The sequence below is a fragment of the Octopus bimaculoides genome, chromosome 12 (genome assembly GCF_046866305.1).
Source record: "Octopus bimaculoides isolate indiv1 chromosome 12, ASM4686630v1, whole genome shotgun sequence".
NCBI lineage: Eukaryota > Metazoa > Mollusca > Cephalopoda > Octopoda > Octopodidae > Octopus > Octopus bimaculoides.
Window position 1 is genome coordinate 38,020,082 of NC_142939.1, and position 72,089 is coordinate 38,092,170.

A 72,089-nucleotide genomic window follows, 5' to 3' on the forward strand; every position below is an offset into this window, starting at 1 on the left:
TCGAGCGAGATCGTTGCCAGTGCTCCTGGACTGGCTCATGTGCAGGCGACACATGAAATCTTTCAAGCGAGATCGTTGCCAGTGCCCCTGAACTGGCTCTTGTGCGGGTGACACATGAGGTTTTTCGAGCGAGATGAGCGTGGCCGTTGCCAGTAACGCCTGACTGGCCTTTGTGCGGGTGACACGTAAAAGCACCCACTACACCCTCTGAGTGGTTGGTGTTAGGAAGGGCATCCAGCTGTAGAAACTCTGCCAAATCAGATTGGAGCCTGATGTAGCCATCTGGTTTCACCAGTCCTCAGTCAAATCGTCCAACCCATGCTAGCATGGAAAGCGGACGTTAAACGATGACGACGACGACGATATATATATATATATTTATGTATATATTAATATTATCTTGGTTGAAAAACTTTGATAATGCAAATATGTTTATAGTTACCAGGGTAGCAAAAATCACACAAAAACTGGGATATTATACCTGGTTAAGGGGGTAAAAATTTCATATTAAAGTGATTTATTTTGAGTTGATATAAAGAATAATAATAAATGGAGCAAAGCACATATAATCAATAAGTTCCTTTAATTCCTACATATGTTTCAAAAATTACATGCACTCTACTCCAAAGAAGTAAGAGATGCTGATATATCCATATAATTTTATCATTGGGGAACCATATTACAAATGCAAGACTTGTGCTGAATGCTAAGCTTATATGGGAGGAATAACACTATATAGCTAAGTTAAATGACTGTTAGAAACAAGAATGCTAGTTTACAGGGAACTGTTTAGGGAGAGAGGCTATGAATGCTATACTAAGAGTTTAAATTAAAAGAAGACAATGAACCGCAGAAAATTCTTAAAGTTAATAATGATGGTAATAAAAATTTTATGTAATTGGAAGAATGGGAGAGAATCCAGTGAATTTGTGTAAAGAGTAAATTTTTTTATATACGACTAATTATGTAAATAAACGTTGAGAAGGAAGGAAAATTAAAGATGGACTGTAAATATAATTAACCATTAATGTTGTATCATATTAAGTTACGGTAATTAACCTAAATAAATAGCAATACAAGGTACAAAACTATAAAGTAATGAAATAATAAGAATAAACATACTTACGATAACAAAATCAATAGTATATACGTAAAAATACTTAAAACTCTACGAATATAACTTTATGGGGGTTAAGCTTGCTGTACTGACTAGAGAAGGAGAAAGAATGTGAACAACTGGCATTGGAGTTAGATATAAATGTTATTTTAGATAATACTATAATGTTATTATTCTCATTGTTGTTATTATAAATATAAAAATATAAAAAATAAATTTATTATTATTACTATTATTGTTATTAATAAATATTAAGGAGATGGATATGCTATAATAAAATATGTATTACTATTAAGAAATAAGTAAAATGAATGAATAAACAATTTAAAAATTTTTTTAAATAATAGAAAAACCTATGTAGATAGGTAGTGGGAGCAGTATGAGGGACAAATTAAAAGAGATATTGATGTCACTGAAAAATTGCTATTAAAGTTATGTTCCAGTGTGTACGATGCAGGGACACTGTATTAACATATCTGGTTACAAAGGTGGGAAACAAAAATAACAAAGTTATAATTAACTAAAATATATTTAAGTAATTTTAAATCCAATGGATAAAAAACTATAAAGAGAGTTGATAAAAATAATAATAATATTAAGAGGACCATCAAGCAATAAGGAAAAGTTGTAGGGATGAACCAAATGGATAAATGGAGGTAACTAGATGAGATTTATTGTCTAAAGTTTAATAAAAATAAATACAAAGAGGGGTGATAGTTCATACCACATGTAAAGTGGCTGTTAACTAGTGAGTATGTAGGTAGGTGAAGAAAATAATAACTAAAATTAGTAAAAAGGGTGAAATTAGTGAAACGAGCTGAAGGTGTGTTTCCTCCAATGCTGGCATCTGTATGCTCTCTGTGTTATCTGGTCCACTAAATTATTCTTGGAGAACAGAATGTGGAATAGCTCCAAGTTACAGAGGACAAAAATCTTTACCTTTGTTGTAGGGTATTGAGGTAGTCAGTATTGACCATTCTAAAGAGAATTGTTTATTGGAGTCCTTAAATTTCCAGATTAACTTACAAAGACCGGTACTATTATTTTTATTCCTATCCCTCAAGGTTGAGTAATGGTTAGAGATTCTCCTAGAGACCTGTGACGAAGAGCAACCTATGTAATGCAAGACTTCTGTGTTAGTCGTTACCTTACATTGATAAACCACATTTTTGGTCCTAGCAATTCACACTCAAAAACTTGATTCTATTACAATTAGATTCCGAGATACTAATCTTATTGTTTTGAGAGTTATTGTTATATTTGCTAATGTACTTATTACCTATATTTTTATCTAAATAACTATTGCTACCATAGGAGTGTGTTGTATTAGCCCCCTATTATTTACCATAGTCCTCCAGGCAATCACAGAGGAGTTCAAGACAGGTTGCCCCTGGGAGCTCCTCTATGCTGATGACCTTGCCCTAATTGCGGAGTCACTATCAGAACTAGAGGAGAAGTTTCAGGTGTGGAAGCAAGGTCTAGAATTGAAGGGCCTTAGAGTCAACCTAGCTAAAACCAAAATCCTAATAAGTAGGAAGGTAGATAAAACACAAACCCCTTCAGGTAGATGGCCCTGCTCAGTATGTAGAAAAGGAGTAGGTAGTAACTCTATAAGATGTACCCGGTGCAAGCTATGGACACATAAGAGGTGCAGCAACATCAAAGGCAGGTTAACTAGCAAGTTAGTTTTTGTTTGTGGCAGATGTTCAGGTGCAATAAAGACTGCAAACAAACAGGAAACAACTTCTATCTCATTCCAGGGTGAAAAACTAGAGGTAGTCGATAGCTTCCGCTATCTGGGCGACCAAGTTAGTAGTGGGGGTGGGTGCGCTGAAAGTGTAGCTGCTAGAATAAGAATAGCCTGGGCAAAGTTTAGAGAGCTCTTACCCCTGCTGGCGACAAAGGGACTCTCACTCAGAGTAAAAGGCAGACTGTATGATGCATGCGTACGAACAACCATGCTACATGGCAGTGAAACATGGGCTGTAACTGCTGAGGACATACGTAAGCTCGCAAGGAATGAAGCCAGTATGCTCCGTTGGATGTGTAATGTCAATGTGAATACCCGTCAGAGTGTAAGTATCTTGAGAGAAAAGCTGAACATTAGAAGCATCAGTTGTGGCGTGCAAGAGAGACGATTGCGCTGGTATGGACATGTGGTGAGAATGGAGGAGGATAGCTGCGTGAAAAAGTGCCACACCCTAACAGTTGAGGGAACCCGTGGAAGACCTGGGCTGAGGTGGTGAGGCAAGACCTTCGTACATTGGGCCTCACCGAGGCGATGACTACGGACCGAGACCTTTGGAAATGGGCTGTGCGTGAGAAGACCCGGCAAGCCAAGTAAGATCGTTGCCAGTGCCCCTGGACTGGTTCTTGTGCGGGTGGCACATGAGATGCACCATTTTGAGCGTGGCCGTTGCCAGTACCGCCTGACTGGCTCCTGTAGGATTTTCGAGCGAGATCGTTGCCAGTGCCCCTGGACTGGCTTGTGCGGGTGGCACATAAAAGACACCATTTCGAGCGTGGCCGTTTTCGTGCGGGTGACACGTAAAAGCACCCACTACACTCTCTGAGTGGTTGGCGTTAGGAAGGGCATCCAGCTGTAGAAACTCTGCCAAATCAGACTGGAGCCTGGTGTTGCCATCCGGTTTCACCAGTCCTCAGTCAAATCGTCCAACCCATGCTAGCATGGAAAGCGGACGTTAAACGATGATGATGATGATTATCATTACTATTATTATCATCATAATTGGTTTGGCTGTCTAGAAGTGAATCTAAAAGTCTTAAATTATGGGAAGAAATTATTTGTAACATATTTTCTGTATTAGAAAACCCAAATCTAACCTTGTGTGTGTTGATGATTGGGTAATAGTGAGAACCCCTAGGAAAGTTCCTATTCACTGCGTTGCGGAAGTGCAAAATCAAATTAAATTTAACTTGTTTCCCAAATGGGACGATGAACCAGATGTTGTCATCAGATCTAGGTGCAGTGTTGGTATTGTTAAATAAATTAAGTTTTTTGTTTTTATTAAGGTGTTTAGAGCCGGTTAAGCCTCCTCTTTTATGTGAACGATTAAAAGTAATTGCCTCTTTCTCAGTTAAGTAAGAAGAAGGGGAAGAAATAGAATTGAGTTTATCCTGCTGCACAAATGATGAAAGATCGCTAAATGAATTGATGTATCTTACCTTGTCTTTGTAACCTGCCTTTCTCCTTCCAATTACAATAAATTTTTATTACCATTATTATTAACTTTAAGAATTTTCTGCAGTTCATTATGTCTTTTACTTTAAACTCTTAGTATAGCGTTCATAGCCTCTCTCCCTAAACAGCTCCCTGTAAACTAGCGTTCTTGTTTCTAACGGTCATTTAACTTAGCTATATAGTGTTATTCCTCCCACGTAACCTTAGCATTCAGCACAAGTCTTGCATTTGTAATATGGTTCCCCAATGATAAAATTATATGAGTATACTAGCATCTCTTCTTTGGAGTAGAGTGCATATAATTTTTGAAACATATGTAGGAATTAAAGGAACCTATTGATTATATGCGTTTTGCTTCATTTATTATTATTCTTTATATATATATATATATATATATATATATATATATACGTACATATAAAGGTTATGGAGGGTAATGTAGTCAACCACACCCAAATGATACAGGTATTACCGAGTAAGTGCTGTATACCAACTAGTTTTGCCCTAGATGTGGTTGTAACATGAATGGGGAATATAACATGGGTCGTGTATTAGCCTGTGTACATATAAAAAAAGAACAAGATAAAGAGACCAATGTCATAAATAAATTTATATTTTATGTAGAATGTCTTACAGCTGTTTCAGGGAAAATTCAATGTATTCCTTCATCGGAGACGGTCATAGTAGAAAATAAGGTTTATTACATCTGTATGAGAAGATATGCAGTAAGAAATGAGAGTGATGCAGAGAAGAAAAAACAAAGAAGAAAAAGTAATTGGAGTATATTTCCATTCCAAAAGTAAATATCCACGTATAGAATCCGTGAAATAGAAATAGAAACTAATGCTATGGAGAGCATCCAGCAAATAGCTAACTCCATCCACCAGAGTATTAGGGTCACAATAGACTACCCTACTAAACACCCTGACCATAGACTACCAGTACTAGATACAGAACTCTGGCTGGAAACTGAGAATAATAAAACCTGAATCCTTCATTCACACTATGCCAAATCTATGGCCTCCAAATACCTGATCCACTGGAACTCAGCTATCGCGAACAATGCCAAATTCAATATATTGATGGCAGACCTCATCAGAGTAATGCGAAATGTGTCCTGCATGTGCAACCCTACAGAGACATATACAACATTTCGTTCACAGGTTACAGCCATAAAGAAAGGATCAGAGTATACAAAGGAGCTATGAGGAAATTTAAAACCATCAAACGTAACGATAGGAATGAGATTTGCCCACTTTATAGGAGCAAATCATGGAACACCATTGAAAGGATTAAGAAGAAAATAGGGAAGGCCAACTCATGGTATGATAGCCACAAATACCAGAGTGTCATGTTCATCGACACCAACCCTAGAGGCGAAATGGCGTACCGCTTCAGAAGAGCCCTAGACAAACTTAAGCTAAGAATTAAGGTTGTTGAAAGGTCAGGCAACCCTATCAAATCCCTTATCGGTAGAACCTACCCTTTTAGGAGAATCCCCTGTACTGATACTAATTGTACTGTATGCAGATTTAGCCTACAAACAAACTGTAAAGCCAGAAATGTGGTCTATAGTATAAGATGTACAGAGGGACGATGCAGTAACAAGACGACGTACGTAGGGGAAACAGCACGGAGCATAGGAGAGCAGGTAAATGAACATTGGAGGGAACTTAAGGAAGAGACGAGCTCATCAGTTCTGTACCAGCACGCTGAGCAGGAACACGGAGGCTCACTCAACAACATAGAAATTAAAATCTTGTCCACACATAGAACAGATGCAGCACTTAGACAAATTACAGAAGCTACACACATAATAAAAGATAAACCTAGCCTGAATAGGAAACTGGAATGGAACACTAGCACACACCCCCAACAAACCACAACATATGACAATACAATCCCCATAAACTGATAACAATATAAACAAAATATAATATAATACATAGATAAACAAATGGAATTAACTACTACATACGTTAACAAAATTAAAATAAAATTAAATACAAAAAAGAAAAAACAAAAAACAAAACAAAAACAAAAAGTAGGTATAAACACATGAACAAATAAATAAATAAAAACAAAATAAACGAACATGTATTAACAGAAGATAGAGATAATACAGGCATCCCATACACACACATGCACTTACTAAACATAGACAAATATAGACACACATAGAGGGATACGCATGCGCAAATGAAGACACATGCAATAGGAATACAAAATACAAAATGGCTGATCGTTAGCAAGGAGGGACACACATATTAGAAAGAAGAAAGCAAAGGACCACTGATGAGTTCACAGAAGTGTGACGAAAGAACTCTGGCCGAAATATGATTAATGCAATGTAATGTAATATAAAACTGAAGCAAATTAACACCAAATATACAGTGCGTGTGTTTTTATTGGCTAAACTGGCAACATGACCATCCCCAAATACAACAATATATATATATATATATATATATCAGTACCGCCTGACTGGCCTTCGTGAGGGTGACACATAAAAGCACCCACTACACTCTCTGAGTGGTTGGCGTTAGGAAGGGCATCCAGCTGTAGAAATTCTGCCAAATCAGATTGGAGCCTGGTGTAGCCATCTGGTTTCACCAGTCCTCAGTCAAATCGTCCAACCCATGCTAGCATGGAAAGCGGACGTTAAACGATGATGATGATGATATATATGGATATATATATATATCATCATCGTTTAACGTCCGCTTTCCATGCAAGCATGGGATGGACGATTTGACTGAGGACTGGTGAAACCAGATGGCAACACCAGGCTCCAATATATATATATATATATATATATATCATCATCATCATCATCGTTTAACGTCCGCTTTCCATGCTAGCATGGATTGGATGATTTGACTGAGGACTGGTGAAACCAGATGGCAACACTAGGCTCCAATCTGAATTGGCAGAGTTTCTACAGCTGGATGCCCTTCCTAACGCCAACCACTCAGAGTGTGTAGTGGGTGCTTTTACGTGTCACCCGCACAAAGGCCACGCTCAAAATGGTGTATTTCATGTGCCACCCACACAAGAACCAGTCCAGGGGCACTGGCAACGATGTCGCTCAAAAATACTTACACATGTCACGGGCACAAGTGCCAGGAAGGCGACACTGGGCTATCCCGATTCCGCTATTCGCTTGCCCCAATAAATCTGAGAATTCTCACTATAATTTTCATTTAACTTTTATTACAACGACCACTTAGCTCTGATTCTCTTTTAAAAATAGAAACCATTACGAACCACCCCCTTCTTTTCACTATCGTTTCGTTTCTTTTCTTCGCTTTATCTCTACAACTCTTTGAATTACAAATCCCATTTAGAATTACGAATTTTCATTTTTCGTTTTCCTACACATCTTTGTTACCTGCTCCCACTCTTTTTCATAAGTACCGCTTCCTCTCTCTCTCTCCCTTTATCTCTTTACACCTACCTGTCTTCCATATCTTACTCTTTTTCTCATCTCCCTCCCTCTTCTTTCCATATCTCACTCCTTTTTCTCATCTCTCTCCTTCGCTTTCATATCTTCCTCTTTTCTCAGTTCTCTGCCCTTTCCATCGTATCTCACAACACCTTCCTCTCCTTCTGTCACCTCACCCTCTCCCTCATACACTTTTCATTTTCCCCCTCTTCTCAGTCCGTGTCTCCCTTCCTCTCACATCTTTCATCCTTTCTTGTTTCTTCCTCTTTCCCTCCTCTCCTTCACTCTCTTTCTCTCCCCTTCCTCTACCTCCCTCTGTCTCTCTAACACCCCACACTCCCTCTCATCACTCTCTCTTTTTCCTTCATATCTCACTCTCTTTCCTTCACATCTCCCTCTCTCTTTCCCTAATCCCCCCCTTCTTTTGTACCTCCCGCTATCTTTCACTTCCTCTCTATCCTCTACTCCCCTTCTGGGCTTAAAAAACGAAGATGGCACCAAAGTGGGAAAAGAAAGAGTTAGATCTTCTGTTGCGAGTATGGATGATTGCTAGTGGCGATCCTCCAAACAACATCATCACTGCTGCACTGAAGAATAATGGCTTTCACAGAACCACTGATCAGATAGAGCGGAAGAAGAATGAATTCCTCCGCTCGTATGCACTCATCAGACCACACATGGACACCCTAGATGTCATAATCGAAAACTATTGTGGAAAGGAGGATAAGGATGGAGAGGAGGAAAAGGAAAAAACACCCGGATGTCTCTCTGACCCAGTGGCTCCTCCAAAGAATGGATCACCCACTCCTGTGAACGACCAAGCAGAAAAGGATAGAGGAGCCAAAGAAGCAGCAAATAGAAGCCCCTCTGTGCCAGTGGTCCTACAAAGGAAAGGAGCCCTCACCCCAATAGATAACCAGAGGAAAACAGTACCCACAAGAAAAGGAAGAACGGAACACAGGTATAAAGAGGTAAAAACCGAAACCCCATTCCACCAAACAAAAAGTACAAAATCCCAAGGTGGATCCAATGCCATCCAAGACCCTACAGGAAAGATGAAAATTTGGAAGGCACCCAAGAACTTGCAAATTTTACCTGCAAGGCAAATGTTGGCATGGGGAAGACGGCAAAAACTGCCGGTTTGCCCACCCGACACCCCACCAAAACTACAAAGGTTTAAAGGATAAAAACTTCCAAGAGGAAAGACGACAGATGTCCCCAAGGAGAAAATTCACCAAAGACGTGCGCTCTTCAGAGATCATACGCAACGCAGCAGCTGAGCAAGAGTCTTTGTTGTGCATGGCACAAATGATTGTGCAGCGGCTGACGTGGCTACACCAAGCACGGACGAGGAACCTTGCCCACCACTGCGCAAGACCACCAGTCAACAGACATAGGATGGCCTCCCCTAACGCCTGCACAGGCATCACGCCAATACTTTTACTAAATATTTGGGGCCTGTTGCATTATAACAATAAAAGCAAAATTTATTTCCTGAGAGACTTTGCTGCATGCAATCAAGCCCTATGCATAGCACTCATGGAAACTCTCCTCAGCCAGGGCTGAGGTGAGTTTCCAGGACGCAGAAGTACACGTACCAAAATATGCCATACTGCGAACAGACAGAAGGGAAAGGAGCCATGGTGGAGTTGCTGTATACATCCGTGACGACCTCACACCCCAGGTCTTACTGTCATACACAAATTCAGTATGAGACACCCTAATTGTATACACAAGACAGCATAATATAGTCATATGCAATACATATTGCCCACCGGATGCTCCAAATTTAAGGATTGCCTCACTAGAATTAAAGAAATCCTCATGAAACTGGAACACCATGTGACCATATTTCATATGGGTGATTTCAACTTCCCCAACATCAAATGGCCCGAAGGTCTCATACTCTCAGGAATGACTTATCGCAAGCAAGCACAGGTGGAATGCCTGCTCAACCTCACCAATGCCCTATTCATGGAGCAAACTGTTCTCAGACCAACTAGAGCGAATAACATTCTAGATCTGTGCTTCACGAACAATACAGACATCATTCATGATGTGAAAGTGACGCCAACATTAGTTTCGGATCACAACATAATAGAGCTGTCTATGTTTGGGCCAAAAGAAACCAGAGACATACAGCCTAAAGGAAGCACCCAAAATCTCTCCAATCTGAACTTCCACAAAGCGGACTGGAAATCGATTCAGAAAGAGATCCCCAGAGAGGATTGGCCAAAATGTCTCTCCACACCAGACATTAAATGAAACTAGAATGTTTCATGTCTACTGTGCAAGCCATAAGCCAGAAATATGTCCCAGAGCAAAAGGCCAAAACAAATAGGAACAAGATTCCAATGGAGAGGAAGATCCTCATGAGACGACGGACAAAAGTTGCAAATCGACTCAACCAGCATCCCAAGAATGGCCAAAGGTCCCGCCTAAAAACGACACTGATGGAGATCGAAAAAAGGCTGCAACAATCCTATGTGAAGGAGAGAGCAGACAAAGAAGCCTGGGTTATAAAAAACATTAAGTCAAAGCCAAAGGCCTTCTTTCATTACGCAAAAGAAACAGCCTCAGTACGCTGCAAGATTGGACCCCTCTTCGAAAAGGATGGCTCCCTCACAGACAGTCCAACTAGGATCAGTGAGGTACTGAATGAGCAATTCAAAAGTGTCTTCACCACTCCATTGGAGCACAGACAAGTAAACAAACCAGTAGACTTCTTTGCTACCTCCCCTATAACCAGTGAGGCAGTTACGATGGAATACATCAACATTAGCAAAGAAGATGTACTACTAGCTATAGATGAAGTGGACACAAACTGCTGGCCCTGATGGTTTCCCAGCAATCCTCCTTAAATCGTGTAAGCATGCCGACAAAACCCCTCCAGATCCTCTTCCAGAGCTTTCTCGCAAACGGAAGACTGCCAAGCAAGCTGAAGGAGGGAATAATATGCCCAATCCATAAATGGGGAAGCAGAGCAGATGCCAAAAACTATAGGCCTATCTCTCTGACTTCACACATCAGCAAAGTCATAGAAAGGATAATCAGAGGAAAACTAATCGCATTCCTTGAAGAAAATAAATTGCTGAGTGATACCCAACATGGCTTTCGACCAGGTAGGAGCTGCCTGACCCAGCTCTTACAACATTACGACTGGGTGTTGAGGCAGTTACTCAACAACTCAAATGTGGACGTAATATACCTTGATTCTGCAAAAGCTTTTGACAAAGTGGATCATGGTGTGATATGCCACAAACTGCGTGATCTTGGCATAGCTGGAAAATTTGGAGAGTGGTTACATGACTTTCTGAAAGATAGAAGTCAGGCAGTCGTGGCTAATGGAGCCACCTCTATGAAAACACAAATAATGAGCGGTGTTCCACAGGGCACTGTCTTGGGATCATTGCTTTTTATAGTCGCTCTCTCAGATATGCCTTCAAGTGCCCGGATAGCCACTCTTGCAAGCTACGCAAACAATACAAAAGTCTCGCAGAAAATACAGAACTCCAGTGATGTTGCACACCTGCAGCAGGAATTGGACTCAGTTTATAGATGGGCTGAGGACAATAATATGCAGTTTAATGCTGAAGAATTCCAAGCCCTGCGCTACCAACGTCCAAAACTAAATATGAAACTTACAGAGTACACTGGTCCACAGGGAATTTCAATCCCAGAGCCTAAATCAGTGAGAGACCTGGGTATCGACATGAGTGATGATACCTCTTTCCAAGTGCACATTACCAGAATGGCAACAAAGTGCAGATGATTGGCTGGATGGATCCTGAGAACATTCAGAACCAGAGATATGGAAACCATGATCCTCTGGAGGACATTCGTCCTCAGCCGCCTGGATTACTGCTCACAGCTGTGGTCACCCAGCAGTGTGAAATTAAAAGCAGACCTTGAAGCAATCCAGAGGAGATTCACAAAGAAGATTGTCTCTTTGCAACTGCTCAGCTACTGGGAAAGGCTGAAACAGCTAAGACTCTACTCCCTGTAGAGAAGGCGGGAGAGGTATGCAGTAATATACATCTGGAAGATCTTGGAAGGAATTGTGCCAAATTTTGGCATTGAAAGCTACACCAATGCCAGAACGGGACGACACTGCATAGTGCCAAAGATCCCAGCAATGCCATCGCGCTTCAGGACCAGTTACTGCAACAGCTTGGGATTCAGGGGCCCACAGCTTTTTAATATTCTCCCAAAGAGCCTGAGGAATCTGCACAAAGTAGATGTAGGAGTTTTTAAATCAAAGCTGGACCTCTTCCTATCGAGGGTCCCAGATGAACCTACCACGCAGCAGGAGGTGCAAATGAGGGTTTCTTAATCAAACTCCATTCTTCACCAAGTGCCACATATTGTAAGAGGCTCCCTGTAATAATAGTGTAGCAACACGGTGGTGCATCAGCATGGCCGCAGCTCTAAGCTGAAACTTTAAAAAAAATATATATATATATATACATAAATATATTTAAACGTATATAAACATACATATATGAACATATATATATAAACATATATAGATATACATATAAACATACATACATATCTAAACATATATATATATATAAACATACACGCACACATATATATATATACATATATATATACATATGCACACATATTCTCCCAAGGCAGTGGTTGTAGACGTTTCCAAATCAAAACTGCTCTGCCGGTCAAAAATCCCAGATGAACCTACCTGCCACCAAGAGATGCGAATCACGGCAGTGACAGCAAACTCTCTTATTCACCAAATACCATATATTGGAGGACGCTCTCAATAACTGAGTAGCAAAACGGCGGTGCCCCAGGATAGCTGCAACTCTGAGCTGAAACTACCAATAAACAACAAGAAAAAAAAAATGAACAATATACATGCATACACACACATATATATATACGAAAATGCTATTCATGGAATAGATCATTGTCTCCAACCAGGCACATAAATATCCTTGACCTCTGTTTTACAAACTAGGCAGAAATTATCCAGAATGTAAATATATCACCAACAGTATAGGCTATATGGTAAGTAGCTTGCTTACCAACCACATAGTTCTGGGTTCAGTTCCACTGCATGGCACCTTGGGTAAGAGTCTTCTACTACAGCCTCGGGCTGACCAGTCTTGAGTGGATTTGGTAGATGGAAACTGAAAGCCCATCATATATACATATATGTGTATGTCCTCCCAACTTCGCTTGACAACCAAGGCTGGTGTGTTTATATCCCCGGAACTTGGCGGTTCAGCAAAATGAGACCGATAGAATAAGTACTAGGCTTACAAACAATAAGTCCTGAGGTCGATTTGCTCGACTAAAAGAACGCCCCAGCATGGCCGCAGTCAAATGATTGAAACAAGTAAAAGAGTATTCTCAGACCATAACACGATAGAACTGACAATGTATGGTCCATAATTAACTAAAGACACTCCACACAGATGGCTCTCAAACCCTATCTAGCCTAAACTTTTGTAACGCTGACTGGAAGTCACATGAAAAGCAGATACTCCAGCAAGATTTCGTATCAGGAAAACTTTACCTTAATGAGAGTGTAAAATCCCACACGACAGAAAAATAAACTCAAAATCTCCCAGAGAAGAGAAACCTGGGCAGCTAAGTTAAAAATAAATCCTAAAGCCTTCTACACGGCAAAAGAGTCTGCCTCAGTACGCTGTAAGATAGGGCCACTATTTGGTAAAAACGGCTAACTGCAGACCTGGAGAAGATAGGTGGAGCACTAAAACAATTCCATAGTGTTTTCACTTCTCCACTGGAAAATAGACAAGCCAAAGGAGTTTTTCAAGGTAATGAATCTATTTGGAAAAGAGGGAACCATCAATTACATGTAAAAAGGCTCTTGCAAAGCCACTGCAGGTACTTTGAGTTTCCTTCCATGTGTAAACTTCCCAACCTGCTAAAAAGGGTATGACATGCACTGACCATAAAGGAAGGAGCAGGGCAGATCCTAAAACCAACAGGCCCATCTGTCTGACTTCACATAGAACACATTGTTAGAAAAAGGCTGATCATGTTCCTAGTAGAAACATGGCTCCTGTCCAGGGAGGAGCTGCCTCACACAGTTGCTGCAGCACTTTAGCTGGGCACTGAAGCAACAGCTAAACCAATCAGCTGTAGACATGATATACCTTGACTTTTTCAATGCCTTTGACAAGGTTGATCAAGGCATGGTATGTCACAAGCTGCCCAACCTTCGTGCTACCAGGCAAGTGGCATGTTTTTCTGAAGGGAAGGGGTTGGACAGTTGTAACCAATGATGCTCACTCTGAAGAGACACCAATTCTCAGCAGACCCACAGGAAACTGTACTGGGGCCACTACTATTTGTGGTGGCTCTCTCAGACGTGCCCTCTGCAGTACTGTCAGCCAATCTGACCAGTTATGTACAGACACACACACACACACACGTGGAGGAACAATGGCCCAGTGGTTAGGGCAGCAGACTTGCAGTTGTAGGATCAGGGTTTCAAATCCTAAACTGGGTGTTGAGTGTTTATTGAACAAAAACCCAAAACTCCATGAGGCTTCGGCAGGGGGTGGTGGTGAACCCTGCTGTACTCTTTCACCATAACTTTCTTGTCTTTTTACCTGTGTAAGAGCCAGCCTTGTCACACTGAATCTACCCAAGAACTATGTTAAGGGTACAAGTGTCTGTGGAGTGCTCAGCCACTTACACATTAATTTCACGAGCAGGCTGTCCTGTTGATCGGATCAACTGGAACCCTTGTCATCGTAACCGATGGATTGCCACAACATACATACGCATGGATTCTTTAAAATTTTGGAACTAGGGATCAGATGAGAATGTTCCTCTCGAGGACACTTGTCTTAATCTGCTTTAAGTATTGCTCCTAGCTATGGTCACCAACCAGTGTAAAATTAATTGCAGTCCAATGAAGCTACACAGCCTCTATGGTACTGGGCAAGACTGAAGAGATTTAGATTATCTGGAAGATCCTAGATGGACTTATACTAAACTTTGGCATTGAGAGCTACACCAATACTATAAAAAGGCTCCACTGCATAGTGCCAAGGACTAACTTTGCTATCAAGACATAAGACAAAATATTGCAAGTCTGGTTTTTAAAAGCCCACAGCACTTAATCTTCCCGAAGGACCCGAGAGCTCTACATGGGGTGAAGAAGTCTTCAAAACGAAACTAAACCTCTTACTGCCAAGCATCCCAGATGAACCAACTTCACCACAAGAAGTGCAGATGAGGACAGCAGCATCAAACTCCCTCCTGCACCAAATGTCAATTTCTAAAAAGAATTAGGGAAATAAAATCGTAGCAACACCAAATTGCAGTGCCCCAGCATGGCCACAGATCAGGAGCTGAAACTAGATGAAATCAAACCCTAGATATACATACATCCATGCACATATTCTCTTACTAGTTTCAGTCTGACTGCAGCTATGCTGGAGCACTTAGTTGAACAAATTGACCCTAGTACTTATTCTATCAGACTCTTGCCAAACAGCTGTTAAGGGGGCATAAACACACCAACAGCAGTCGTCAAGCAATGGCAAGAGGGGGGGGGGGAGACAGACACAATGGCCTTTTTCCATCTACCAAATCCACTCACACTTTTCGTCGGCCCAAGGGTACAGAATACACTTGCCCAAGGTGCCACACAGTAGAACTGATCCCAGAACCATTTGGTTGAGTAGCCATCCTCTTACCACACAGCTACTCCTGCACCTATATAATTTATGTTTAATCTATACATGGACAGTGTGGTGAGAGAGGTTAATGGTAGGAGAAAATGGCGAGTGTGTTGTTTTTTTGCTAATGATACAGCACTTGTGGCAGTCTCAGAAGAGCAACTTAGAAGACTGGTAGATTTAGGATGAGTGCGTGAGAGGAAACTAAACATGAATGTAGCTAAGAGTAAAGTGATGCAATGCTAGAGAGATGGATGTGAGTGTTCTTAAGTATCTAGGATCATGCGACAGTGGATGGGAGGGCTGAGGAAGTGGGATATAGAGTGAGGGAGGGGATTAAGATACTTGTAGTTGTGGAAAGTGTGCTAAGAGATAAAAGGTTGAGTATGAAAGCGAAAAAGTGTATGAGGGCATGATTGTGCTGACAGTGTTATTTGGTGCAGACGTGGGGGCTGAAAGCGGCGAGAAGGCGACTAGTGATTGAAATGAGGTTTTTGAGGGCTATGGTTGGTGTGACACAAAAGGACAGACTGAGGAGCTGCAAAGGTGAGCAGGAATGAGAGAAGATCTAACAACCAAAATGGATAGACAAACATTGAGGTAGTTTGGCCACATGGATGGGATGGATGAGGAGTGGATGATAAGAGTGATGAAGGCAGAAGTGGTAGGAAGTAGAACCAGAGGCAGATCTAGACTTGTGTGGATGGATGGAGTGAGGAAAGCTTTGGTGGTTGGAAGTGTTGGAGTGAGATTATGATAGAAAAGCTTGGAGAGTTTGTGGTTGGATAAGTGAATTTGATGTTGTTCAAAGTGGTATGTAACCAGCATATGCTATCAGGCCCTGCTGCTGCGGCTCACCTCTGAGCTGAGAAATGAATGGTGTTTGTCTTGTGGCTACCCCCTCCTAAAAAAGAAAATTGGGAATAAGCCTGGGTAATGTGTATAAATATATATGCATACATATATGTACATATACACACACACACACACAGGGTTGGCCAAAAGTCACCCAACAGCAAATCAAAATTCCATAATTAATATTCAATTGTATTCATTCCAATTATGAATGTTTAATAATTGAATGCTGTGAGTTAAAATCAGTTATTTTTCTTTTTCAACATTTGTCTATAAATGAAGTTGCATCAAATAATTCCTTTGATATTGGAATTAAACTGGTTTGAATTACTGTCAGGTGACTTTTGGCCAACCCTGTCTATATAGAGTTGATTAAAGAAATTTCTGTTCTTAATATTTTACAATATTCTATATATATTCATTGAATAATTATCTCAATTCTTAATATATTAAACCAGTGTATCATGGATGAATATCCCTTTAAAAGGTTTAAATATCCTGATTGTAACTATATATATATATATATATACACACACACACAAACATATGCTAAACAGACATATCATATACACACAGTTTAACACCTTTCCAATTAAACACAAAATGTGATTAAAATATTACCACAATAAGCTTAAGATTTTTTAAAACTCATCTTTCATAAATAAAATGTGACATGTAGGATAAGGGAAATGTTTGAGCAAAGCTTTATATAATTTCTCAAGTTTTATTTAAAATTATTATGTTCAGTAAAATCTAATGTAGCATTGCTACCACCCAATCCAGAGATTGAATTTTAGTGAAAAAAATGAAAACCCTACTTCAGGAGCATTAATACCAACACCTGGTTGAAGCAAATCTAAAGGAACGTTTCCACTAGCACATTGTACTGTACCAATCCTTCAATTTATAACAGCTATTACAAGTTTCCAAGAAGCCAATTATTTGTCAACTGACTCCCAATAGTGAGTGACAAGTTTCACAACTTGGTCCAAATCAATACAAGGTATTTGGTTTGACTAATACAGGTTTGTTAGCAATTTTCAATATACACAAAACATATGCAAATCTGTCTTCCAAATTTCACTCAAAGTATTAGGTATTCTGTGGTTATAGAAGAACTTGTCAAAGTTGCATGACAGAACTGAACCTAAATTACAGTTACAAAGTTAATTCAACCACAGCCACATTTGTATCAGCCTTATTTTAGTATTCTCGCAAAAACTGAAGTTATTTTGGTCACAAGAACATGGTGAATAATCAACATCAGCTTTGGAATTCCTATTACTTTCAAACCAGCCCCTGAATATTAAGTAACTTTTACAGATACAGGTATTTTGCATGTTCAGCTATCTCATTACACTCCTTTCATTATACTAACTTGAAAATGCTATTAGAAATTTTGATAAGTGGGAACCACAAAATTTAGAAATTTGTCAACAGTAGAATAAAACTTGTATGATTCAATATCACTTAACATTTTAGTATTTCACAGAATATAGGCAATTTCCAATTCTTAACTAAATTTCACATTTAGTAAATATCAACTAAAAACAGACCATTATAATTCTTTTATTTACAAAATATCAAAGCCTCTCATATGAAGCTGCTGGTTCACCAGTTCAGCTTAAAAGAAATGTAGATTTTTCTTAAAAGACTGATCAAGTTCCCTTCTGAGAAAGCAGTTCACAACTTCAAGTATTCTCATAACCTGACTGGGCCATAGAGGATAACAAGGCAATCATGACAAAACAAGTCCAACAAATATAGCAATCATGCAAACTGTAAAACAGTCTTGAAGACATTTCCAGAATAATTTAGCTCTGCACAGTCAAACCAGTTCCATTGGTCAACTGTCAAAGATCAGATCCATTAGAATCCTAAGACAACAGATCACAAAGGAGAAAAAAAAAAAAATAGAGCTAAGTTCAAAATAAATTGATTCAACAAACTAAATCTTATAGACTTAAAAAGCAAGGTATAAAACTGCACTCCTTAATTCTTGATAATTTTCCTCAAAAGCTTCATGTAAAAACAAAATTTGCTAAGGATTAATTTTCAGACAATGCTTTAAAACCTTAATATTTCAACACTTAAATAGGTGTTTTAAAGATGATTGATGAAAGTTGAAATTGAAAAATATAATTTGAGAAAGATTAAGTTAAAATTTACATTTAGTGAGAAAAATAGATTTTAAAAAATTTGGTTTACTTTAGATGGGTAGGGGGAGTAAAAATAATGGTGGTGAGGTTTTCTTTCAAAAAGGAAAAACTCCACAAGTTCTTATCTGTCAATGAGCAAGAGTCCTATAGCTATAGACATCAAGCCTGCTATGAGCAACATTTGGTTTCTATGTCTCACATTTGAAACAACAAGCATTTGGCACAGAGCAGCAATGCTGATTTAAAAGCTTGTTGAAAGAAATGTTTATGCCTAATCAAAAAATTAAACATTAAAAAAAAAAACTATTTGCAGTTAAAATAAACACTAATTTGATAAATTATATCTAAATTTTACAAATGAGCAGACTAAAATCAATTCCTATTTACTTGAACATTAATTTGATTCAAGACAATGGTTAATTTAGATATCTAGAAACGACAAGAATTAGAGAAACCAGAAACTTGGTTGTATTTCAGAAACAAACACAAGCCATGTTGCTCAAGATGGATCTTTATTTCATAACGTAGCCTTACATCTCCCTGATAAAGTTGAACAGACTTTAAGGGCAGGGGCTATTAAAAGACAGGTGTTGGAGAATAAAGCAGGCAGCCCTCAGACAAAAATGTCTGCCAACCCAGTCAACTTGATGTTGAACAATGGGAGTTATCTGGATGGTCTTTCCTACAAGAAAAAAAAAAAAGCTGGTTGACATGACATTCATTCAACTTTATAAAAGGGAAATGGAGCATTTTACTAAATTAAAGTGATCTTACTAACACTGGAATCTTTCTTCCATTTTACTGTAGCTACGCAAGCTGTACTAAAAAAGACATGTCTAGGCAGCAGCCTGAGAGGCAGCTGGAGTTACCTCTGCACTTGAAGAGGGAGGCCCAGACATGCTGTCTTCAGATTTGTTAGGAGGAACACTGTCTTCTGCCTTCTGGTTACCACTTTCATTAATTCCTGGTTCACCTTCAGACAGCTCCCTCTGACCTGAACGTCCTCCCCGAGAACTCCATCTACCTCGCCTAAAGCTGCCACCACCTCTGGTACGTCTGGGTCGTCTCCGGAAAGCTTGGGGAACAGATTGGCCACTATCATCTTCATGTTCATTATCCCTTGGAGGGCCACCATGGGGATAGCGATGCATGGGAGGACGATAGTATCTACGGAAGAAGGGACGTCGCCGACGGAAAGGGGGAGGGCCATGCATCCTTGAATCTCCTTCACCAGCTGATCCATGCTCATCCTGAGGAACACTTCTAGACGGCATACCTCGTCTTGGCCCACGGAAGAAACGCTTTCTCCTCCAGTATGGCCTGCGCCTGGTTGGAGGCCTGTTCCTTTCTTCACTACCACCACCATCTCCACTTTCACCTTCGACTTCTTCTTTAGCTTCCTCACCCTCCTAGAAGAAAAAGAATTCAACTATAATTACATAAGAAACATTTTACTGCAAATTACTGCATTATCATTAAAAATTCACAAGAATTCAAAGCCTCTTAAACGCTACACCATTAATTTAAAACATTTGACAACGTAAAAAACAAAAACCCCACTTGCCTTCACTTCCCTGGCAGCACCTCGCCTCCTCCTGTTCCACCATCCCCGTCGAAATCTGCGTCGATCAGCAGCATATTTGCTGCCTTGCACATGATTTCCACCAGGTCCAGTGACATTGGCAGCTTCATTTCCCTACAATAAAGCAACTTCATTTAGATCTTTGAACAACCATGGGAGTATGAAGTTACAAGTTACTGGTTAAAAAAAGTATTCAAATTATACAGCTTACTTTTTCTCCTTCGACGACATCAAACTCGACTTTCTCACCATCCCCAACGCTCCTCAGATATTTACGAGGATTGTTCTTTATTATTGCTGTCTGTAAAAGGACGAAAAGTTACCTTGTTAAATTCGAGTATGATACTTTCTAGTTACAGGCTACTTGGAAATAATCGTAGCTTTAAAGTTAGTCAGATTCAAATCAGCTTCTAATCTATACTTTTCTATTGTGACTTAATACATGACAATTACCTTTCAAAAGCAGCAGGAAATTAAAGTCTAAGACCTTTAGAAATCGTTCAACATAACCATATAACAGTGTATAGTAACAACTTTAAATGAATATTATTGTAATGCGTTATGCAAAGAAAAAAAAATCTAAAAATATTTTTGACCTGAAGATGCAACCACAATTAAGTGTTTAAATGAACTTTCACAAGTTACATTACATGAGCAAATTATAATATTTTCAAACTGACAAAATGCCGACCTATAATTACTGTTGGAAGAAAGGTGAGTGTGTGAGAAAGGGGTCTTTCCAGATGGGTTCCAATATAATTTACATTCGAGTACAGCATTTTAAAATATCTTGACCAACTATATTGTCATTTTCTTGCTATAAATTAATATGAAAAAGTCGGCTAAGAAAATTATAGGCAAGTGTGTAGATGTAAACAAGAGTAAAATGACATCTAAAACTGTCTAAAAATGAATGCCCTCAATTTCAAAAATACTTCCATTCTATACATTTCATAATCTCATTAAAAACATTAGATAAACTTCAATTTCCAATGAGTACTAACATTCTACGCAACTGTACGACCTACTAGAAATAACTAAATCTCCATATCACACGGACTTAAAGAAAGTACATGGGATAAATGTACCGACTGAAAAAAAGAAAAAAAGAAAACGAGAATGATCGGGAATTACCCATAAATCTGTTACAGGTAGGAGGCTAAACAATTTCAAAATACAAATCCCAACGTTACGGATAAAACTTGTACACAAGTTATTAACTATATTTCAGTTGACATGTTTCGAGGTGTCAAACTGTTGAATGCATACCAACAAAGCATTTTAAACGGGATCTTTTTTTTTTTTAATCAAAAATTAAGCACTACCAATTTATTTTTTGTTTGCAATAAATTTTCCATAGTTTGCTTAAACATTCATGAAAGTTCAAAATTTTACGAAATATTTCAAAAATAAAAGGTTTCAGAACACCGCGACCCCACAAATAGTTCAAACTCACCTGATGTACAAAAACATCCTCCTTCGTATCTTCCCTACAAACGGAAAAAAAAAAAAAAAAAAAAAAAAAAAAGCAAATTTTAATTCTTGCGATGGTATTATGATCACATACAATTTATCAAGTGCAATTTACCCAGTGCTTAACAACGACAATTTAATATGCCTATATTGCAAATAGTGTAGAGATTCATTTAGAGCTGAAAAAAAAAAAAAAAAAAAAAAAAAGACTACCACTAACTAGTCGTCAACCATTTAGCGACATACACTGTCAGTACAACTCGGGAACAGACATCTAACTAAATCTCACTTGTTGACCTAGATACCAGTTTTCTTCCAGTAAGAGCTAACCTTGACGAAAATTCTGCAAACTTAGGATCTCAAAGAGAGAGTAACACGGAGTGAGAGATCTAAGGATAAATTTAGAAATAAACTAGATGCGCTTTAAATTTAGTCTATTTATAGGTGATATTGAGGACAATGTGAGACATCAGTAGCAATGTAGGTTAATTCACAGCCACTACAAAAAAATAAAAAATAGTCTAAAGCAAATATCTTAACTGCATCACTATTATCGATATCTTTTGAAAAAAAGTAATATGACGTCGAAAGCGACGAGAAGTACAATGGCCGTCAGAGTGAGCCAGAGTTGCGTTAGTGGCAGACATTAAATACGAGCAGTTAACACATTTCAAAATAGAGACTTCCTAATGTAATATATATTAAATGTGCAAAATATATGAGAAAGAAGGGGGGGGGGGGGCTCCAGGAAAATACCTCCAAATAAGGAGGCTAACAACGATAGATGGGAGTACTGCACATTCAATGTGAACTACATAAAACTGAATGTGCGTCATCAGAGTGAAGAAAGTTAATAACGAATATTTATCAAAAGTACAACGCAGTAGAAATTATCAAAAGCTAAATAATATTCAAAGTTTGATTTTAATGCTACATTTCAAGAAGAGTGAATCCCGTTTAATTTTTAAAATTACAAAAATTTTCCTAAAAATGCAGTTAAAAGGGTAACGGTAACGATTGCAGAGACGCCATCCCAAAAAATTTAAATTACAACATTTAAAACAAATTCCTTAAATCATGTTACAAAATATACAAATTTTTATATTAATTAGAGTTACAAAGAGGAAAAGGAAGTGAAGAACGATAGGGAATCAGTAGACTTTGTAAGGAGCACAAATTAAGAGAACACCAAAAAAGGTAGTAGTAGCCTGATCTATTGAAGAGAGACCACGTGTTTGTAACTAAAATACTATGAGCGAAGCACATCGATGATTCTAGTTGATAGGACAAACCTGAAATGGCACAGGCAGTCCTCCGCCTAGTTTAAAGGGTTGAAAGAGTCGAGGCAAACCAGGTGAAGCCAATAGAAAACGAAAATGCTTCGAAAGAGATTTAATCTGCCACGTGTCAATAAAACCATCTATCTAGGTAGGAAACTAATCTAACAAAAATACGTTGACTCCACATGAAGGTGTACAGCAAAAAAAAAAAAAAAATTTTAGGTAAATTCACAGCAAGTGAATATAAAAGGCAGCCATATATAAACATTACTGAACCCCACTAGCTCCAACTAAAAATAAAGGACTTCGTTGAAAAATAGGTCTTCTACAGGTCTAAATCGATTTCTATTAACATCTCGATTTCGCAACAAAACAATCAGCTCAATCTACGATCCAAAAGCACTCCTACACACCGACGCTTCAGCCAAGATGCCAGTTATTTTACCTAATGGCAAACTAAAAGCAGACATTCCACAGTGGAATGGCGTGAACCTGCAGGATGTAGGGGAGGGGTACAAAATACCACACATTCTACACTTTAAGATTGTTGCTGGAACCGAGCCTTACACACATTTTTTCCTTTCACAAAGAAACGATAGAAGTATTTTATTTACTAACCGGTTAATAAAGCCATATCCACTTTTTACGTTAAACCATTTAACCGTGCCGGATACTTTGGAAGCTGAAAAAGAAACAAACGAAAACTGAAGAGCAGCAGATTGTTCAAAATATGCACAAAACACATTTTGTTTTGCTTTTTTAAGTGGGCATTTTGTTTTTGTTTAAAACGGGGTTCGAAAGGTTTCTATGTGCGTATAAATATGCGTGTCTATTATATGTATGCATCTAGAAGATACAGGCATATAATCGTGTAATCACATTAGTGAAGTGGGGAAGGCACGAATATTCCTTTTCGTTTGTTCTGTTTATATCCGAAAAGGAGGGAAAGATAACGAAAAAGTAGTACCTTTACAGTTCACTTGAAAAATTATTTAAGCACTAAAAGTTCGAAACAGAGCGTCTACATTAAGACATTTCCGATGATACGAGAAGGTAAATCGTATCAGAAATAATGGCAGCAAAACAGGCACAATATATTAGTTGAAAACCACGAGGTGACTTTTTCTTCTGTCTTTTTTTTTTTTTTTAATAAGAGAAATATTTTATAAAACAATCACGAAATTATAATGTATAATTTTACACAATAGCTACTGACTGAATTAAATAGCCTCTTTATAGCCACGCACTGGAACCATGGCGAAGCGTTAACAAATGACGTCCAAATAAGTAAAATGTCTACCTATAATCTTTTTTCCACTTGCAGCAGGTCTTTCTGTAGCTTCCACTTCCCCCTCTGGTTGTTTCTCAGAGTCGGACATGGCTGTTGATGGTACACTTCAGATGTTAAACACACGACCCTGCGGTCACTGGACACTCACAATCTCTCTCTCTCCCTCTTTCGTTCTTTGTTCACCTCTACTCATGATGACGACTGCGAGAATTTATATGTGTGACGCCGGTTGCTACGAGCAGTTTTATTGGATAATTTTAAAGAAAAAATTAAAAGAATTCTTTTGATTGGTTAATATTTTCTCTAAGTAATTCCAAAATTAGAAAATTCGGTGAGCGTTTTTATTTATTTTAAATATTTCTTTCTAAAGAACGCAACTTTAAAAAAATTGTAGTAATTCTTTAAAACCAGTTTTTTTTATGATTTCTATTTTTATTTTTAATCTTATTACAGAAAACCAAACAAAGCAAATTGAAACAACAGAATAAAAGAAAAAAACTGACTGTTGAAATTAATGATAAAATAATTGTTCAGAAATAAATAATGATTTCACAAGTATTATTGATATCAATGATAAAGTAACTATAGACTTCATAATGAGTTGAGGAAAATTTGATGTTGAAATAAATAGCGTAGCTGAGGGAGCAATGGGGACCGACCGTCCCGAGCAGTACTTTTATGGTTGACACTTTCGTTTTTGATATATAACCCTATATTGGTCGTTGGGGGCGGTAAATGAAAGAGCTACCTTGGTTATCACTGGCTACGTCACTGATATAGAATTACTTTTTGCTGATACTATATAAACTTTTAGGAAAATAGTTCTGAAAAGTTATTTATTCCTTATTTACTTAAATTTACAATACTTACAGTTTGTATGTAACTTCATTTGGTCATTTTCACACCTACAAGATATTCCAGACATTAATGTTCTTAGGCACAGTAAAACGTTTAGGGAAAATAAATTAGATTGTATGATGCCCAACCTGCCTGTATAGCATTAAAGGCCTGAGAAAAATCACTTGATTCTTGCAGTAAATCTCCACATCAGATTTTTAATATTGGAAGCAACATGTATATATTTCTCAGCTGAAGATTTTTGTCAACCAAATATTTTCTTGTGACACTGGTGACCCTGTCTCACAAACACTATGTAGTTTTTCATCAATATATCAAGCAACTTCAAATAACAACTTTGATATCAACATATGTCATTTGAAATACTGCCTGCAATATCACCAACACTAACCCAAAGCATTCATGTCCCTGAGAGTCTCAACATGCTGGATATGTGATCCAACTGTGTGGTTGATATACTTAGATGCACACTTCTACATACCCCGTCCAGATAACACCTGCATTTCATTTGTGAACAGCCTCCTTCTGCCAGACATCCTGCCATAGATCTAAAATTTGATAATATTTCTGTCTGGCATTGTCTCTTATGAAACTCTCAAGTGAAAAATATGTCAAAATCACAGCAGCATCAGTTGACCAGTTGCTTATCACTGAATAGATGAATAACGTTTCTCTTTGTCTCCTTAATGACATGGCTGATTGTTGATGTATGCATCCAGAATAGCTAGGAACCCCCAGTTTTTGGTCTGTAGATATTATATTAATCTTTTGGTAATAATGGACCAAAAAATCTTTCCCCCAACATCTAACAGGGAGATCTTTCAAAATTAATCAAGCCCTGAATTCTGCTATGTTGAAAGGTGTGTGGAGTTCGAGTTTTGGAAGTGCAAAGGAAGAATTTGTCAATGGAATATTTCTTCTAGGGTTCCCATGTACTGCCACTACTTTGCTTTTCATCTCTTTTCTGGAACACATCAGCCTTCCGCTTTTTGGTTTGCTGAGGAGATCAGTTGCAAACTTGAAGGGGTTATTAAAAAAAAAAACCTCTCTCTGTGCTTTTTCCAGAGTGACTCTGCCCTGCAAAACGGAGTAGATTTCTTCATGACTCTGAGCTAAGGTGATTTAAGCCCACTTTTCCTTTATCATCTTCTTTATACTTTTTCTTCAGTTGTCATACTTCTTGCCTCAATTCTGCTTTCTGACACTGCCTGTCACTGGTATCATGCTTCTTGTTGGTTTTTTCTTTCCTTTATACCAAAGGCATCTTGGCATGTCAGTTATACCACTTGAACCATGGTTTTTACCTTCTTGTTCAAGTCCCTGTCCAACTATGCTTATCTCAGATCTGCTGCTGGTGGCAAATTCAACCATAGTTTCTTCTTGGAATCCTCAGGAATTCCAGATTTATCCACTCTTCTTGTGCACTACCTTGGGTACTGTTGTTTGCCTTCTGGCCTTGGTCCTTTTCTGATAGACAAGCAGTGCTATTACTCCCAGAACTAGGCCTCTGAGTAATATTAGATGGGTTGTGTTACTGTAGTACTTTGATCTGCCTTGACAAATCATCATGCCTTGTTTGCTCTTCAATACTCCACCACAGGTATTGTATTTCCTTCCTGTTTCACCCCATTGCCTTACCGTTGTTCGGTCTTGTAGTCTGACAACTCTTATGTGAGTCATTAACCCTGTGTTTTTAACAGATTATCCTCCCACTCCTTAGTCTACTTGGGAGTCTTCCCTCTGTTTCATGCTTGTAGCTTGCTGCCATCTTTCTAAGCTGTTGTCCATTTTGTTCACAAATGTCAGTGGGTCTTTCCTCATCACCAATGGGCCATTCTCCATAGTCATAACATTACGTGTGAAATAAACTTTGGTGATGCTTAGATCCACATGGAAACTACAGGAGCTACTCAGGAATATTTCAAGCTTCTCTTCTGAATCCATCACATTCTCAGAAGCTTTTCTATATCATCAGCAAGTATCTCAAGCTCACAAGTATTTCACCCCTTAGCTCATACACGTTGCTTGAGTGAGAACAGCAAGGATTGAATGAGTTTTATCTGTCTATAGTAGAGTTTGAACTCAGAGAATAAACAACTGAAGTCAATAATGTAATATATCTATTCTACAGGGTAGACTAGAGGAGGAATTTCAACCATGTTTCGTGGTCTGCTACCACAACAGCTCCTTTATAGGATCCAGTTAGCTCAAGACATCATCAGGAGGAACCATGTCTGGTTTCGGCCCCTACTCCTTTACCGTTTTGACGTGGCGGGGCTCCTCCTTTCGGAGGTGTCTTCAGCTCTAGTGTTGGGTGCATGTCTTCTTTCACTGTTTGTGACTGTTCTAATTCAACTGTGGAATGTCCCTCGCTATGGTTATTTTCCAGGAGGTTCTGGCCACACGTCTTACGGCTCATCAACCCGCGTTGTTGAATTACTTTCTTCTGACATACCTTCCCTTGGTGGATTAGGATCCAGTTAGCTCAAGATATCATCAGGAGGAACCACGTCCGGTTTCGGCCCCTACTCCTCTACCGTTTTGACTAACAGCATCAGCAACCTGAGCACTCATCCAGAGTATCACATGCAGTGCCATGTCATGTGTTTGGGACATTTAAAATAAAAAGAGAAAATTAGAAAAAATAAATGCCTTATTCTTCTTTTTAAAAAAATGTAATAAGAACTTCATTCCTACATTTGCAGTCTGTACTCTTTGTGGAATTTTAAAAAGAAATTATTATTATAATGCTTGTATATTCATATTGAGATGCAGTCAGTAAGGTGAGGGTTGGCAATGAGTATGGTGATTTATTCAGAGTACAAGTAAGGGTTCACCAAGGATCAATCCTCAGTCCCTTCCCTGTTCATCATAGTCCTCCAGGCAATAACAGAGGAATTTATGACAGGCTTCCCCCTGGGAGCTCCTCTATGCTGATAACCTTTTTCTTATAGCTGAATCAATACCAGAACTAGCAAAGAAATTTCAGGTGTAGAAGCAAGGTCTGGAATCAAAGGGCCTTAGAATTAACCTTGCAAAAACCAAAGTCTTAGTAAGTAAGAAGGCAGACAAATCACAGATGCCTTCAAACAGGTGGCCCTGCTCAATCAGTAGAAAAGGCATAGGTAGAAATTCCATAAAATGTACCCAGGGTAAGCTATAGACAGGTAAGAGGTGCAGCAATACCAGAGGAAGGTTAACTAGGAAAATACTTTTTGTGTGTGGAAGGTACACAGGTACAATAAACACTAAAAATGTATGGAAAATAAACGCCATCGAATGCTAGGGGTGGGGAGCTAGAGGTTGTTGATAACTTCCATTATCTAGGTGACCAAAGTCAGTAGTGGAGGTGGATGCTCTGAGAGCATAGCTGCAAGAATACGAATAGGTTGGGCAAAATTCAGAGAGCTCCTACCTCTGTTGGCAACAAAGGTCCTCTCTCTCAAAGTGAAAGGCAGACTGTATGATGCTTGTGTGCAAACAACTATGCTACATAGCAATGAAACATGGGCTGTGACCATTGAGGACATGCATAGGCTTGAAAGAAATGAAACTAGCATGCTTCGCTAGATGTGAAATGTCAGTGTGCAAGTTTAACAGAGTCTAAGTGTCCTGAGAGACTTCTTTACAAGTAGAACACAGAACCAGATATGATGGAGGTGACTTCAATTGAAACTGATTCTTGTCAAAAGATAATATGTAAGTGAACACTATTTCAGAAATGTAGTATGTGAATGACAATATTTTATTGTATCATAACAAAATCCACCTCCAGCACTTGCCCAAGATGTCGCATAGTAGGACTGAACTTGTATAGTTGGGAAGTAAACTTCTTACCAAACAGCCATACCTGCTTTTTAAAAAGATTTGACCCATGGAGAGTATTCTTAATCCCTTCTTAAGACCTGAATTCAGTCATGTGACCTCAGGGTTTTCTTCTTGACTAGTACACACTTGGAGTGAAAAGAAGCAACCAGCAACATTTATTTATTTTTTTTACTAAAAAGTAAAATTTTCATTCATTTATCAATACCAATGCTTTAAAATTCAATTTTAAATATTTAAAATTATTTTAAAAGGTTAGGTAAGAAAAGTAAACTAGCACCTAAATTTTTTTTTGTTAGAATAAGGCTTCAGGATGACTAAAGAGTCAATTGTCTCCACTTTCTCAACTTTTGCAACAAGAAGCTTCACAGATAAGAAGAATATTATCATGCTTGGAAAAGAAAAGCCAAAGCTTGAAATGAAAATCAAAACCAAAGTGGGCAGCAAGGAATTTCAACGCTATTTTGTGTGGTGTTTATGGTGTTATGGGCTATGTGGTGTTGATGGAGAGGTTTGAAGATGAGGTAAACGGAAGTGAAGACTGCAGGGGCCGGCGGAAGAGCCACGGGGGCATGCGTGGGCACAAAGCACGTGGGGCAGTTCGATGAATGATGGCGAGTGTGGAAGGACGTGTTTTTCATCTTGACAGTGATTGCTCATCCCACCTTGGTCAACAGGTAAGGTCTCTGTATTTCTTTCTCCCTTTTGCTTCTTTTTCTGTTTTCTTTTTCCTCCATCACACTATATTTTGATTCCAAGTATTATAAACTGTATGAGTGAATGACAGGATATCCCATTCTGAACAAATTTTTCTGTGTCCCATGTCTGTTATTTTGTCAGCATAAGAACACATGGACAACAACTGGCTACAGTGATTTACACAATTTGATTACAGCTTTGACAAAACACAAAAATCTCAGAACCATATGAATTCCCTAATTGCTCTGAAAACATTGACTGACAACAAATTGATACAGTAATTGATCACTGAAAGAACTTTCAATTCAGTTCCATTATAGATCAGTTGAGAAAAATCACAATATATTGAAAAGGTTAATTCATTGTATTGAAATTTGGGCCTATCAAGAATTACCACTTGGAGGACATGGTGAAACAGAAGAATCAAACAATAAGGGTAATTTTCTGGCTATATGTGAAGCAGTAGTGGAATGCAATGATTGTTTAAGATCGCACTTAGATTTCATGAAGAAAAATGCCAACTGCACATTTTCTGGACTTTCATATTTTGTGGGGGGGGGGGGGGTCTAAGCTAGTTCTATTTACTGAGCTTTCTGCAATCAGTGAGGACAAGGAACTTAGTTCTTAATTTTCTTTCTTTTTTCTCGTTCCATTTTTTGCACCAACCTGCTTCATGTTTTTTCCATGTCTTTTCTTATTTTCTTACTGTCCAGCATCATTGTTTTTAAGAAATATCTGTAATGCATAAACAGAGCCTGAATGATTGCTTTACTACACATGGCATATTTTATAAATATGCCTGTTGAAGCATCATAATAACATGAAACTATTAGTAACTCTTTTGGTTGTGTATTTAATTTGATATATATATTTGTATGTCATCATCATCATCATCATAATTGTTTAACGATCGTTTTCCATGCTGGCATGGGTTGAACAGTTTGACTGAGGTCTGGAGAGCCAGCGACTGCACCAGGCTCCAATCTGATCTGGCAATGTTTCTACAGCTGGATGCCCTTCCTAATGCCAACCACTTCAAGAGTGTAGTGGGTACTTTTTACATGCTACTGGCACAGGGGCCAGTCAGACAGACCTGGCATCGACCACATTCAGATGGTGCTTATTACGTTCTACTGGCACAGGAGCCAGTCAGGGGGCACTGGCCACAGCTATGATATTGGTTTTACTTGATTCAACAGGTCTTCTCAAACATATCATATTGCACAATACATCAGGGGTACTCTTAATTGGGCTGGACATGCATGGCTGTGATCTCACTTTAGTTGCTGGGTCTTCTCAATCACAGCATATCTCCAAAGGTCTCAGTCTCCTGTCATTGCCTCTGTGAAGCCTAATGTCTGAAGGTCATGCTTCACCACCTCATCCTATGTTTTCCTGGGTTTACTTCTTCCACAGTTAGGGAGTGGAACTTCCTCATGCAGCTGTCCTCATCCATACACAATACATGACCATACCAGCGCAGTTGTCTCTCTCACATTTGATGCTTCTTATGCCCAACCTTTCTCTCAATTACACATCCAGTGGATCATACTAGCTTCATTTCTTTCAAGCCTGCGCATGTCCTTAGCAGTCATGGCTTGTTTCACTGCTGTGTAGCATGGCAATTCGCACACATGCATCATACAGTCTACCTCTCATCCTGAGCGAGAGGCCCTTAGTTGCCAGCAGAAGTAGGAGCTCCCTGAACTTTGCCCAGGCTGTTCTTATTCTTGCCACTACACTCTCAGAGCAACCACCTCCACTAAAGTCTTGGTTGCCTAGGAAGCGGAAGCTATTAACTTTTAGTTTCTCCCCCTGGTATGTGATGGAATCTGTTTTCTGCACATCTTCAGTGTTTATTGCCCATGTGCATCTGCCACTCACAAAAACTATTTTCCTGATCAACCTTCCTTTGATATTGTTGCACCTTTTATGTGTCCAAAGCTTACACCAGGTACATTGTACTGAGTTTCTACCCACACCTTTTCTACAGATTGAAGGGGATTGTGGTTTGACAGCCTTCCTATTTACTAAGACTTCGGTTTTTGCTAGGTTGTCCCTAGGCCCTTTGATTCTAGACCCTAAACTTGTCTCCAGTTCTGGCAGTGACTCAGCTATTAGGGCAAGGTCATCAGCACAGAGGAGCTTCCATGGGCAGCTTGTACTGAATTCCTCTGTTATTGCCTGGAGGACTATAATGAATAAGAGGGTGCTGAGGATTGATCCTTGGTGAACCCCTACTTCTACTTGAAATTCTTCACTATACTCGTTGCCAACCCTCATCTTACTGACAGCATCCCTGTACAGGGCTTGTACAGCTCTTACCAACCACTCATCTATCCCCAGTTTCCGCATTGACCACCAGATATATATATATATATATATATATATATATATACACACACACACATATATATATATATATATATACACACACACACACACACACACACATATATATATATATATATATATATATATATATATATATATACAGGGTGCAGTGAATAAACTGTCGTCTAAATTATGCAAAAATGAAAATAACACAAACATCTTATTTTAACAGCTATATTTACCAAAATTACATAAAAATATCTTGACATACTAAAGAGTAAATTTATTCAATAAAATTCCCATTGGCTTCAACCACAGCCTCCAGACGACTTTAGAATCTTCTGCAACTCTTTTGGATGGTCTCCTTGTTTAAGTTGGTCAATGCTGCCATAATCTTTGCCTTCAGTCCATCTTTGGTGTTACAAGGTGTTTTGTTGGACTCTCGCTCAACTGCACTCCACACATAACAATCAAGGGGGTTGTAGTCTGGGGAGTTAGGTGGCCAGATGTTAGGGGTGATGTGGTCGCAGAAATTGTCTGACAGCCATGACTGGGTTCTCCTGCTTGTGTGGCATGGTGCAGAATTCTGTTGCCAGACATAGGGTCTTCCAGTAGCCACCTTCTTGACCCAGACCAGCAATACCTCCTCCAGGCACTTGATGTAGACCTCCATGTTGAGTCTGAGGCTGTGTGGGAAGATGAATGGAGATATAACATTACCATCACTAGTGATCACTTCAAACACCATATTGACTGGATGTTTGATCTTTATCACTTTCAGTACATGTCCTCAGACTGACACCCAAACACTCTGAAATGTTCATACTGGAGCTTCTAATGTGAATGCCAAGCAGTACAGTATGTTGTTCCCAAAGTTCTGGAAGTGTGAATTGTGTCATGGTGCTGTTTTTCTCACAGACGGTGCCCAATTGACCCTACTATACTGTGTAGTCAACAAAATCAAAAACAAGCAATTTGCATGAATGAAATTAAAAATATAAAATGTCGGCAATTTAACCATCGAACCCTGTATGTATATATATATATATATATATATATATATATATATATATACATACACCTATATATATATCAATATTAATCATAGGGCAGCAAAATAAATTTTAGAAATTTAATTTACCACCAGTGGTCCAGCGAGAATAAAAAATTAGTCAATAGACTACATATATATTATTCATTTAAAATATAGAGATGCCTATAATAGGACATCTACCCGCTAGAAAGAGTAGCAAAAAACTCTATACCACAAAAGTAGGGGTAATTTCGAAAGAGAATGAAAAATAAAAACATTTTTACCAGTCTAAACTCTGTACCATGGTTTCAAGCTATTTAGCTAGATAAAATTATATCTAACTCCGGGGCTTTCATCAGCAGAGATCCGGATTAGCATGTAAACACGAGCCAAGGAAATAACCTGACTCTGCTGACGAAAGCCCTGGAGTTAGATATAATTTTATCTAGCTAAATAGCTTGAAACCATGGTACAGAGTATAGACTGGTAAAAATGTTTTTATTTTTCATTCTCTTTCGAAATTACCCCTACTTTTGTGGTATAGAGTTTTTTGCTACTCTTTCTAGCGGGTAGATGTCCTATTATAGGCATCTCTATATTTTAAATGAATAATATACACCTATATATATGTATATATCATCATCATCATCATCATCAACATCATCCTCTAATGTCCATTTTCCATGCTGGCATGGGTTGGTTGGTTTGATCGACTGGAACTGGCAAGCTGGAGAGCTGTACTAAGTTCCAGTCTGATTTGGCTAAATGCCAACCACTTTACAGTGTGTGCTGGGTGCTTTTAACATGGTACCACATCAGCGCTTCTACATGGCACTGGCACAAATGCTTTTTACGCAGAGCTGGCACAGGACTCTTGCAGGCCAATCTTCCTCACAAGGGGTGGTGGCCTTAACATTTCTGTTGTGAAGGATAGGTGTTCTTGAGTGCAGCAAGGTACCAGGTATCTTGGTCCTTATGTTATCTCATCTGAAAGGTTCAGGATCTTGAGGTCATCTTTCAGTACTTCGTGGGCCTCACTCTTCCACATATTCCATCTACTTTGAGAGATTGGTACTTATTTATGGAGCTGTCAGTATCCATCCACATCACATGACCAAACCAGTGTAGTCTTCTCTTTTGCTCATCGTCTCTAATTCTGCTTATGCCTAACTTTTCTCTCAATACACTAGTGCTCTGTCAAACATGTACACTTACGTTACACATCCAGCAGAGCATACTAGGCTCATTCCTCTCTAGCCTTTGCATGTCCTCTGTATTCAAGGCCCATGTTTCACTGCCATGTAGAACTGCTGTTTGTATACATGCATCATACAATCTTCTTTTCACTTGGAGAGAGAAACCTTTGGTTACCAACAGAGTTAAAAGCTCTCTGAATTTTCTCCATCTTACTCTTATTCTAGCTATTACACTCGCTGTACATCTTCCCCCACTACTAATTTTATCCCGTATGTAGCAGGAAACATTCAGTACCTCTAATGACCCTCTGGAGCATTTAAGAAAGTTAATTCCCCAAGTATCTGCAATTCTTGTGGCTCTTGTGCATCCTCCACATACAAACACTACTTTCTCTGATAACCTTCCTATTAATCCACTGCACCTCTTGTATGTCCATAGCTTACACTGGATACACCATATGAAATTCCTACCTATACCTTTCTTTACAGATCAAGCAGGGCCACTTACCAGAAGAGGGTGAGATCCTTCCTATTTTCTTGCTTACTAAGACTTTAGTTTTTGCTAGGTTAACTTTAAGGCCCTTCAGTTCCAGGTTTTGCTTTCTAGCTCTGGTATAGTCTGCTACGAGGGCAAGATCATTAGATCATTATCATCATCATCATCATCATCATTTAATGTTTTCCATGCTGGCATAGGTTGGACAGTTTGACAGGAGCTGGTCAACAAGGGAGCTATCCAAACTCCTGTCTGTTGTGGCATGGTTTCTATGGCTGGATGCTTTTCGTAAAGCCTATTATCGGTATATAGTATTTCCCAGGGGCTACAAGTTTTTGATTCCAATCTTATGGCCTGGATGACAATAATGAAAAGGAAGAGACTGAGGACTGACTCTTGATGAATGCCTACTTGTACACCAAATTATCTGGCGTACTTGTTGTTAACTCTCACCTTACTGACAGCATCTCTGTGCATGGCCTGCACAGCTTTCACAAATCACTCATCTACCCCTAGTCTCCTCAGAGTCAATTTCTTCACTGGTTAAGCCTTTGCTATACTTCTTTAAAAGAGTTGTGAGGTTTTCCATTATTTCTTATTTTTTTATAGTGGGTTGCTTTTTCATAGAAGTTGTCCTCTGGCATTGTGAATGCTAGATCATTATAGTAACTAGTGTAAATGACAAACAGTGCTTCCTTTATCGGTTTCTTTGATAGTTATATCCATATTTTCTTGTAAGTCCAGTAGGTTCTTCCATTAATGCTTTGTAAAGTTTGAGTTAATGTTTCTATGTTCAATTTTTTCAAAGAGGAAGTTCATAATGTATTCGTAATAGAAGTCCAGTACTTTATTTAACCCTTTATTTGGGCAAAAATTGCTTTTGCTTCTGGCTAGTGATTCGTCCTCATCATTAGAGTTGTTGGTGGAGTATTCGGCCAGCCTAAGTTTTCAGCAGAATTCTGCAATGTCATTTTTCAGTACGGGGAAGTTTGGTCTTTGTGGTGTGGGTGTAAACGTCAGTCCCTTACTTAGAATTTCTATTTAGGTGTCAGTTAATGGTTTTTTGAAAGGGTAATTACCTTTGGTTTCTCATGTAGCAAATGTCCTGGTATTTCTATCCTTGTGCTAAAAAAAAGAATCTAACTTTGAATGTGGCTGATATTTGTTGTCGGTTTGTTTTGAGTGGGTTGGTAGGGTCATTTTTGACAGTGAGTGTGTTGAGGAGGGGGGTCTACTGTAATTCCTATTATGTTGAAGTCCTGTTGGAGTCCAGAGTATTATGGGTAGTTTGGGTAGGTCTCTTCAAAGTGATGCCTGTAAATCCCCAGCAAACAAATACATACAGTTAACACCTCCAGATGATATAAAATTGAGACCAATCATAGCAAGCCTGGCATGTGAAAACACACAGACTCAGCAACTTTTTGGACATTCTCCTAAAACCTTTCCTGAAATATATACAGTGCTACACATGAGATGACCCTGACATGCTAAATCAGCTGCAAAAAAAAAAAAACAGTAAATAGACATACAATTTTTACTTCATTTGATGTTGTCAACCTATACACCAACATTCCCCGTGATTGTGGAGCAACTGCAATCCAATACTGGTTAGACACTCACCAATCTGAACTTCCAACATGTATAGAAAAGGAATCTGTCATTGTCGGGCTCAGATTCATATTGAAAACAACATTTTTACCTTCAACGGTTCGGGTTACTGCCAACCATTAGGAACGGCAATGAGTACAAAGGTAGTCCCCACATATGCTAACATAGCACGGGTTTCCACAAACAAAAAAGATCTACAACCACTCTCTTCTAATATTCAGTGACATGTTCCATACACAACTCAGAAACAATTGGAAAAGATACCTGGATGATTACTTTATCTTATGGCATGAAAATATCGACAAGCTAACTGAATTTAAAAACATGTTAAACAACCTCAACAATAACATCCAACACTCACTTTCTGGATATTCTAATCAGAAACTAAGATGGAAAAATAGAAACAGACATATTCTACAAACTCACTGACTCCAAACAGTACCTTCCTTTCACATTATGTCACCTGAAACACACCAAACTCAACATTCCGCTCAACTTGGCAAAATGAATTTGTACAATAATATCAGAACCATCCAAACATGAACAAAGACTAGAGGAACTGAAGGATACACTTATCCAAAGAGCCTTCCCTCCTGGCATAATCACCAATGGAATAAACAAAGTGAAGCAAATGGATATCAATGAACTTAGGAAAACAAAAAACAAAAGAAAGAAAAATGTCTTTCCATTCATGTCAACCTTCAAGAAACACTGAATATTTGATCACATCCACAAAAACCTCCCCATCTTATTTTCAGATGAAAAAATGAAAAAAATCTTTAAAAAAAACTACAAATTATCAAAAGTAAAAAGCAGCCCAAAACACTAAAACTCATTCTCACTGGAGCAAAAACGCACAAAGAAACCCCCAAATCAAAATGCTGAAGAGCAAACTGTGGCATTTACCATTACCTAAATGAGGGAACAAAATTTAAATCCAAAGATGACCAAACCTTCAAAGTTAAATCCTATCTCACCTGCAACACGGAAAACCTAATCAACATAATCACATACAATGGTTGCCAACAAAATTGCATAGGTCAGACAGGTGGATCGTTATGCAACAGAATGATAACCTATCGCCAACAGATCCAAGACAAAAACACAAGGAAAATTCCTTTAAGTAGTCACATTGCAACCTGTGCAGGAATAGACTTACCAAATTTCCAAATATTTCCCCTCTACAAGTGCTCTGATTCTTTCAACCAACAACAAAGACTAAATAGAGAAAGGCAATTTATTAACAAGTATAAAACACAACTAAATATACATCAACCACTGCCAACCAATAAATAAGAACAGATACTTAAAAACGATTTTATACATATCATTGTGAAAAATACATCCCGTCAATTCTTAAATCTTTTTTCCAATATATATATATATATATATATATATATATATGCCTTGACTCACACACAAACACACACAAAAGAAAACATCACAAAAAACACACAAACATAAACACACACACATACATACAAAAGAAAACATTGCAAAAAACACACACACGTCTGCACACACAGACATACTCATAAAAGAATATCACAAAAAACACACACAAACACAAAACATACACACAGCTGGTGACTACATACATACACAGAGGTGGAGATACTCAAAATAAAACGTCCAGCCCACAGGAAAATCATAATTCTTTCTTTAACAAGACATTCATCACAACATACACACCCATCAACATACAGCTGGTCACATTCCAAACATATTGCAAGGACATTCAAAACACACACACACACACACACACAGACAGAGGTGGATATAAAACCTATTCAATAAATGCTTTTAAGCCACTCCCTTGGCAGAAACCCACAATAGTTTCTTTTAGACAATAGACACCTCCTCTCTTTCTCTCTAACACTTTGAACTCTATACCAAATTATATTTAAGGAAGACTTCAATGAAAAATCTCCAGACAGGTTTTTGACCCTCAGACAGAAGTTAAACTGTTTTTACTTCAAATTTTTATGAATTCTTCCTAATATTTGATGAGATTCATCATCGAAACTACTAATATCTTCTTTATATAATTTTAAAATCATTTTATTAAATTCCTTCTTACATTTGCATTTTACATTTACTTGTGGATTTGATGCCACCGTAAATGGCCTCAAGGACTGCCGCCAGATACCGATGGTCAACCCTATCGAAGGCCTTACTTTGGTCTAAATGGACCAGTGCCCCACCTTAACCGGAAACTTTACCCACCCTGTCTAAGGTGTAGTGTAAGAGATGAAGATTGTCCTGGATCGACCTGCCAGGAATGGCACATGTTTGCGCCTTCCTGACAAGCTTCTCCGTGACAATCGTCAACCTTTTTGCTAGCACCTTGGCCAAAATCTTTAACTCTACATTTAGTAGAGTTATGGGCCTGAAATGGTGACGTCATCCGCATGCGCCGAGACACCTTTACCACATCCGATTTCATTAGTTGTGCTTCCCAACTTCTCCAACTTCCGCAGCAATGGCTCAGGAGACAGTACATACAGAAGCGGAGACAGGGGGCACCCTTGACGGACTGAACGCCTGATCTCGAACGGCTCCGACAGGTAACCGTTCAACTGAACCGCTGATTTGATGCCACCATAAATGGCCTTCATCCAACCGCGGAAATCCGGGCCTAGCCCAGCCGCCTCAAGGACTGCCGCCAGGTACCGATGGTCAACCCTATTGAAGGCCTTACTTTGGTCTAAATGGACCAGTGCCCCACCTTTACCAGAAACTTTACCCACCCTGTCTAAGGTGTAGCGTAAGAGATGAAGATTGTCCTGGATCAACCTGCCAAGAATGGCACAGGTTTGCGCCTTCCTGACAAGCTTCTCCGCGACAACCATCAACCTTTTTGCTAGCACCTTGGCCAAAATCTTTAACTCTACATTTAGTAGAGTTATGGGACTGAAGTTACTAATAAGGTCCCCCTTACTCGGGTATTTTCTGACCAGCGTTACCACTCCCCGACTCACAGAGCTGGGAATTCTCCCATTCTGTTGCCAGTTCGTGTACACGTAAGCCAGAAAGTGCCCGAACAAGTCCGGTATACTACCATAAAACACATAGGGCAGATCATCCAGTCCTGGCGACCTGTCCCGAGCGCACTCTGCCAGTACCTCTTCGACCTCCGCAGCTGTGATCAGCCCTTCACAGCACCTCGCCTCATTTGCCGAGAGTCGCGGTCCGTAAGCCAGGAAATCCCTTAAGGGCTCCCTATGGTCCAACGCCTCGTTCGTCAAGGCCGACAGGAAGCGGTGTAGTACCAGACAAAACTCAACAGAAAAAAGATGAGAACCAAGGAAAAAAGAAAATGCCAGAAAAGACAATAGAAAAAGAAAAAAGCGAAGAAGAAATAGAGTTCCAAGTAGTATCAAATAAAAGGACAAAACCCCTTGGCCCAGACTCCCCTCCCCCTTCAAGAACAAAAGACAAAATGCAAAACACAAAAAAATACCCCCGTCCACTCCCAAATGGAAAGCCGCCCCTAAACCCCCACAAGAAAGAATTGTTTCGTACAATTCGAAAAATGAAGTGTTACACGGATTAATTACCAAAAAAAAAAAAAAAAAACAAACTATACGGTGTTGGGACCTATTGAAGGTAAACTGCCACACATACGGTTGGCAAGGATCAGTGTAGAACATTATGAACAATTCAAACAACGATATACAGAAGATATCTATGATGTGAGTCAGTTTATCGTAAAAGAAAAAAATGTACTAACACCAATGGCTACACCAGTCAAAGACGATACAGAGGGAGGGGACGATGAAAGTCGTGAAGCCCCTCCTGCAAATTTAATGGTAAATTAACTGCTTTTTATCATGGAAGTTAAGTTAGGGTATATAAATGTACGTGGCCTGGGGTCAAAATGGAAGCAGACATGCCCCCTAGACAACCTCAGTTCGCGAAAGATAGGTATATGCGTTGTGACTGAGTCCAAGCTGAACGGCCCACAGTCGTTCTTACCTCTTCTGAACGACTACGAGAAATTTATTTTTCCGAGTCAAGGAAGGAGTGGGGGCGTTGTGGTACTGTTAAAAAAAAACTTGGACGTACAGTCTTTCTAGACCCAGAAGGTAGGCTGGTCATTCTGGATGTGACACATGTGAGTAAGCAGTCTTTCAGGTTGGTGGCAGTCTATGCTCCACAGGAGGATAGACAAACGGTTTTCTTTCGAGACCTGGAAAATTTCCTAGTGACGTCGAAAACTTTAGTTTTAACAGGAGACTTCAATGCTATTCTCAATATGCGAGTGGATAGTGGTGGCTCGACGAATAGAAGAGAAAGCCCTGGTCTAAAAAGGCTACTAGCAAGCTATAAACTAGTAGACCGCTACAGACTGGATGAACCGCTCATTCCACAGTGGACGTGGTATAATAATGACGGTTCACAAAGGTCTTACTTATATAGGGTTATTATAAAAGATTGTCATAGTGATATAGTTAGTTGTCCACAATTTCACTGTACCTCTTTCACAGATCACAAATTTGTGACGTGTGAGATACAGTTAGCTAAGTGTCATAGACAGGGACCCGGGTACTGGAAGATGAACAAGTCTAATTTGACTAGTAAAGTGAAATCGAACTAAATTCAACGACTGGCCCCCATGCCAACGTCTCCTCCATTGGACACTAAACTCTGCTTGCGAAGACCTATTGGGGCAAGCAAAAGCGAAATCGTGATGGCACCACCGTTCGAACATGATTGTCACCAGCGTCGCCTAGCACTTGTGCCGGTGGCACGTGAAAAGACATTCGAGCGAAATCGCAGCCAGTGTCGCTGGACTGGCTCCTGTGCAGGTGGCACGTAAAATACACCATTTGAGCGTGGCCGTTGCCAGTACCGCCTGAATGGCCTTCGCGCTGTTGGCACGTAAAAGCATCCACTACACCTTCGGAGTGGTTGGCATTAAGAAGGGCATCCAGCTGTAGAAACTCTGCCAAATCAGATTGGAGCCTGGTGTAGCCATCTGGTTTACCAGTCCTCAGTTAAATCGTCCAACCCATGCTAGCATGGAAAGCAGACGTTAAACGATGATGATGATGATGTACATATATATTATATATATATATATATATATATATATATATATATATATATATATATATTGAACACTTCAACCGTCACCTCCGACTTATAGAATTCTTCAATCATAAAGACTTAAATGATGAATCAATAGTCCGAAAGAAATCCCACTTCACTCCGTACAAGGGAAAGGACAAATATTTGGATGTGTATATAGACACAATTTCAAAATTTCCCCTAAATACCGACAGATGTAAACAAAACCTTTGTGAAAAAGAAAAGAAAGCCTTACGAACACTGAAGAATGACAACACAATCATCCTAAAAGAAGCCAACAAGGGAGGGGCAATAGTTATCATGGACAAAGACTATTATAAAGATAAAATATTGGAAATGTTAACAAACGAAACCTACTACAAGGAAGAACCAAAACACTCAGAAAAAACAATAATGAATAAAATCAGAAGACTAATCAATGAATTCCAAGATTCCTTCACTAACAAGGCCACACGTCTAGTGCTAGAGGAAAATACCTTTAAATTCGACAACAAAACATATCGGCAGATAAAGGGCACGGCTATGGGTAAGCGATTTGCGCACTCATATGCAAACTTAGTTATGGGATACTTAGAAGAAAAGCTCTTTGAGGAAGTGGAAAAAACTTTTGACCAAGAATACAAAAAACATATCATTAAAAAATGGAAACGCTTCCTGGATGATTGTTTCATTTTTTGGGAAAAATCGACTGAAGATCTAAATGTATTTAACAATATACTAAACGCACTTCACCCTTCCATCAAATTCACAACAGAATCCAGTTGCAATGAACTACCATTCCTGGATATCCACATAAAAATACAAAACTGCACAGTCACAACAGACATATTTTACAAAAAAAAACCCGATACACACCAATATTTAAACTTCTATTCTTGTCACCCATCACACATCAAAAGAAACATCCCATACAGCATGGCCAGACGCATCTGTGCTATAGTAAGTGACCCTAAAACGCGTGAAAGGCGATGAAACTGAATATCACCCAACTACGGACACCAATAGAAAAAGTTAATGAAAACACGAATCCGTTCATTAACACATACAGTCCTGGAATAACTAACATATTCCACGTCATAAAATCGAACTTGCCTATACTCCTTCAAAGCCCCAAGATGAAAACTCTGATTGAAAAAAACACCTTACGGAATAGCAGACGCTAACCAAAAATCTTAAAAAACACCTCACAAGGCAGAATTCAGATCAGAGACTAAACCAGAATTCATAGTAAAAGAATGTGGTGATAGGAGATGTGGAACGTGTAACAATACCAACAACTACAAATACATAGAAAGTGGTTCCCACATAAAATTCAAGAACGGATCTATTTTAAAAATAAATGCAGATATGAACTGCAAAACACAAAATCTCATATACTGCATCACCTGTCCAAACTGTAACGAAAATTACATTGGCGAAACGAATAACTCACTCTGTCAACGTGCAAGAATTCACAGGCAACATATCCGACAAGAAGAACTAAGAATGATTCCATTGAGTAAACATCTGGAAATATGCGGAGACAGAAAGTTCAAAATCTTTCCCTTTTATAAATGTACACGGGACGATCCAAAATACCGAAAGGCAATGGAACTACTCTTCATATGTATTTATGAATGTACAAATACATGACAACACACTCCTTTACTCACTCACACACATACACAGACACACACACCCCATACATAAATGTATACAAACGTACATACAAAAACATGTGTGCGTGTGTGACCTATAAATACATAGAACTGAACACGGCGAGAAAAAGAAAATGAATAAAAAATTTTTATATAAACGAATTGTATGAGTTCCAGCAAAATAATGCCCATATTTTTTGGGCGCTACATGTTTAATTGCAAAATTAAAAATTAATATTTGTGTAATAAAGAAATCAGACCTGGTGTGTGTGTGTGTGTGTGTGTGTGTGTGTGTGTGTGTGTGTGTGTGTGTGTGTGTGTGTGTGTGTGTGTGTGTGTGTGAGTGAGTGAGTGAGAGAGAGAGAGAGAAAAAGACGGACAGAGAATAGTGCAAACAATGAATGAGATAAACATGGAATGAAAAACTCATATTAATAAAAACACATTGAGAAGTGTCTTGTACCAAATATTTAAATTTGTGAATATTGCTTTCAGTAATTTATCGTAGTTGTTTACAAATAGTGAACATTAAAATGGAGACTGAGAGACTTCGCCATTTTTACATCAATAGCAGAAGTTGAGATTGAGAAACCATTTTTAAAGAAGTGAATCATAAAAATAAAGCAATATCTTTTATTTTTAATAAAAAGAAATCAAATAATATATCCGAGGTCAAATTATACATCACAAGTATGGAAGTAATTTTGTTTTGTTCCTCTAGTTTCAGCTCAGAGCTGCGGCCATGCTGATGCACCGCCGTTTAGTTGGGGCGAAGGAGTACAACAGGGTCGCCCCCCCCCCCTGCCGGAGCCTTGTGGAGCTTTAGGTATTTTCGTTCAATAAATACATACAACGCCCGGTCTGGGAATTGAAACTGCGATCCTCCGACCGCGAATCTGCTGCCCTAACCACTGGTCCATTGCGCCTCCAATTGGTGAAGCCGTTTTCACAGACTCTTAAATTTCTTTATATATTGAGTAACGGGCCCCCTGGGGGCAGAAAACACCCATTCCTGGGTTACCTGGAGAAGGGAGGTAACTCTTTGCGAAGTAACTTTCAGAAATTGATGGTCTCCCTTACATTCATTGGTCATAAAAAAATATTGCGTTTTATATTAGATTCACGTCTTTGAAAGTTTTTAATGTATTTACATCCGGTTTTCTGGCGTTAGTGACGTCTATATCTCTATCTATATCCCTCTATCCGTCTCTCTCTATCTATCTCTATCTCTCTCTATCCATCTCTATCGCTCGGTATCTATCGGTCTATATCTTATCTACATCTATCTTATTTGTCTAACTAGCTAGCTCTCTCTCCTCCTCTCTCTATATTTCACTCACTCTCTATTATTTTCTCTTTCATTTTTCAGACGCTATTGTTTTCACTGTAAGTTTTCAATTGCAAACTGTAAGTTTTCAATTGCAAACAACAACAAAATACTGAGAGAAAGAAGTTCAAAATTACTGATATAAGTAATATTATATATAATTTACTGACAGAAGTAACTTCATAGATTTCACTTTAATCCATACATTTCGTTATATTTGCCTACAAATTTCTTATTTACTTTTGAAAAGTCTTGGTTTCTTATTTTGATGGAATTACTGATAAAAGTAAGTTCATAATTTACTGACAGAAGTAACGTCAAAAATTTCACTTAAATCCATACACTTAGTTAATTTCCCTAAAAATTTCTTATTTACTTTTGCAAGGGTTTTGTGTTTTTCTGTTGTTAACGGTTTTTTTCTAACACTGGCTCATTGTTTCACTGACAAATTTCGCTTCAACCTATAAAATTCTTTATTTTCTGTAAAAATTTCTTATTTACTTTTTGCCCGTCATATTACGAAATATAATTTCTATTGCCCAGTTATTTCCATTGTTTACTATCTTCTGCACCCGTGTATTTCTGTATACGTATATAACCATGCCTAGAAGGAAAGTGTCAAATTCGCCTACAATGTCAAGTTCAAACAAAAGAATGTCTCTGTCCAGACAAAGTGAGATAGCTGCAGAAAGGGAAGCATACCTAGAAACGAACAGACTGTACACTACAAAAGCCAGTGCATCTCAAAGTGATGAATAGAGGTATGCATGGCTGACAAGGAATAGGATCTTCACTGTAGAATGAAGAGCAGTTGCAACAGCTCAGAGAAGCAACTTCTATAAAGCAGTTTTCAATTATGATCCAGCAGCTCATTATGCAGATGATACTAGAGTTTCCATTGCTACATTAATAACTCTCCAACCCATGTCAGCATGGAGCATAGACGTTAAGTTAATGTTGAAAGAAAATTTTCAACTCATATATGTATATAAAGTAAATACACGTAATTCAAAAACATGTTTTGTGTACCTTATTTTGTAACCAGAAAACAGGTGAAGATGAAAGGCCGATTTTGATGATACATTTCACAGAGGTAGTAGAGCCATTCTCATGATAAATCTGACCTTGGATCTTGAAAGCTTGCATGAATCCTTATATATAATTATTAATTTAATACATAAATTGTTTATTTCCATGCTGACTGCCTGATAATTAATATTAACGTGATATTTGTCCTTATTTTATGAATTTATTAGGCAGGAGCTGCCCAAATCCTATAGGACTCACAATCAGCACTGGATATCATCTAGCCAATACAAACTTGTAAATACACTCGAAGTCGACGACCGCACATAACCATACAACCCAAGAACACCACACTCCAATTTTAAGGACCATAAACCAGACTTCTTAACCAAACCCTCTATTAGACTCATCCGCCCCACCAAATCGGATTTAGTACGAATTAGCAAAAATATACTAGTCAGAATCATACCCTCTATTAGAGAGAAACCGAATATAAACTTATGTTCCTGCACAGGTGAGGTCATCAACTGGTTCTACCTGCTTCATAACAAAAACACATCTTCATTCCCACAATTTGACATCATAATTACTATCACTTATCCTCCTTAAAAACGCCCTTGGGTTGTATGGTTATGTGCGGTCGTCGACTTCGAGTGTATTTACAAGTTTGTATTGGCTAGATGATATCCAGTGCTGATTGTGGGTCCTATAGGATTTGGGCAGCTCCTGCCTAATAAATTCATAAAATAAAAACCTAACAAATATAACCTCCTTAGAAATTGACGTAATTCTATCTGCCATGCAGACCCTCATGTCCTTCAATAAGCTTTGGTCCTGCGCTAACCTCAACACTAACAGAAGCAACTTCTTCAATATAACCATGGGCTCATCCGACTCTGCTCAGGTCATGGATCTAGTCGGATTGTACCTCCTTCAACAGCTCCCCCATATCAAAGGGAGTTTATACAGGGACGACGCATTGTTAATTACAACAAAATCTGCATTAGAAAAAAACTAAAAAACGTAAATTCTTCGCCAATTTTAACCTATCTATCACTTTCGAAAACTCTTACAGGACAGCAAATTTTCTAGATGTTACTTTAGACTTAAACGCTTCACTATACTTCCTATATCATAAACCCAGTCAGTACCTTAAATAGATCAACACAGAATCTAGCCACCATAAATCTACTTTCGAGAGCATAAACAAAGGCATATCCATCAGAATAACAGATCTATCAGCCAATGAAGAAATCTTCAATAACTACACCAACTACAATAACCAAACTCTAGCTGCTAGTGGTTTCTTCCAAAAGATTTGATTTATACCCAACACTAGACTTAAGGAACACCTCTTGAAACTTAGCTCTGGACAAACGCGCACAAATATTAGAAATCCAATCCCTCCTACGACGATCAATCAATCTTGCCGACCTAGCACCTGTACGCACAACACTTAATCTACGAACACTAATACTAACATTAGGTCCTTCCAACTCCCCTCTAACATTCACTAGGAATTACACCTCCCCTAATTTGCCTAATAAAAGTGGCGAGAGCTCTATGCTCTGGTATTTGGTATACACCTCCATGTATTTCCCAAATTTAAATAATGAGATTATTATCTCTCTCGCTACTATAGTTACACACACACACCTTAACCCCTAGCCCTACTACTAGTTTTCTTTACACTTCCTTCTAGAAACAACATATTGTAACGGGATAAATATTTTATACTATATATTAACACAATAATATCAGCATCTCAGTTGAGAGAAAAAACTTTATGAACTATAATTTATAATTTTTTCACCCGGAAATACCCTATTCAATCCTTAAAGTAAGAAAAGCATTTCATATATTCACGTAGAACTATCAGTATTTTAGTAGGCTTTTAGACAACTAATTTAATATAATGTTCAGTTATTCTTCGATAGCTGTTGGAATCCATTCAGTGAGGAACAACAACTCATGTGAGATTGTGAAGACTTCATGTTCATGAGGAATTTATTCCAATGCAGAATGAGAGTATTTACACAGCATGTACATTATCATTCAATAGAACAGAATGGAATTTGAATAAGGGAATGTCTTGCCGTATTCCATGACTAGTGAAGGGAACTGAAGAAAATTCAGTCAACAAGAAGTTGTCTCATAACAGGTAGAGAGATGAACAACACCATAGCTAGTCACAGGCAGTGTGCGGGAGAAAAAAGAGAGTGTGACATCCGTGCACCTCTTTTATAACTGGGTAGCAAGCGTCACGTAGTTGCTAGTGACGCGACAGGGGAAATAACTAAAGATGACTCCCATAGAAACATGACGTCACAGATTCGAATATGGTTGCCTACATAACCCTCACCCAGACCGAAAAGAGAGAAAAGGTCAAAAAGGCAAAAAGTTAAACTGTAAGCACGGAAGCAGGTAATTGCCATGTGTTACACAAGGATGAGCAGAGACACCAAGGGTGTGGAAAGGATAATGATGGAAAACGGCAAAACGTAAATAAAGCATGCAAACACAAGAATATGCAAAAAAAGGTGCAGAATCTGTATGGATGTATTTGATGCAAGGCTGAGGCACTAGAACACTTCTTGAAACTTAGCTCTGGACAAACGCGCACAAATATTAGAAATCCAATCCCTCCTACGGCGATCAGTCAATCTCGCCAACCTAGCACCCGCACGCACAACACTTAATCTACGAACACTAATACTAACATTAGGTCCTTCCAACTCCCCTCTAACATTCACTAGGAATTACACCTCCCCTAACTTGCCTAATAAAAGTGGCGAGAGATCTATTCTCCGGTATTCATCTCCATTTGCTTTAAACATTAAGTGCCTCACTAAAGTTTTCTTTAGAATAGTAGAATCTAATTTCTCGCATAACCATAAGTACCATTCTATCTTTAACAGATCCACTTAGAAATTATTCTATTTATCTACACCAAATATAGAATCTATTATCACCTCATTTAATAAACGTAAACTTAGCTCCTACTATCTAAATACATACAACCCCACCATAGACGTACACAATGAAAACACTAACACCAATCGCAATAACATATCTAACGTAAATGCCCAACATTTCTCTCAGAGCGCTTACACTTTGTATTGTGCGCGCACTGACATTACGCATCCCTCAGAGCATACTGGCTTCATTCCTTGCGAGCTTACGCATGTCTTCAGCAGTCACGGCCCATGTTTCACTGCCATGAAGCATGGCAGTTCACACACATGCATCGTACAATCTACCTTTCACTCTGAGCGAGAGGACCTTTGTCACCAGTAGGAGTAGAAGCTGTCTGAACTTTGCCCAGTCACTTCCCTTTTCATATCACTTCTTTTTTCAGGACCTTTCCTATGTATACTTATTTTTTAATATTGTGTATATTATATGTTAACTTGTTTCATTGTTCATACTCATATGCACTACATTGTAGTTGCTTTCGTATTGCACTTGCATGTTTGCACGTCCAATAACTGCAAGCAATCCACCGCTCTTGCATGCTTACAACGCAAGTGACCCACTACTTTTGGAGGCTTTCAACACTAGCCTCTGCAAGCGACCTTCCAGTCATACAGACTAACATTTTTTTCCACTGCAAGCGACTCACTGCATTTTTAGGCAAATACTTGGCACTGCTCATGTCTCAGCAGCCAACATTGCATCTCAAACACTTTGACTCTTGCATCCTTTGTTTCCTGGACAGTTGATATCACATTGTTCTTCATGTATATTTTTTGCATATTCGGCAGTTCTGCACACTGCCTCATCTTGCACTAAGTGGCAATCCTGCACACTGCAGTTTCTATTGTCAGGAGATATTACTAAGGTTATTAGGTTTAGTGAGGGGTATGAATTCCTTGAAGAAAACGACTTGCTGAGTGAGACCCACCACTAAAATTTTCTTAACAATAAAACCATTAACTTTGGATTTAGCATAATCCATAACTTATTTACTATTATATCTCCCGTAAATAATAAGAAACTAGATAAATTCTACTTAAGTAGAAACATCCATGATAATAACCAGACAACCCTCCTGGTTTCAATAAGAAATGTTTTCTTTGTATATATATATATATATATATATATATATATATATATATATATATATATATATATATATGCACTGTATTTGAAGATGTAGGTTCTTTCTGACTGGGAGTATTGTATGTTTTATCTATTTTTCACATTAATTTCCCTTCATTACAAACGTATTCATTTATTTATTCTCTCATTTATATGATACTATTATTTATTGTAACTCACTATCTAGCCTTTAATTATTTACCACTTATTAACCTGATTTTACCTACATTATCCATTATACATTAAACGACATATAATCCCCCTGGCCCAGGTTTATACCAATATTAGAAACTATCAGTTGAATTGTTTTGGAAATATAACACCTAATAACCAAATGGTATGTCTTTTCTACTTCTCTGATAAGATTTTGTCCAATACAATGAATAAATTGTTGTTGGGGATGGTCATATTGCCAGTTTAGCCAATAAAAACACACGCACTGTATATTTGGTGTTAATTTGCTTCAGCTTTATATTACATTACATTAATCCTATTTTGGCCAGAGTTCTTTCGTCACACTTCTGTGACCTCATCAGTGGTCTTTTGCTTTCTTCTTTCTTATGTGTGTCCCACCTTGCTAACGATCAGCCAAAAATACAAAATGGCTGATCGTTAGCAAGGTGGGACATTTAATCATCCCATTTATATATTTGTTTTGTTAGCAGGGATTCTGAGTCCGAATTTCTGAACTGCTATATATATGTTCAGATTTCAAGAAAGACGGTTTGTCATTAGCCTGGTCCACCATGTGTTACACCTCAAAGATCAAGGGCCCCTGTGTGATATCATGTGGAAATTTATTGATCATTTAGTCCCTTATATTAATGAAGGTAGGCGTTGCAAGATCTGCATCATGGAGAGAGCCAACATTCTTAAGGACTGGCGCATTAAATAGTCATAAAGACAAACCGTCTTTCTGGAATTCTGAACATATATATATAGCAGTTCAGAAATTTGGACTCAGAATCCCTGCTTCACAAACTTCATATTTTAACAATATTTCTAATATTACTGTATTATATAATTTTTTACTTGAATATATATAGGGTAGCAAATCTTTATAAATTTCACTATAGGTATATATATATATATGCATATATATACATTTTTAGTTGCATACATGCCATTATATATATAATAAGCTTCTTTAAATGTATATATATGTATGTATGTATGTATGTATGTATGTATGTATGTATGTACGTATGGATGTATGTATGTATGCATGTATGTATGAGTAGAAATTAATATGTATAGGCTTTTGATATGTAATGAGCCTATGTAAATGTGTACATATATACAATGTACACCAGCTTATTTGTGGTTTTTCGCGGAACTACTAATTGTTTGCGGAAACCATTGCATATTCGTGGAATCGTAAATAGTTTCCACGATATTCCCTGGCAATTTCTGTGGCAATATATACTTTTTCACACTTTTTAAAGCTAAATTATTAATTATAACATACCGTATTTGCAGGTTTACTGGACGCCCCAGCACAGCTTAGAATAGCCATGCATCACATCGCTTGATGTTTTTTAGATACAACTACACCATATTTTGTATCACTTATTACTGCTTTCAATCAAAGCTTGCTAATTAGTATAGTGACTACCAGCGCTTTTTTTTTAATAAAATTCTCGCTACATTTGATCATATACATTGCTTATTTCAACACGATAACTTTCAATGTCTTGAGCCAATACAGCCTCATTGAAATTAGGTTACTTGCAGGTTCCTCTCGCTTTCTCTCTTATTATTGTGGTATGGATTACTGTATCTATGATTATTTTTAATCTCTGCTCAATCTATCATTGGTGGTATGCGCAATGAAATTGCATCCAATAGCTATCTTGCTCAATCTACCATTGGTGGTATGCACAATGAAGATTGCATCCAATAGCTATCTCCAGTATTTTCTTGAGTGCTCTGTTTTTCGCAGCGTGTTATTAAAGAACTAAGATGCTGCCCAATTGCCCCACACATTCTAAGGTTTCTACCAGTGAACCTAAATGCAAGAAAATGCTTATAACGCTCCCTGAGAAGGAACAACTGCTGGAAATGTTCCAGGATGTAAAAGTAAAGCTCCAGGAGGTCACTACTATGTTGTCAATGAAACAACCATACACTACATAAAGAACAGGGTGATGATCAGGAGTACTGTTGCAGTACGTGTCTGGTGAAAGTACCAAAAAGATAACGATAGTGAGAAATAAACACTTCATCAGACCCGAGGGCCTTCAGATGTAAAAATAAAAATATGTTGCCTGTCCACTGGATAGGCAACCCCAATGTAACAAAAGTAACTTTTAATTAGTTCAATCAATTCTTCATCTCTCCAGCCAAGGAATAGGCCCAGAATGTTAGCATGGAATTCAAGGTGTTGCTTGTAATGGATATGCTAGTGGTCACTCTTTAGATTTAAGTCACGAAGAATTTCGAGTTTCTCCTTGCCAGCACCACCTTCCTCATCCAGCCTATGGATGAAGACATGATCCATGCCTCCAAGACACTCAGAACATTGTGGACACATTGAGAATTTCAAGGTAAAGTAGTACTGGCGTAACTTCACGATTGTAACATGACTGTCAGTCATCCATGCTCAGCTTAAATACTCGAAGACAGGCTGGAAGGTGTGGCCAGATTGTGTCCAGGATAACAAGGGGTTCTCACCTGAAGATAGTCAGCATGTGGCGGTCCACAAGGCAATGAAAGTAGCAAAAGTACATGGTGGCGAAGGTTTTGACGAAATCACACATGATGAGGTCAACAACCCCATCAATGTCAACTCTGAAACCCTGTCAGAGATTTATTGGAGTTAACAAAGTCTGCCAGCAAAGAGGAGGAGGAAGTGCCAGATCCAGAGGATGGGGACAATTAGGCAATCGAACATCTGTCCGACTTTTAAGGGCAGCAAAGAAATTGCAAGGAAAGGTGAAAGTTTGGGTTCTCTATAAGGTTCGGTCTCTCCAATTTAAAAAGCCAAAAATACCATGCACACATAGAAAACTCATCTCACCATGATAAAGAAGCAACAGCAACTTCCCATCACAATGGTCCTCAAGTCCACCAAAAAAGCCTTGTACAAAGATACTGCATACCCTAAAACACCTGAGGAAGGTGCGTCACCTAAATAGCTTTAAATTTTCTTTGCTGAGCAGTAATTACCTTCATCGCCAATGTCATTCATTATTGGTGAGTAACAGCATATTATTCAATTGATTGAACTAATTAAAAGTTACTTTTGTTACATTGGGATTGCCTATGAAGTGGACAGGCAGCATGTTTTTATTCTTACTTCTGAAGGCCCTCGGGTCTGATGAATATGCACGTGATTTTCAGGATAAAAATTGTTAAACAAATCGAAAGGAGAAAATAAACAGCTTTGCAATGTTCAAGCGAGGTGCAAAATTTAAGCGATTTGTATGTACATGTAAATGTATGTTTATGTACTGATATGTCTGTCTGTTCAAGTTGTATAAAAGTCAAAGTTGTGTATGTATATATATATATGTTACTTTTACCGCCATCTAACAGTGAATAGACACAATATCTTAGATACATACATGCAACTATAAACCTACCTATACATATCTGCAAGCACACGCAATCATATAGACACCTATATGTAAACATATATATGTATAACCTTACAGTATACATACATATATGTTTATCCAACAATAGAGATATGTATATGTTCCTAGACGTGTCGATATCTGTTGCCTCCAAGAAGTAAGATGGAGAGGAGGTTTCGCTAGGTTCCTCACAGGTACAAGATTTTCTGGGCAGGAAACACAGACGGGGTCGGGGGCGTGGGTATACTTCTTGCAGAGAAATGGGTGGATAAGGTAATCGAGGTAGTTAGAGTATGCGACAGAATACTTAAGATTAGATTAGTCCTTCACCATGGGTTAGCAACCATTATCTCGGCCTATGCTCCTCAACCGGGGCTACCCGACGGACAGAAAGACCAATTTTATGACACCCTCCTGCAGACTACCTCATCAACGAATGACAGGGACCTTCTCTTTGTGGCTGGTGACTTCAATGGCCATGTTGGACAACATTCAGGGGGCTTCTATGGCGTACATGGAGGCTATGGTTTTGGTTCCCGCAATGAGGAGGGAACCAGGCTGCTGGAGTTCTGTGATGCAAATGACCTTATGGCCTGCGATACTAACTTCAGGAAACCTGCCAGTCACCTAGTCACCTACCGTTCTGGCAGGCACACTAGTCAAATTGACTACATCCTCGCCAGGAAAAGGGAAAGATGGCAGCTTAGAAATGCCAAAACATTCCCAGGCGAAGAATGTACCCCACAACATAGACTAGTAGTTAGTGACTTCAAGATCAGGGCTAAGTGGCTGCCCAGAAGACGACCAGCTTCGAGGGTCTGGAAGCTCAAAGATCCTGCGAATGGACAGAGATTTAGAGACTTATTATTCGAAGCCTTCGACGAAACAGAGGGGGATGTAGCTTCACATAATGTAGAGGACAACTGGACGTTTCTACGGGACAACCTGCTGAGGGCCACCGACCAGATCTGTGGTTGGTCCCTTCTCGACCGAAAATAACGTCGTGGTGGAACAATGTTGTTGACAGGGCTATTAGAAAAAAGAAACAGGCTTGGAAAGACAGGAAAAATGGTGGTAGCAGGGAATTGTATCAGACGGCCAGAAGGGAAGCTAGGCGACAGGTTTATTTAGTCAGAGGGGAAGCAGATAGGAAAAAGTTTGCCAATGTTCAGTGCCGTGAGGACCACAGACTCTAGGTATTTCATGTTGCAAAACAGTGTGTGAGAGAGAATCGTGATGTCATGGGAGAGAAATGTGTTCGCATGGATGATGGTACGCTTGCACTAAATGAGGCTGCAAAGAAAGTGGTTTGGAGACGCCACTACGAAAGATTGCTAAATAAACAGAATGAATGGGAGAAAGAGAGTCTGCCGAATGTCGACCCAACAGAGGGACCAGCTATCCGAATAGACAGTACCATGGTAGATAAAGCAATTAAGAGTATGAAGACAGGGAAGGCTCCCGGCCCATCAGGAATCACTGCAGAGATGCTGAAAATATCTGGCAGTGTCGGCTATAGCCTAGTCACCCGTATTGTTAACCAGGTGATACACGAAGGAGTCATACCCAATGACTGGTGTAGCAGCACCATAGTCAACTGCTACAAAGGTAAAGGTGACGCTTTAGATACAAATAATTGCAGAAGCATCAAGCTTTTAGATCAGGTAATGAAAGTCACGGAGAGGGTCATAGCTCAACTACTTAGGGAGCGAGTCAGTTTAGATGAGATGCAGTTTGGGTTCGTGCCTGGGAAAAGCACCAATGATGCTATATTTCTGGTAAGACAGCTTCAGGAGAAATACCTAGCCAAGGATAAACCTCTGTACCTGGCTTTCGTTGATATGGAGAAAGCCTTTGACAGGGTCCCCCGATCTCTCATCTAGTGGTCAATGAGGAAACTAGGGATAGAAGAATGGTTAGTGAGAGCTGTGCGAGCCATGTACAGAGACGCTGTAAGTAAGGTGAGGGTTGGCAATGAGTACAGTGAAGAATTGCGGGTAGAGGTAGGGGTCCACCAAGGTTCTGTCCTCAGCCCCCTCCTATTTATCATAGTCCTCCAGGCTATAACAGAGGAATTCAAGACAGGATGCCCCTAGGAGCTCCTCTATGCTGATGACCTTGCACTAATTGCTGAGTCACTATCAGAACTAGAGGAGAAGTTTCAGGTGTGGAAGCAAGGACGAGAATCGAAGGGCCTTAGAGTTTACCTAGCTAAAACCAAAATCCTAATAAGTAGGAAGGCATACAAAACACAAACCCGTTCGGGTAGATGGCCCTGCTCGATCTGTAGAAAAGGCATAGGTAGAAACTCTATAAGATGTACCCAGTGTAAGCTATGGACACAGAAGAGGTGCAGAAATATCAAAGGAAGGTTAACTAGGAAGTTACTTTTCGTTTGTAGCAGATGTTCAGGAGCTATAAACACTGTGAATGTGCAGAAAACAACTTCTGCCACATTCCAGGGAGAAAAACTAGAAGTGGTTGATAGCTTCTACTATCTTGGTGACCAAATTAGTAGTGGGGATGGGTGCGCTAGAATAAGAATAGCCTGGGCAAAGTTCAGAGAGCTCTTACCTCTGCTGGCGACAAAGGGCCTCTCTCTCAGAGTAAAAGGCAGATTGTATGACGCATGTGTACGAACAGCCATGCTTCATGGCAGTGAAACATGGGCCGTGACTGCTGAGGACATGCGTAGGCTCGCAAGGAATGAAGCCAGTATGCTCCGATGGATGTGTAATGCCAGTGTGCATACTAGACAGAGTATCAGTACCTTGAGAGAAAAGTCGAACTTATGAAGCATCAGTTGTGGTGTGCAAGAGAGATGATTGCGCTGGTATGGTCATGTAGCAAGAATGGATGAGGATAGCTGTGTGAAAAAGTGCCACACCCTAGCAGTGGAGGGAACCTGTGGAAGAGGTAGGCCCAGGAAGATCTGGGATGAGGTGGTGAGGCACGACCTTCGAATATTGGGCCTCACCAAGGCGATAACTTCTGACCGAGACCTTTGGAAATATGCTGTGCGTGAGAAGACCAGGCAAGCCAAGTGAGACCTAAATCGAAGGCCTCAGGCAGCCCACTTATACGTACCTTTCTTCATTGGACACTAAACTCCGCTTGCGAAGACCTGTTGAAGCAAGTGAAATCGAAATCAAATTAAATTCGACGACTGGCACCCATGCCAACGTCGTCTCCTTCATTGGAAACGAAACTCGGCTTGCGAAGACCTATTGGGGCAAGCGAAAGCGAAACCTTCAATGGGCTTGCGAAGACTTATTGGGGCAAGCGAAAGCACGTGTAAAGACATCCGAGCGAGATCGTTGCCAGTGCCGTTATGAAGTTTTTCATATTTTAATTGACGTTTTTCGTTTCTTTTTACAATGATATAGTGTCCTTTTTAGTAGTTCTGATGATAATTATCATTGATTATTTAAAAAAAATTTCAGCATCTCTTAGATAAGATTATACTAATGTCTTTTATTTCTTGACGGTTATGTTTTCAGATTTAAGTTTTTCGTAATTTTAATGTTGATTATATTCATATTTTTCATTTCTTATCATCAATTCGTTTGGATTTTTTTTTCAAGGTGTTAGTTAATATAATGATACTTCTTTTCAACAGTATTTCCAAAAACTTTAGTTTTAGTGAAAGGGTTAGGGTTAGGTTTTAAGGTTACAGAAAAAGTGAAAAATGAAGGAATTGAGCGTGGAGTAAAGTGGGAAGGATCGGCAGAAATTTCAAAATTCCGAATTTCCGGAATCTCCATTTCCGAAAACGTGGGTTTTGGGAACTAAAACGCAAACAAAGAAAACAATGTGCGAGAAAACGGGGAGGGGAACGGGCGAAAGTCTTTCCGCCATGCCTCGGCCGGCCAAAAGAGGATCCTCTCTTGTCTCCGCCACATGCTTCCTCTTCTGATCAGTCCCTTGACTATTGACGTCATGCTCTCTTCTTCCGACGCATCCCCACATCATCATCATCGTTTAACGTCCACTTTCCATACTAGCATGGGTTGGACGATTTGACTGAGGACTGGTGAACCAGATGGCTACACTAGGCTCCAATTTGGCAGAGTTTCTACAGCTGGATGCCCTTCCTAACGCCAACCACTCTGAGAGTGTAGTGGGTGCTTTTATGTGCCACCAGCAAGAAGGCCAGTCAGGCGTTACTGGCAACGGCCATGCTCAAAATGGTGTATTTTACGTGCCACCTGCACAGGAGCCAGTCCAGCGGCACTGGCAACGATCTCGCTCGAATGTCTTTACACATGCCACCAGCACAAGTGCCAGGAAGGCGACGCTGGGCACAGGTGCCATTGACGGTTTCGCTTTCGCTTGCCCCAACAGGTCTTTGCAAGCCGAGTTTCATGTCCAATGAAAGAGACGACGTTAGCATGGGTGCCAGTCGTCGAATTTAGTTCAATTTCGATATATTTAAGAATTCAATTAATTTCACTTTTTCTTTATTTTAATTTATTTTTTTGTTTTAAATGAATTAATAATTTTAATTTTAGCTGCAATATTTTAAGCTTTAATTTTAATGAGTTTTCCAGGTTTAATTGTTAAAAATATTGTCCCTTCTCTATCCTCCCTCGCTCCCTATGACTCTGATTCTCATAGATGTTTGAAAGAGAATCTTCAAAAGGCATCCCCTGATAATGAACTAAACTAACTGATCCTCGAGAATACTTGAGACCGGTCTTCATCTCTGATAACATCAGGAAGGCGATTTCATTCTTCCCTGCAGTTTCAGGCCCAGGAATTGATGGCCTTCGGCCTCTGCACTTCAAGGATGGTATCTTCTTATCGGCTGGTGACACTGGACTTGAGCCCTTGGTGAAGTTGACTCAGTTTGTGAAATAGTTATTTTCAGCGATAGTCCTCCTTTGTATCCACACACTATTCTTCAGTGCAAAATTATTCGGGCTCACCAAACCAAATGGAGACCTGCGTCCCATTGCGATTGGCTGCACCCTTCACTGTCTCACTGCAAAGGTGTGCATACAATTGGTCTTATGCTTTTCCCTCACCCAGCTAGGAGTGGGCACTAATGCGAACTTGCCCTCCTTGTCACCCAAGGCAATCCTCAAACTGTACTCTGCTCAGTAAGAGAGACGGTCCCACAATACGGCCTTACATGGCAGGCTTATTGGGAGCCCTCCTATCATTCTTTCGGTGACCGAGATATCACCTCTGCCTCAGGTGTCCAACAGGGCGACCCACTCGGGCCGCTCTGTTTGCACTGGACATTGATGACATCACCAAGATGGGCTTCATGCTAGACAGCTGGTATCTTGACGATGCTTGCTTGCGGGGACCTCTGAACAGGGTTCTCGCCTTTGCTAACATGATGGTTTGTGAGCTTGGTCTCCAAATGTGAGCTCTGGATTCTCACCCATCCGGATTCTCAACATCAACCAACTATTGACTTTTATTGCGGAGCCCTTCCCTTCCACCACAGTCCCTCCCCCATCGGCCTGGTGTCCTCTAGGTGCTCCAATCACTGACCTTGCCTTTGAGTCCACGTTCCAGTCGAAGGTGGCTGCCTTTGAGGAATTGCTGAAAAATATTGAAGCTATTGAACCCCAGGCTTTTTCATACTTAGGAATTACTTCTCCATCCCTAAGCTTTTATATTTACTCAGAGTCATCTTATTTTATTGATTCTCATCGTGTCTCCAATGCTTCGACAATCTAATCTTTGATAGACTCGAATGCTTAGTCAATGTCGGACTCTCCCCCATATCCAACGATGAGGCTGCATTACCTAAGCGATTTGGTCTTGGTCTTCATTGAATGTTCGTCCCTCTCTCAACCCTGCTTCCTTTCCTCCACCCTAGTGAGCAACATCCTTTCCTCTCCAACACGGACGAGTTACAACAGTGAGTTGGATAAAGCTCTCCAACACTGGAGGGAATTGGGCTTGTCTGATCCTGAGAAGGTGGAAGACAATCGGAGTCAGAGAGCTTGGTACAAAATAATTTCGAAGGATTAGTTTTGAAGGTGCCGCTTGTCTGCTAGCGCCAAATACTCAGATGACAGGATTGATGTCATCCCTCTGGCTAATGTTGGTGGCCTACTCAGTTTCGACGAACTTGGTGTCCCCATTGTCCTCAGAGTGGGAACTGACGTATATGCGTCTCTTCATCTCCAAAGGCCTCCATAGCTTTTCTTGCTACCTGAATACTGGTCTCCTCGCGCGTCATATGGAGTTGAACCTAAAGAGGAACTTGGCTCGGGCAAACATCCCCTCTATCTTGGTCCCATCTGGATTGTCCTGTGATGGGAAGAGACCTGACGGCCTTACCCTGTCTCACAGGTCCCAAAGTGGATGCCTCGTCTGGAATGTCTCAGTTAGCGAGTCATTTGCTTCTCACATCATGGATGCTGCGGTCAGGGCGATATCCACAAAATCCTGAAATACCGTGATCTGTTTTTCAAATACATTTTCCATCCTGTTGAAAAAGACATTCGATAGGGTCGGACCACTTACTGTGAGATTCCTGACTTCACTGGCAACTCGCCTTGCAGAGGCTCGTGAAGGCGCTTGGCATCAGCCTCGTCATCACCCGCGGCAACACTGTAAGCGTGCTGACATGTCTCAATAGCCATTACAAAGGTTTCCCAGCGCGCTCAACTTTTCAAACTAAGTTGGTGAATTGTTTTGTCTGTTTTGTCCCTATGTCCCTTAATTTTGGCTGCCAACTTGGCCTGTTTGTTGCTGGCAATGTGTTTTCACGTTTTTCTCAGCCACAATGATCATTGGGATTACTGTCGCGGGATATTCTCTGACAATCACTTCCTACTCTGGAGGTATGGCAAGGATCGAAATCCTGCTGCTACACATATGCCTTTCATGCAGCAACCCTCTCCAGTCAGGGATTAACTACAGTCTCCAACAGCTTCATATAGCCACCTAAAGTGAACCTAAGGCTCTCTTCATTAGTTGTCAGATGAATTCCAGTGTGCAGATGTAGTCGGAACACCTGTTGTATCATTCCTGTTGGCCATAGCTTTGTAACCTCCAATGCAGTTTTCCATGTCATGTCTTAAAGCATTCAGAGAATACTGAGCAGCAATCATGGTGTTGACATTTTGATATCTAGTGCAAACCATGATATAAGTAACTCTTTTCCAATATTCAGATGGTTTCTAGTCCTACATGTCAGCTAACTCTTTCTCAACTGCAACTCAGTGTTGACTGTTAACCAATGTCAAGCTGTTGTTGTAACAATTGTCAAATTTAGCCAAGTGAAATTGTAGACGTGGCTGATGCTGGTGGCACGTAAAAAACACCTTTTGAGCCACGGAGGAAATGTGGCCGATGCTGGTGTCCCAATACTCGCACCAGTGCCAGTGACATGTAAAAAGCATCTTTAAAATGTTGAGCCTCATAGAGGCAATAACACATGACTAAGCTATCTGGCAATATGCCATGCTTGCCTGATTAAGCCACATGAAATCATATTCGTGACAAAGACTGGCGTCATGCAAATGGCACCCATGCCAGTGGCACGTAAAAGCACCGATTACACCCTCAGAGTAATTGGCGTTAAGTAAGGCTTCCTGCCTTATTGGAGTCTGGTGCAGTTCCTCAGCCTTGGTCAATCCATGCAAGCTTGGTCAACAGGCGTTAAATAATGATGATGATAATGATAAATATCTATCTATATATAATATATATACATATATTATCATAGAGTGTGTGGTAAGTAGCTTGCTTCCCAATCACATGGTTTCGGGCTCAGTTTCAATAGGGCAAGTCCCTTGTACTATAGCTTCGGGCTAACCAAAGCCTTGTGAATTGATTTGCTACACGGCAACTAAAAGAAGCCCATCGGATATATATATATATATATATATATATATATATATATATATATATATATATATATATATATATATATATATATTGTATGTATGTATTTGTGTATCATTGTTTGTCCCCCACCATCGCTTAATAACCGATATTGTGTTTACGTTCCTGTAACTTAGCGGTTCGGGAAAGAGGACAATAGTCCGATGCTATAGTGCAAGACACTTGCTCACATGGGGCTGAACCCAAAACCATGTGGTTGGGAAGCAAGCTTCTTACCACAGAGTCAATACTGCGCATATTATAATATATATACCATCATCATCATCACCATTTAACGTCTTTTGGCCATGCTGGCATGAGTTGGACGGTTTGATCAGGGCTGAGGAACTGCACCAGACTCCAATCTGATTTGGCATGGTTGTTACGTTTGGATGCCCTTCTACAAAGAATGTCCTGGGTTCAATTTGTACGAATAAAGGTGGCCATCCAGCATGGCCGCAGTCAAATGACTGAAAAAGTAAAATGACTACAACAAGTAAAAGAATAAAAGTATATATATATATATATATATATATATATATATATATATATATATATATATATATATATATATATATATAGGGCCATCCGATAAATAATACGTTTTTTTAATATTTTTATTTTTCAAAATGAAGATAAACATTCTTTTTAAATCTAAAATATACTCTCTTTCATTTTCTACAATGCTCTTGTAGACTTGCAAGGCCCCTCTTCCAAAATTCACTTATTCTATCTCATCTCCCCATCACCCCTTCGGCTCACTTTACCATATCACCTATAATTGAGTCTGTAATGAAAAATAGTCCTCCACTACTGTTCTGACCTCGTCCACAGAATTCATATTTTTCTGTCCAAATGATTTTGAAGACTGCGGAATAAATGATAAACAGATGGGGCAATGTCCAGTGAATACGAGGGATGGGGCATCGTTTCCCATTCAAAACTATTCCAGCCTTGCTGTATTTGGGCGAGCATTATCCAGATGAAAGAACACCATTCGTCTTGAAACCAAAGATCGTTTTTCTTCCAGAGCTGACTTAACTCGCTCAAGCTGCTTGCAGTTGATTTACTTTGTTATTGTTTGGTTTTGGTTTAAAAGTTCCAAATGGATTAAACCTTTCATATCTTACCAAGCAGGTAACAACACCTTACGTGCGTAAAAAACCATTTTAGCCTGGGCGGGGGGCGGTGCTTTGATATTTTTATAGAGAAACCATTTCTCGTCACGAGTCCGAAAAAGGTTCATTCGCGAAAAGTGATAGCAAAAGAGGACACACATATACTCTCTGCGACTTTGTTCAACCAGGGTTTGTAGGACGTTAGTTTCTGGCTCGGAATTTCTGGACCTACTTTTGACACTGGCTTACACTTGTTGTCTGATCCCCATATACTGCATTAATATTCTTTGCACTTTCGGTTGTGTTGTTGCTTGTTTGAACTCATAAAGCAAAATATGCCGAATATGATCCTTTGTCACGTCCATTATAGCTTTGAAAAATTAACTTAAAATCGAACTGCACTGTTGAAAACTTGCAGTAAGAATATAGTACAAGGTATAATTACTACCTGCTTTTATAGCAAGTTGATGTAGGGAGTTTATCCCGTCATCCTCCGAATTCATGCAATTGAAGAAACTGCATTAGTTATGGGATGACTCAAATTGATATATATTTCCTGTTTGTATCTGGTTTCTAGGATTCTTTATGTGAAATTGTGTCTTGGAAGAAATTTTGTTGTCTGGGGAGAATCGTTCTGCTTTAATATCTAACAGGCTCAATTTGCACTCATTTTTTTGTATTCCAACAATTTGTCTTCTTTTTGAATCCTTGTACATGGATGTTATCTGTCCGTGTCTGTTATCGGAGCTGCGTTCTTTTTCCCTTTGAGATTCTATGTGTGTGTGTGTGTGTGTGTGTGTGTGTGTGTGTGTACACCAGCGTGCTTATATATGCAAATATATATGTTTGTATGTGTGAATGTATCATCTTCATCATCATCATCATCATTTAACGTCCGGTTTGACTGAGGACTGGCAAGCCAGATGGCTGCACCAGGCTCCAATCTGATCTGGCAGAGTTTCTACAGCTGGATGCTCTTCCTAACGCCAACTACTCCGAGGGCCAGTCAGACGGTCCTGGCAACGCCACACTCTAATGGTGTTTTTTACGTGCCACCTGCACAAGGAGCCAGTCCAGCGGCACAAGCAACGACCTCGTTCGAATGTTTTTTTTCCATGTGCCACCGACACAAGTGCCAGTAAGGCGATGCTGCTAACGATCACAATCGAATGTTGCTTTTTACGTGCTACTGGCACGGGAGCCAGTGAGCGGCCCTGGCAACGATCACACTCGAATTTGATTTCGATTTCACTTGCCTCAACAGGTATTCGCAAGCAGAGTTTAATGTCCAATGAAAGAAAGGTACGCATAATTGGGCAGGTTACACCTCTGTCATAGGCAACGGATTATGGTCTTAGGTCTCGGTCACTAGTCATTGCCTTGGTGAGGCCTAATGTTTGACGGTCGTGCTTCACCACATCATCTCAGGTCTTCCTGGATCTACCTCTTCCACAAGTTCCTTCAACCGGTAGGGTGTGACACTTCTTCACACAGCTATCCTCATCCTTTCTCACCACGATGCTTCTTAGGTCCAACTTTACTCTCAAGGCGCTTACACTCTGTCATGTATGCACATTGACATTACACATCCAGCAGAGCATACTGGCTTCATTCCTTGCAAACTTACGCATGTCCTCAGCAGTCACGGCCCATGTTTCACTGCCATGTAGCATGTCTGTTCGCACACATGCGCCATAGTCTACCTTTTACTCCGAGCGAGAGGCCCTTTGTCACCAGCAGAGGTAGGAACTCTGAACTTTGCCCAGGCTATACTTATTTTAGAAGCTACACTTTCAGAGCACCCACCCCAGCTACTGACTTGGTCACCTAGGTAACGGAAGCTATCAACAACGTCTAGTTTTTCTCCCTGGAATGTGGTAGAAGTTGTTCTGTGCACATTTTCAGTGTTTATTGCTCCTGAGCATCTGCTACATACAAAACCTATCTTCCCTGCTACCACCGTTTTTACAGTCCTTCCAAGATTGTTTCTTTTCTCTAATAACCCTGTCAACAACATTGTTCTACCACCATGTTACCTTGAGTCGAGAGGGTGCTTTGCACCATCCACAGATTTGGTCAGTGGCCCTCAGCAGGTTGTCCCTGAGAAACCTCCAGCTGTCTTCCACATCATGTGATGCTATATCCCCTTCTATTTCGTCAAAGACTTCGAGTAATACATCTGTAGTGAAACTACCTACCGCCATTAGATACAAAACTGCTATCGCCATTCTTCTCATTTAAATATAAATAAACGCGAGCGTAGTAGAGAACCCATTCCTTGTCATCACGTGACTGATCATTATTCGAATCGGCAACTTCTTCGAACCGTTCCCGCCAGAACGCAAACTGACCAATCACGGCCCCTAATAAGGTCACGTGATAGAGTAAAATTCTGAAGCCATTGGGAGCCGATAGTTTGTTATAAATAGCTTTAACTCGGAGGCCAAATTCGTCTCGGTCCAGTTTCTCTATAGAGACTGTTCCGTGTACCACACGACAGCAGCAGCAACAATTAGCCAGCGACCACTTCAACAGCTTCGTCCAGCCAACGATGACCACTGCCGTCGCCATATCAGCAACACGTTTCTACGACTACTACCAAGCAGCCTCAATCACCACCAGCGTCAACACGACTTACTATGTACACCAAACCAAACCTCCGCGGCACATCTCTCTCTTCGATTCTGTTAGGTGACTTAGCTTCACCACGATAATAAACAGACAAGAGTTCTCAGCCAGCGACGAACATCTGTATAACAAAAATCACGGCCCGGCATCGATGCCACGACATCACAACTAGTGATCAGCTCTGCCACACTCAGCCTCCCCAACTTCACATACAGAGCTTTTCCTAGAGTGTACTAAAGAACTGGTATAATTACTCACGTGTTATTGACTCTTTCTATTTGCTGTAATAACTCACATACACATACATGTATCACTCACATACATACTTTTCTTTGTACGACGGCCTGTCTTTGATTATGTTCTTATATGTCGCATTCACACTCACACACAGACATACATCTTTAACGCTACAATAAATATCTCTGTTATTCATCTAATACGGTTGTGGTCTTTCATTACTGGTCATCTATGTTATCGTCGCATAACATATCTTGTATATCATCATTAGATATATATTTTATGTTCGACCGTGTGACACGTTTAAATAAAAGGAGTCCTCTGTTTTTCCATTCGTCACCATTGCTCCTTTTTTTAGTTCGCACGGTTGTTCCTTACACATCTCTAAATCTCTGTCCATTCGCAGGATCCATTTAGCCCTGATCCTGAAGTCGCTAACTAATAGTCAATGTTGTTGGGTATATTCTTTGCCTGGGAAGGTTTCGGCATTTATAAACAGCCATCTTTCCCTTTTCCTGGCGAGGATGTAGTCAATTTGACTAGTGTGTCTGCCAGGACGGTAGGTGATTAGATGACTGGCAGGCTTCCTGAAGTTAGTATTGCCAACCATAAGATCATTTGTATCACAGAACTCCAGCTACCTGGTTCCCTCTTCATTGAGGGAACCAAAGCCATGGATGCCCCCTGCATGTTCTCCGTGTCCACTGAAGTCACCAGCCACAAAGAGAAGGTCCCTGTCATTCGTCAACGAGGTAGTCTGCAAGAGGGTATCATAAAATCGGTTTTTTTATCCGATAGGGAGCCCCGGCTGAGGCTGCTAATCCATGATGAAGGACTAATCTAATCTTAAGTACTCTGTAGTATACTCTGACTACCTCGATTACTTTATCAACCCATTTCTCCGCAAGAAGTATACCCACGCCACCAACCCCATCTGTGTTCCCTGACCAGAAAATCTTGTACTTGTGTTCTTTGCCTGTGAGAAACGTAGCCGAACTTCCTCTCCACCTTACTTCTTGGGGGCAGCACAAATCGACACATCTCCATTCAAGCATCTCAAGAATCTCACCAGACATACCTTTCAGTGTGTCGACGTTGAGTGTGCCAACACTGACGAAGTGGGCCCGTGAGACCCTGGGATGGCGGACAGCAATGTCATGTACCTAAAAAGAAATGTCGCATTTGGTAGAATTCATAAACAGAACAATAGCCTTCAACCTGCATACACTACGTCATCATTATTTTGTACTATATGATCACTACCTTACATAGCAGATAAATCCTAAGTAGGGATGGGGATGGCGTTAAGCCTTTTAGTGTTCATGAGAGATAACCAAAGGATGACAAAGGATAGGAACTTCCGGTAGAGGTGGCCTGGGTGGGAGGGTGTTCGTACCGAGAGCTAGCAAATTCAGACGAGAGCATCTTCTGGATTTGTATTCTTTCGGGGAAGTTATTAAAAATCGAGTAGGGGAATCCGAGTGCGTGCGCTAGTTTATATAGGGTGGTGGTATTGGAGGAGGGGAAGTGTTGGTGAAGCAAGTGTAATCGAAAGAGAGACAGAGAGGGCCATAGATAGAACACAAGTGTTAGAACATGAGGGAGAAAAAAATTCTTTTGGGATTTAGGGTAACATAATTTAATGATACAACAAATGCTGATAATAATGAAATAGGATTCTGACAAATTAGTGACGATGTGATAAACTTAATTAATGAATATGTGACGATTAAAGATTATGCATGAACTTAAGACAACAATGAGGAAGAAGAAACTATTTAAACTATGTTTACATGGTATTGAAATAGATAGAATAGTGAAATGATCTACTAAGGGGTTTATGATCTGCACAGAAATAGAGTAGTAGATGAACGAGGTTGAAAAGACAAAATTTCTCATCTGAGCATCTTTTGAAACTCGTATTCTTTCGGTGGAGGTAATAAAAATTCGAGTAGCAGAATCCGAGTGCGTCCGCTAGTTTATATAGGGTGGGGGTGGGGTGGAGGAATTCAATTTCCCTTTCTGAAAATTCCAGTTTATCCAGATTCTCCTTTAAGCATTTACTAACAAACCTAGTGCTCCAATTGTTATTGGTTTGAATATTGCTGGAGGTTTCGAAGCAGTTGTCCATTGATAGGGGAGATCAGGTCTACTTGTTACACGGGTAAGTTGTTACAAGCTCATTATTTTCCAACTTCAAGATATAGGTGGCACTCAGGTCTCCATAATCAGCATGACTGTCACCAGGAAATGTATGCCTCAAGAAACGATTTTTCACTCCAAAAGTGAAATTTTGCTACAAAGTTATTTCCTTAACTACTAAAGCACAAGTGTTGTTACTGAAGCAGTTTGTGGCTCATTAGAAAATGTTGGAAGCTGCCTTCAAAACACAAAGGTGTGTCCTGGATGCCATGCATTGTTAGTGCTGTGTACGAGGTAATCCACAGAAATCCATGGTTGGGGTTAATTGTTACAGTGTATGTATCAACTTACCCCAGGTATGTAACAACTTACTCCTATTTCAGTTTAACATACCTGTTTGAGACTAGGTCCCTAATGAAGAAAGCACGATTAGCTGAAAAGTTGTGAGAGAGGTCTGACATGCCCAGGTTCTCTAGGTTCAGTTTTCCGACAATTTATAAGCACAAGGCTTGTTACAATGACGTCCCATGTCGTGAAAACGTGCATGGTACCAACACACCGAAGAACTGTTGGTTGAAAAGTGTTACGTTGTTAAGAGAAAGAACGGCTTCGCGAACGCTGTCTAACACAATAGAATCGAGCTATTTGGCGATAGCCTTCAACAAGGTGTCTCCATTTTTATTATCAGGCTGATGTGGAGAAGACGATGAAGCAATAACCAAATTAGCTATGGTGGGTCTGTGAGAGCATTCCATTATTCTATTTGCAGATGAAGCAATTTGATCTATATAGTTGGTGTCAACCATATTCGCCAATATCGTCTGTACATTAGTTGGTAAGCGGGAAAAAAATAATTTTTTATGAAGAAGCTATCTGCAGGTGTATCATCACTGAGTTCTCGGATTCGCCTAAACATTAAGTTTCCTGTGCATTGTTACGCCCGATCGCTATCCTCTACCCAATTTCTTTTTTTAACAGGAATACATCATTTGCGAGTTAAAGTACTAGTGGCTTTAACTAGAGCAGGACATTGAAATAGAAATGATTCCCTTTTTTACTATTTTAACTTAATTACTTTATGCTGTTTTCATTGTAGTGAACAAAATATTTAAACCATAATTTGCAGTTGACTGAGTACCTTTAGTTAAAATAGTTGATGATGAAATTGTCAGCTATTTTGAGATGATAATAGGCATCAATCCACTTACAAGAGGATTTTACTAACCATTTCGAGAATGTACTGGACACCAGGTGAAAGCAAAGTTTGAGTATAATGAAATGTAACAGGATAGTAGCAGAGTGAGTAAGAAAGGGGGTGGGGAGAAGATTAATGTTAGGGATCAGAAGCAGTGCTAGGGAAAGAGAATTTGTGACAGTGGGTTAGTGGAATAGAGTGATAAGAATGGTGGGGGTGGGTTGAATGGGAAGAGAGAGATAAGGTGATGATGAGAAGCCAGTGCATTTCCAGAGAGGGTGAGTCTGCCAGAGTACAATCCCTCTCCACTCAAGGATCCTGATTTAGAAAGATAAAGAGTGTATAACAAGATATGGGTGACAAGGTTAAGAGGTTAGGAATGTATAAAATGCCTCGATCAAGTACTTTCCTCTCAATTATAGGTGATATGGTAAAGTGAGCCGAAGAGGTGATGGGGAGATGAGATAGAATAAGTATAGTGAGTAGAAGAAATACTGAGACACGATGATACAGAATAGGCAATAATCATGCTTTCCTAAGCTTACATAGGATGTCTTATCTACTACATCATGTTTCCTCAGCTGACATAGTTCTCCACCAACACACCTTCGGATAATTTTTCACTTCATCCTAAGTCTTCCTCTCACAGATACCATTAAGAGTAGTAGATGCATGTTTATGCAACTGCGATCTTTCATTCACATCATATGCCCATACCACCTAATTCCCTTTACACTCCTGTTTGTCTCAGTTCATTTATATTTCATCCTACAGTGTACTGATATGATGCATGCTCAACTCATTTCTTTCTAGTCGTTGCAGATCCTCCATATTTAAGGCTATCAACTGCTGTGCAGCAACTCACTTCACACATAAGCGTGATACAATCAGCTCTTCACTTTGAGAGAAGCAACATCCATACAGGTAAGCAATATCCATACATTTAAAACACAATGTTCCCCAAGAGCTCTTAGTGCACCTGCTGCATGTGAAATCTACCTTCTGCAAACACAGCAGGGCTATGTCCCTATGCTATCTTCCTTGCTATTTACTAGAACTTTTGTTTTCACTAAGTTTACTTTAATGTCTTTCAATTTTAGGATGTGTTTCCATATCTGAAACTACTGTTTCAATTCTTCTACTGATTCTGCTATAAGGATTACTGTTATCAGTATCCAGTTCCCATGAATAACCAGTATTAAATTCCTGTTATGGTTTGGCGGATTATGATAAATGGGAAAAGATTAAGTATTGAGCACCGAAGGCTGTTTCTAGAGTGATGAATGCTTGATATAGGGGTTTACTCCTAGCCATATACTTATCTTGCAGTTGTCTCACAAAGACTATGGCATCAATGGTGCTTCTTCCTGTGACAGAGCCCAACTGCACCTCATACAAGCTAATCTTTCTCTAATCAATTTTGCAATAACTCTTTCTTTAACCATCATAACCTGATTCCAACATTACATGTTTATCTTTGTAGTAGTTTACAATACTACAACACCAGTCATTGTGTATGAGACAGTTTATTCCTGATGGCCCAGCTACTATCATTACTTTCATGTCCTTTGTTACTCTATGTTTGGTTACTGTATGTGTACCACTACTTTTGTAATAGTTTCCTATTTGGAAATAGATAATAAATATATTTTTCTTTTGAAGTAGGAATCTATATTGATGAACATATCACTTATAACTTACTAAAAGTTATCATGCAGAAAAATCCTGACTCCAGCTACATAAACGCCATAGCGAGAAATATATACTCTGAAACATAATGGACATTTTATGCATGTATGTATGTTATAAATAAATTCATGTTCTTTTAACCACTATAAAAAAATACAGTTTCATAATTACAGAAATAAATTTCATTAACAAGATGAAGAACATGAAGAAAGAGAAAATAATTACTACATTAGTTTATTTATGTACATTTAGCATTTATAGTACAATTGGAAAGTAAAGTCATTTTGTTGTAGAGAGTTACGACTTAAAATATACACGAGCTAATCCTTCATACTAACTACTAGAGTTCACAAGAATTCAAATGTCTTGTTGGATTTAAGTGATAGACATGGCATAAAAAAATAGCCAATATCTCAAGGAATGAGTGTCGTGGAGTTTAGTAACATCCAACGATCACTATTGTGAGTGCCGTGGGGTTTAGTAATATCCTACAAACACTGAGTAATTTCCCAAAAATCAGGGTTTTTATAACTGCCCATGTCCGAATTCTAAGAACCGTATTTCATGAAAGATTTCTTTGACAAAAGTTTAGAATGCCTAATTTTAACCAATGGGATTACCAACAATTATGCTTGTTTAGGCAAACGACCATACATCATATTGCCGCCTTTGATGACTTGCTACAGTACCATACTTGGATAGCTAGACTCCCTGTTGGGTTTATATGGAATAGATTCTCTCTCCACTACACACTCTTATCTATATTCAATGAGAGCTAGTGTTACTCATTTCACTCTATACACATTTCTATCTCAATTCTCATGTCATAGAACATACTTCTTTGTCTCTCTGCTAAGTGTATCTGATAGTTTCTTTTTTATCTTTTCTGCTTGGGTTTCACATTTTTGGAATTTTGGTATATTGATGTAATTTTTTACACTGATGTTATTCACTTGTTCCAGAAAAATTTTAGGAATATGTTACAGAGGCTTAAAGTTTGACGATTTTAACCCAATCAGAAAACAGGATTTGGAAACTGACATTTTCTGCATGATAACTTTTATAAGAGAAAATGAAAGCAATATATTATGACGAAAGTACTTATACGTCTTGAAGTTTTAGTAAATTTAAATGAATAAAGTCAAGTGAAACGTTGGAATAAGCAATATAAAAAGGAAAAATCATAAATGAAATTATCAAATTTTTTTGTGAAAAAAAAAAAAAAAAAGGTATATTACTACTGTAGTTCAGTGAAAATTCAACAACGTATGTCTGGGGTTTATGGTTTGAGTTAGGGTTTAGGATTGAGTGGAATTTAGGGTCAGTAATATTTTTTTACAATTTTTCTAGAGCAAATGAATAACAGAATCAGATTCAGTGTGAAAAATTACATCAGTATACCAAATTTGACAAAAACAATTAATGCATTATTCATAGTGTAAATTCAAGTAACAGCTTGGCTTGTTACTATTAAAACAAACACCAATGTGTCTCTGGTTTACAATTGGCTAAAATTACCCCAAATTTTGAAAGCTATTAAGTTTTTATTTATTAAGTTAAAGCAAAAATGAATTTTATTTTCATAATTAGCATACAAAACTTACATCAGTACACCAAATTTGAAATTAATTGGAACAAAATTAAAGGTGTTGAAAATTGAAAGCCAAACAGAAGAGATGTTTTCTGTTGCCCCTCCTCTTCTTTTTCAATTTTCCCAAGCTTGTCTCTTTGCTGTTATGGCATTGTCTACAATATTGCTCTACCACCAAATCACTCTATATTTGGTTGGGACCTAGCACCAGTCTCTAGCTCCCAGCAGATTATTCCTTAAACACTGCCAATTTTGTTCTGTTATAAGTTTCTATTTCCTCTTGGTAAGAGTGTCATTTAATAACTCTCTGAATCTATGATCTTTCAAGTTCCATGTCTTTCGTGTCCAAATCATCTTTTGTCTCTGAGTCAGTGAAATCCTTACTTTGAAACCAGTAATCAGTAGTTTCTGTTGGGAGGTACATTCTTTACTTGAGAAAGACTGCATTTAGTCATTTGCCAGTCCTGCTTTCTGGTGAAAGTAAAATCTATCTAGCTTGTTTGTTCACCTGACTGGTTGATTTGCTGAAGTTCATATGTAGATAGTGAGATCATTTGCATCACAGAACTCTCGCAGTCGTAATCTCTCCTCATTTTTTTTGTACTGAACACATATAGCTATGTAGGCCAGAAATGGCATCATGGTGTTGTTCAATATGGCCATTAAAATTGCCGGCTATGATAATGAAGTCTGTTATCAAAGTAATCTGCAGAAAGTCTTCATAAAAA

General features: G+C 39.2%; 2 protein-coding genes and 1 long non-coding RNA gene across 12 annotated transcripts in view; all 3 read right to left on the reverse strand.

The window, feature by feature from the left end:
- Positions 1–4,909: 4,909 nt before the first annotated feature.
- Positions 4,910–12,603, reverse strand: LOC149133076 (uncharacterized). The gene is made up of 2 exons (XR_016243828.1): positions 12,470–12,603; positions 4,910–5,025 (listed from the first exon to the last, which is right to left on the reverse strand). It is a non-coding gene; the product is annotated as an uncharacterized LOC149133076 (long non-coding RNA).
- A 5,257-nt stretch (positions 12,604–17,860) lies between these two features.
- On the reverse strand, positions 17,861–24,279 carry LOC106879831 (Y-box factor homolog). 2 transcript variants are annotated; one of them, XM_014929536.3, is made up of 6 exons: positions 24,102–24,279; positions 23,420–23,483; positions 21,505–21,538; positions 20,260–20,349; positions 20,031–20,162; positions 17,861–19,875 (listed from the first exon to the last, which is right to left on the reverse strand). In XM_014929536.3, the coding sequence occupies exons 1-6, from the start codon at positions 24,178–24,180 to the stop codon at positions 19,303–19,305; spliced, it is 972 nt and encodes a 323-aa protein (XP_014785022.1). In that variant the 5' UTR covers positions 24,181–24,279; the 3' UTR covers positions 17,861–19,302. The 2 variants fall into 2 exon arrangements, with proteins under 2 accessions (XP_014785022.1, XP_089217048.1); XM_089360922.1 differs by having other exon boundaries at positions 17,861–19,866; positions 20,022–20,162.
- Positions 24,280–69,988: 45,709 nt separating this feature from the next.
- Positions 69,989–72,089, reverse strand: part of LOC106879092 (alpha- and gamma-adaptin-binding protein p34) — a 209,338-nt gene continuing 207,237 nt past the window's right edge. For all 9 annotated transcript variants that reach the window (XR_016243832.1, XR_008265306.2, XR_008265305.2 and 6 more), the window contains one exon: positions 69,989–72,089. This exon is cut by the window's right edge and continues 4,168 nt beyond it. The gene's annotated coding sequence lies outside the window, so the exon portion shown is untranslated.

Coding starts and splice junctions, on each gene's coding strand:
- LOC106879831 (XM_014929536.3), bottom strand. CDS start 24,180: ATGTCCGACTCTGAGAAACAACCAGAGGGGGAAGTGGAAGCTACAGAA. Junction 20,163..20,259: donor ATGTCGTCGAAGGAGAAAAA/GTAAGCTGTATA, acceptor GCTTTATTGTAG/GGAAATGAAGCTGCCAATGT. Junction 19,876..20,030: donor GTGCTGCCAGGGAAGTGAAG/GCAAGTGGGGTT, acceptor TTTTTCTTCTAG/GAGGGTGAGGAAGCTAAAGA.